This window comes from Schistosoma mansoni, chromosome 1 (assembly GCF_000237925.1).
Source record: "Schistosoma mansoni strain Puerto Rico chromosome 1, complete genome".
NCBI classification, from domain to species: domain Eukaryota; kingdom Metazoa; phylum Platyhelminthes; class Trematoda; order Strigeidida; family Schistosomatidae; genus Schistosoma; species Schistosoma mansoni.
The window spans coordinates 14946005-14998475 of NC_031495.1; the positions used below are offsets into that span (position 1 = coordinate 14946005).

General features: G+C 37.4%; 4 protein-coding genes across 5 annotated transcripts; 3 read left to right on the forward strand and 1 right to left on the reverse strand.

Moving 5' to 3' along the window:
- Positions 1–11580: 11580 nt before the first annotated feature.
- On the forward strand, positions 11581–27844 carry Smp_035020.1 (cd151-related; the record flags this gene model as incomplete). 2 transcript variants are annotated; one of them, XM_018793392.1, is made up of 7 exons in its annotated part: positions 11581–11910; positions 12640–12802; positions 17420–17620; positions 17663–17842; positions 22559–22690; positions 25078–25242; positions 26543–26855. In XM_018793392.1, the coding sequence occupies 7 exons, from the start codon at positions 11804–11806 to the stop codon at positions 26624–26626; spliced, it is 1032 nt and encodes a 343-aa protein (XP_018647908.1). In that variant the 3' UTR covers positions 26627–26855. The 2 variants fall into 2 exon arrangements, with proteins under 2 accessions (XP_018647908.1, XP_018647909.1); XM_018793391.1 differs by lacking the exon at positions 26543–26855 and adding an exon at positions 27064–27844 and having other exon boundaries at positions 11804–11910.
- A 1499-nt stretch (positions 27845–29343) lies between these two features.
- Positions 29344–33141, forward strand: Smp_035010 (putative chibby protein pkd2 interactor). Its single transcript, XM_018793393.1, has 3 exons — positions 29344–29595; positions 32202–32344; positions 32787–33141. The coding sequence occupies exons 1-3, from the start codon at positions 29412–29414 to the stop codon at positions 32886–32888; spliced, it is 429 nt and encodes a 142-aa protein (XP_018647910.1). The 5' UTR covers positions 29344–29411; the 3' UTR covers positions 32889–33141.
- A 600-nt stretch (positions 33142–33741) lies between these two features.
- Smp_035000 (hypothetical protein) lies at positions 33742–35605 on the forward strand (the record flags this gene model as incomplete). The annotated part of the gene is made up of 3 exons (XM_018793394.1): positions 33742–33822; positions 33858–33958; positions 35333–35605. Exons 1-3 carry the CDS (start codon positions 33774–33776, stop codon positions 35603–35605), a joined length of 423 nt encoding a protein of 140 aa, XP_018647911.1. The 5' UTR covers positions 33742–33773.
- Positions 35606–37763: 2158 nt separating this feature from the next.
- Positions 37764–46970, reverse strand: Smp_141140 (putative tfiid subunit). The gene is made up of 8 exons (XM_018793395.1): positions 46926–46970; positions 46813–46878; positions 45998–46123; positions 45718–45896; positions 39650–39929; positions 39283–39379; positions 38259–38485; positions 37764–38161 (listed from the first exon to the last, which is right to left on the reverse strand). Exons 4-8 carry the CDS (start codon positions 45822–45824, stop codon positions 37832–37834), a joined length of 1041 nt encoding a protein of 346 aa, XP_018647912.1. The 5' UTR covers positions 45825–45896; positions 45998–46123; positions 46813–46878; positions 46926–46970; the 3' UTR covers positions 37764–37831.
- Positions 46971–52471: the final 5501 nt, after the last annotated feature.

Genomic DNA, 52471 nt, shown 5'->3' on the forward strand with positions numbered 1-52471 from the left:
ATGCATCTTCCCATTGCAACGATTTTGAGCCATGTCATTCAAGGTCTCTAACCATCGGTTGCTGTCATCTCGCGAATCCCAACCAGGTAGTCTACACCTACCAACATGGCCCAGTCCACTTGTCAGTGACTTCATTGATTTGTGCCACGTTTTGGTCTGGCCACCCCTAGCTTTCTTCCAACCTACTCCTACACCATGAAACATTGCACGTCGGGGCAGTCGGTGGTCGGGCATACGTAACACATGTCCCAGCCATCTCAACTGATGAAGTTTCACTACTTCATCAATCGATTTGCCATCCCTACCTAGTACTCGTTTCCTAACAACTGCATTACTTACCCGGTGGTCCCAGGATATACGAGCAATGCTTCGAAGACACCTATGATCGAACACTAGTAGCCTACGAATATCCTCTACTCTTATTGGCCATGTTTCACTGCCATAGAGTAGGACGGAGCGAACTGCTGCACAGTAAACCCGTCCTTTGGTTGCTAGACGGATATCTCGCCTACGCCATAAATGACGCAAGTTGGCGAAAGCTAGACGAGCCTTCTGTATCCGTGCTGAGATTTCGTCACATACCAGACCACAAGGGCTGATGAGACTTCCAAGATAAGTGAAGTGGTCTACACGCTCAACTACTTCACTCCCTATCATTAGTTCAGGTGTCGATGCAACCCAATCCTGAAGTAACATTTTGCACTTCGAGGGAGAGAATCGCATTCCGAACATGCCTGCATAGTTGCTTATAGTGGTCAGAAGACTCTGCATGTTGTCAGCGTCTTCACCGAGTAAAACTATGTCGTCGGCGTATTCTAAGTCGACAAGTGAGTCTCCTGGTAAAAGTTCAACTCCTGGAGGTTTAGCTGATGAAAGTGCTATCTCTAAAAGTAAGTCAATGACAAAGTTAAACAAGAATGGGGAGAGTGGACAGCCCTGACGAACGCCACTTGTGGTAATCAGTTCTGATGACAGTTCGCCATAGGCTCTAACTCGACCAGTTGTGCTCGAGTAGAGAGCCTTTATGAGGTTAATGTACTTCTTTGGTACTCCTTTCAGTGACAAACATTGCCATAGAACCTCACGATCAACAGAGTCAAATGCCGCCTTAAGGTCAAGAAATACTACTATTGTGGGACGTCTGAATTTGTGTCTATGTTCTAGGACCTGACGTAGGGTGAATATCTGGTCTATGCAACCACGTCCAGGTCGAAAACCAGCTTGGTTTTCTCTAGTCTGCTCTTCACGAGCTTTGGTTAGGCGACCTAGTATTATTGAAGCTAATATTTTAGACACTATATTAGTCAAACTGATCCCTCTGTGATTGTCACAAGAGGACTTTTGTCCTTTCTTATAAACTGGCACAATCAGTGATTGGGACCAGTCAGATGGAATTACGTCCAGTTCCCAGATTCTACCTAAGACCTCAGTCAATCTCACTGCTAGTACTGGACCACCATCCTTAAAAATCTCAGGGGTCAACCTGTCAGGGCCTGCTGCTCTCCCTCGCTTCAGATTTCCTATAGCTTTTTCAACCTCACAGAGGGTTGGAGGACTTACATCAATTTGCCATTCAGGACGACTGGGGATCGTGGGTAATTGAAGTGTGGCTGAAGGCCAGTTGAACTGATCCCTAAAGTGTTCTGCCCATCGATCCAACCTCCTGGATTGAGAATGAATTATATGCCCATCTTTATCTGAGATGGTTTCACTGATATTCGGGTTCCTAATACCGGTTTCTTTAACGAGTCTGAATAGCTGCCTACTGTTACCTATTGCCGCTGCCTTTTCCATCTCTCTTGCTTTCGCTACCCACCACTGTTCACGATCATTACGTAGACTTCTTATAAGCCTGCGCTTAAGTTGACTCCGCTCTTCGTTATGCTCAGAGCCAGGTGGGCTGAGTTTACGAGCATCTATCAGTGCGGTAGATGCTGCCGAGATCCATTGTTTCTCCCTAACGTTATGGTTTACCTTATTAGCGGATATCACTGCTGATTCCACAGCTTTTCGGATGTCATTCCACGCTGCCTCGGGGTGGACACAACTTACATGGCTGCCTAACTGTTTTTCTAGTTGTTCCTGAAATATATTCTTAGCTTGCCTACCATTAAGTAGAACCCTTAGAGGCTTCCCTGCAGTGTCTTTCCTACGTCCAGTAAGACGCAGACAAATACGTGCTCGCACTAGAGCATGATCTGAATCTAAGCATGTGCCCCAGAATGAGCGACAGTCTTCTATCGAGCCCCTCCATCGGTGGCTGATAGCGATGTGATCTAATTGGGTCCAACGTTGGGACGAATTCGGGGGTCGCCAGGTCAAAAGATGTTTTTCCTTATGCTTAAAGTTAGTATTTGCAAGAAATAGGCGGTTATCTGAGCATAGCTGCAACAGACGGTCGCCATTATCTGTTCTTTTCGCCATGACACCATAAGATCCACCCAGGTGTCCTTCCCTTTCACTTAGTTTACCTACTTGAGCATTAAAGTCACCTGCTACTATTACTACATCAGAACGCCTAGCTTCTCGGAGAAGGTCAGAAAGTTTCCTGTAGAACTCATCTTTTATATCGTCTGAGCTGCAGTCAGTGGGAGAGTAGGCAGAGACGACGAAGAGGCAACGACGAATTTCCCTATCTTTCCGAGTCCTTACTGATCCGTTTAGTCGAACAGCGCATAGACGACTGTCTACTGGGATCCAGTCTAAAAGAGCTAGTTCTGCCCTAGGACTTAATGCTATACCTACTCCAGCGAGGCCACGGGAAGCAGCGTCAGGGCTTCCAGATACACGGAGCGTGTATCGAGATGAAACTTTATTTTGATTAGGTGCGGTCAAATGAATGACACTACTCGGATCTTGTATGCGCGTTTCGGAGACGCAGCACACATCGATGGTGTAAGATTCTAGAGTTCTAGCTAAGGAAGCCTGTTGTCCTATTTGGCACAATGTTCGGACATTAAAAGTTCCTATATGTAGTTTAGAGCGTGGTTTCAAGAGACCAGGAATAACGTTCTGTGTACTCGAATCGTTTGCCCTAGCGGTGCGACGCGATAAAAGGACGTGGGAAGGGTTAGTCGAGGAGATAACAGAGTTATTAGGTGTAGGAAGGATTTGAAAGCGACCAACTTGGTCTTGTGTGCAGTTAAGGGTATGAGGGCTAGTATCACTTCCCGGCTGCCCACACCGTGGAAGGGTATTTCTTGAGGGACCTGAAAAAGAAGTTGGATTAGTGTTGGTCTTAACGACCTGGGAGCGTGACCGCAGTGCCCAAGGGACATCTGCTTGAGGCCGGTCACGCACGGCCTTTTTGTGGGGGATTTTTGACGTGTTAGCTCCGTTCTTCAAAAGTCCTTACCGCCGGAGACGGAAATCCGTGGGATAAGGCGAGGTGTGCATTTTTAGGGTCGACCTTTTCTAACCCCACCCCTCCTTGTGGGAAGGCAGCATCGCTGTCATGCTGGTTGTCTGAAGGAAACACCTTACTGCTTTCACACCTCTGTACAGTCAGCAGTACGACTTCGCCTTCGGACCTTGGGATTGCTGCTTTTAGTCTCACCGCTCTTCAACCGACCTGTCTGGCATGGTAGGACCTTGAGGAACGATTGTTCCAGCCAGCATAGCTCGATTGGATCATCACGATAGGCAAGCCCGACCACCACGTCAAGGTAGCAGCAACGGTCGGGACCCCAGCCGTACCGGGACATTTTGGGACCATGGGTAATCGCGAATGTAAGCACGTTAAGATAACATCGAAAAGGTCAGAAGCACAAGTAATAGTTGGTGCACAGTCAATAGGTCAGCCCTTTTAATGTTCAGTTTGAAGATTACCATTGAGTATGCTAAGTAGATTGGTCAAATTAAAGAATGCTAACAACTTGAATCGCTTATCATTTCGAAAAAACTAGAATTGATGTGTAGCTAAACAGAAAGAAGCTGTTATTAAAAAATGACCTGTATTACAAAACAGAAGTGTTCATGGCTTTTAAAACATTACTGAACTAATCCATATTCTGAAAAGGTTTGTCTAAGGATCGAGGAATATTCGGTCCTTTGGCAAGCAATAAATGATCAAATGTTCAGCATTAAATTAAAAAATCAAAGTACTGCAACATAACACGAGGCTGGTATTAGGAATAAGAGTTAAGTTTGAAATCAGATTCTAGGTCAGGGTGGATATATACTTATATTCTGTATCCTCATTCTAATGAGGAATTTTAGTGTCCCCTTGACAAAACCAAGCTATAAAGCACGATATATAAGGACGAGTATGTCAAGAACTAAAGAATTAGTGATTACCTAACGACAAGAGGGAATTCAGGTTGTAATATCCAATGACATATGAAGGGACAATTACCAAACAAACGACAATTTAATGCGAATAAAAACTATACTTCGAATCACAAACAGGGCGCCCAAAATGAGAGGACAATACAAGATCAATGAGTTAAAACAAATTCGTCTCGCAGATGTGCATTGGTTCAGGCATTGATGCAACTCATGGGTCCCAAAATTATTTTTTATTAAATTTCCTTCCTCTGCAAATGACACTACCAATCGCTATTGTTTGGAAATTATTGAGGAGGTAAATAAACCCCAAAATAAATAGTTTTGTACGTCTTCAACATTGCTGCCAACCCCATTAGTTTTATTGAACATACTCTGACTGAAGGCGCTCGTTCAGGCCTTCATACCAGATCGCTACTGGGATATCGTGCAACGCAACCTGATTAGATTATATACCTCTCGCCGTATAGGTTATCTTCCCAATATGTTATCGGACTCCGTCATTCCTGACTTCTGATTTGACTGGGTTTAGGATCTGAGATTATAAATTTGTCACGGAAACCAGAGTTAATAACAATGGGGTTTGTCATATTCTTGTCCCTTCTAGATATTAAGCGCTCCATAATAAAGTGCCTCATTTGTGGGCGTGAGTTCAAGGAATACTTGATGAAGCTCTTTAGAGTCTAGTAACAAAGTCATTAGCCTTTCGAATTTGGTAAAAGTGTCACAGTTGGAGATAGGTATTGTCAGCCTGTTCCACAATAAACAATACCGCACTGTAGAAAACTTACAACGCATTTGTTTTTGGTGTTTTACGGTCAGTAGTGTATATGCGTTGTGTTCTTAGTCTATGGTCTGGGTCATGGATCATAGTCGGGCAGGAGGTTAGGAATGAGAGTCCATTTATTGCTTTGTAGAGAAACATCAGATTGTTCCTTAGCTTACGGTGCCATAAAGGTCTTAAAGAGAGGTGCTCACATCTACCTGTGTAATTGAGAGTGGAGTAACTTACAAGCAGTTGGCGTTTGAAGCGTCTTTGAACGTATACTCTTAGTTTGTCTATGATATTCATATTAGAGAAGACAAAAGAGCAGTATTCAAGGGAAGGTCGCACACATTTTGTGAAGGGTAATCTTAGCCTCTGTTGTGAAGAAACCTTCCATTATGAAACCAATTAGCCGTCTAGCTTAAGAAATAATAGAGGAGGCATGTTCTTCAGAGTTTAGGCTTCCTGTGTAATTAATTCCTAGATCGTGTACTGATTTAAGTGTATGGACTTTACCTTTATTTGAGTGAAGTTGAATTTCATAGAAGTGCTTTCCAAAATGCATGATCCCGCACTTGTTGAGGTTAAATGGTAATTGCCATTTTTCGCTCCAGATAGTTAGATTATTGGGATCATTTTGAACCAGAGGTACACTTTCACTTAGAGCTTCAGGCTTATAGCTGTATACTATTTTGAGATCATCAGCATATAAGTATGGTTTCCCAAATTTTATGATGTTACATATATCGTTTATATACATAGGAAACAAGAGTGGACCTAATGCACTACGTTGGATGACTCCACTAGTTATTGGTTTAGGTGATGAGAGAGTCATTGTACTTTATCATTTGTTTACGTTCCGTTAAGAATGAAACAAACCATGAATAGAGTGGGTTGTTGATTCTAAAGGACTGTAGTTTGACTGAAAGCCTTTTGTATGTGACCTTATCAAAAGCTTTCTTAAAGTCTAAAAATATGACAGATACAAGGAGTCCGTTGTCTGGTTTCGGAGTTATGTCATTCATGTAGTCAACTAGGTATGTATCACATGATCTTGACTTGAGAAATCCATGTTGGGAGACCGAGATGAGATTATTAGTAATTAGATGTTGGACTGCCGCCGCCCTAACCACTTTCTCCATCACTAGATACCACTGAAGTTACATTTACAGGTCGGTAATTTTCAACATTTGCTTCAGGTCTTGTTTTAATTTTGGGAATGATGTGTGTAGTTTCCAAAGCAGTAGGGAGAGTAATATCGTAAACAGTTTGGGAAGTAAAACACTCATATCATCACCTCCATGTTTTAGCATGCTAGCAGGAATATCATCTGGTCCATCAGTGTAGGAGTGTTTCAATGTACTAATTGCCTTAGAGATATTTTGTACATCAAAGTCTACATTAGTAATTTTACTGAAATGTACTGGGACTGTTTCTGAATCATTTGGTGGTTTTTCGTTAGGTAATGAGAAGGAAAATGATCACCAAATAGTTCCGTAACACGTTTATGATCTTCGTATACTTGTTTGTCTTTAATAAATATGTTCCCTCCCCATTTAGAACGTTTATGTTTATTTTGAAAGAGTATGATGAGTGCAGAGGAGTTATTATTAAGTTCGACAGCACGTTTTTCCTGTTCGACTATTTTTTGTGTACTTATTGCCTCCGTTCGGACGAGTATTTCTGTCATCGTAACTAAAGAGAAAAGTCATTAAAGTTGCGGGATCGAGTAAAATGTCTTTGAAGACGTCTTCGTGTACCGACCAGTATATATAGATCTTTGGAGATTTTAGGTCTCCAGGATTCTAAAGGTGCGGTTTTGTTTATGATACTTTTGATGTGATAAAATATATTGGTTAGTGTGTTGGTATTGTTTGTAGTAAGAAAAGTTCCCCAATCAGTGCTTCTAAGGTAATTTTGGAAGTTATTCTAGTCAACCTTGCGGTAGTTTCTGCGAAGTATTACATTTTTAAGTCTACCGGTCGTGTTTTTTATATTACGACTACATACTACAATGTCATGATCACTGCCTGGAAACGTTTTTTACAATATACACAGTATTGTGGGGCCACTGGTAAAAACTAAGTCCAACATATTTTGATGTCTGGTAGGGCTACTGACATACTGAATCAACTGTCCTAGCTCTAGACATTCAATAAATGATTCATAACGTTTTGGAGCCTTGACTGTAAATCGAGAAATTTCAGGCATGTTTAAGTCACCACAAATAAGTTTGCTTTTGAATGGGAGGGATGATGCTAGTGTGAATACCTCTAATAATGTTGCTATTTCACCTATTGATGCGTTAGGTCGGCAGTAGAGACAGCCCAACAGTAAGGCAATGGAATACGATGGTCTTAAAACAATCCACATCGAACCTTTCAGTTTGTTTAGTTCAGGCATACCACATAATAGTGAGGTTAATCTAGATAGGGCTTAAATAAGACATCCTCCGCCTAGACCTCCCAATTCTATCACTTCTATATAGGAAATAATTATCAACAGATATACTTAGTTCGGAAATATTACTGTTAGTCCCTACTTCAGATAGCATTATAAGTGATGATTGATATATGAATACAAAAAGGGCTAAATCATTCTTTTTAATGCAGATCGACTTAGCTTTGATAAGACATATATTGAACAAATGGCCTACTAAGTTAAAATGAATGGGAGTATCTCGATTAAAGTTGTCATAACCCTCACGGGTGTGATGTTGTGTTTAAAGTGCGTGATTGCATGTTCTTCACTAGCCCTGTATTTTGATGGCTGGAGTTAATGGAGGGATGTATCAAATGACCTGGCGAAATTGCTTGGGAAGTTTATCCAGGAGGGAAGGGTGGGCGTACTCTCTGATGGGAACTGTACGGGGAAGTGAGCTTGTGTTCCGCATGTGGTTTGAAATTACTTGGGCGATATGCTTCAACAGGGGTGACACTAGGGGCCTTATTCCAAAAAAATCTGTTGCAGGTTGACTGTAACGCTTACCGTTATTTGCTAAATAGTTTTGATGGTTTGGCTCGTAGCCTCTGTTATAGCTATTTACGTTAGTGTGAGCATGAGGGGGGACTGCTGCACGTAACTGGAAGTAGTTGCGACAGTTATTATACATGGAAGCCGCTTTTATGTGGTGGTTGGTACTGAAGGGTGTGGAAAGTTTTCTTTCCGAGAGTAATTACAATTGTGATCCTGGAGAATGTAGCCAGGGTATGGGTTGTGGAGCCTATAATTAACATTTCCTATAGATGGTTTTAGAGAGTGAGTGGAGTGATCAGTACTCTGGTAGTTTTTGTTAGTGTGCGTGTAAAAAGGTTTGTTACGCTCAAGCCTACTATCCGTTTTGCAGCTTAGAGGTGTCGATGGCAAGTTACATGACATCAGAGGGTAGAACCTATTCACAGTTGTTGGGATACCCACAGAAGAGTTGATCTCAATCTTACGTGTTTCCCTATTTGATATCTTGGATTTTGTCTTCCCAAGCATTTTTGTCACAGCTGCAGAGTTTCGATGCCTCTGTGAGATGAATTTAGGTTCACTCGAGTCATGTTGTAGAATATCTTTAGGGTGACTAATTGTCAAGTGAATATGTTTCGTCACACGGATCGCACTTCAGCACTTTACTGAGCGAACAGCCGAGATCAGGGATGTCGTTATGCATTTTGGTGACAGTTGGGATCCATATCTTATACTAAGGATTCTGATCTTCAGACTCATCTAGATCTACAGATTGGCCTGTCGTTTGTGGAATGACATCATGCTTATTGTTCATGAGCTTTATATTATTCACTGTGTTGCAAACTACCTTTAGCTGGTTATTTACTGTAGCACTTTCATACGATTCTATTGCTTCTCGTCTTCTCACACGACGTTGACAGGCCGTTAGGTCAGGAGTGACTTTTATGCTCGTGTGTGGAATTAGTGAGCCAATATTTTTGCTCAAATCAATAAATTGTTTAGCATCGTTACAACAGCTAAATTTAAACAGGAGATGGCAAGTCAATCTATCCGACTTTTTTCTAAGGTGGATGACTCGGCAGCATACCGCATGCTGTGAGGCAAATATCCCTTAACTTATTTGGGTATGTGCGATGAGGGAGATTGTATACAACTGCAATGTGGGAAGGCATCACTCTTTTCGTCACTTTTTCAGCCACAAACTCTATAATACATTCAGCTTTAGTGAGCTGTTCAAGATTTTTATCAGTATTATTACCCCATATGTGTGTAAGGGGTGTAATGGGTTAGATCGACCGTTAATTTCGGTCAGGGAGTTTTGTGACTGAAGGATGTCAGTACTATATCGATCAGTATTTTCGTAAGTGTGAGATAAACTGTTAGATTCCTTGGTTTTTGGTATTTTGGATTTAGGCCCTAGTAAAGCATACTGTCTTGACTGTTTTGACTTTTCGATGCACGTGGGTATTTCGCCTTTGATGTCATCTAGTCTTACCGTTGGCATACTGCACGAAGAGATAGAGGGGTTGTTACATGGAGAATCAGGTAGTGCTAGTGTTATTTGTGGATAAGAAGCATAAGGTTCAGAAGATAAAGGTTTATCACTGTCAGGTATTGAGTCATCAGTCATAAGGGTTACAGACTTTGACCTTTTAGTAGACTTGAAAGTTGGTGAAATTTCTCTTTTGCTGGAGCGATTTGCTATGATTTGAAGCAGGGTGAGTAGTGGGCTCATCTAACTAAAACATAATATCTGAGTATATAGTATTAACCGGGTTAAAATTAGGATCAGAGACTATGAGTATATAACGTATGTCAGATATAAGGTGTTCAATTATAAAGTAAGAGAGTACTGATCAGTGGAAAATCTGTATTTCAATTAGTATAATCCAGAGATAATGACGCGTCAATGCCAATTGTTGGGGCCTTATATAAGATATCTAGGAAGCGAAGTCCGCGATATGTATATATTAACTGGTAAGTGTTCGTCAAAATTATTTTCCTGAAGTAAAGTGTGATCGATATACGAGATAGGACGATAATCTAAGAGTAGTGCAGCCTACAAAAGAACAAATCGAAGAAGTTCTAAACCACGTGAAAAAATGTTAACACTTTCAAATTGCGACGCAAATTGATGTCGTCTGCAACCATGGAAGTCTGGCTATATATGTTTTCACCAAATCGATTTTGGAGAAAACAGTTTTACCCTCAAGGTAGTTGTCAACTCGTGAATGTGTGACGACGGCCGACGATCCGGAGCGGTTTTCGTATTCAGTCGTCCAAAGTCAACATTCAGATGTCAATCGATGTTGTCCTCTTCAGGAACCAAGTGCATAAAAGATGCTCATTGACTGTTTGACGGCCGAATGATTCTAAGGTCTATCATGTGGTCAGATTCATCTTTAGACAGCCTCAACTTTTCGGAAGCTAGTTGGCGCGCTTACGAGAATACAGGTGGTTCTGTAGCCGTGATGTGATGCGTAACATGAATGGTTAAACATGGCGATTTCGGTTGCACTTGGGATATTTTAGAGTATTTGTTGATAACATAGATCGATCGTGAGTCTTACTGTGACTGATGACAATCTACAACCGGAAAAAGAAGTTACACTTACTTCTGCGCCAGTGTCGATGAAGTAGAAAACTTAGTCATCACACGAGTGATATACATCTGACGTCAATGTTCGCCGGCTACGTTTGCTATTGTTTTTCGTGTCGGACGGTTCGAAGATTGGGAAACCACAAGGTTTTCTGCGACTTCTAGAAGACCTGCCATACTTTTTGTTTGGAGATTTACTTACTGCTACATTACTTATATGGACAAAGAGTTCCGTAGTTGGGCATCAACGAAGAGTACGACTTAACTATAGGTTATCTAGGTGAAAACCGTGCCTCGTGGAGTGCCTCACGGTACATCTCTGAGGACAGTGCAACACATCCCATATGGTAATGACCGTCTCAGTCTCATATCACTGGTTTTGTCATATGATGACGATATTAAGAAATGGAGGGTGATTGAAAACCAGGGGAATATTTTAAAATGATCTTCATAAATTATCTGAATGGTCTAGAGTCTGTCAGTTGCCAATAAACGCTTTCAAGTGCATCATGATGCATATTAGTCACCAGGGTACATATACATACAGATGGAATACCAACAATCTACCTGTTGTCCAGACACACAGTGAACAGAGAGTCACTGATGGCCAAGATTTGAAAACTGCTACAGACTTTTGTACAGTAGCTGCCGAAGGCTTTTTTTGCATGCAGTGTTCGTTCGTTTTAAACTCGAGTACTGTATACAAAGAATCAGCGCGTAGGTAAAAAGGAAAGGAAGCTACAAGTCAAGATTCAGGAGACCGCAAAATAAATAATTTTCGGAATCGCAAAGCTCCTGTGTGGAGAGGAGCTGGCCGAACTAAACCTACTTTCCTTGCCAAATAGATAGGCTAGCGGTGACTAGATCACAGATTTCAAATTACTGAATGATATATTTTTTTTAACTAACAGGACCTCAGTTCTCATGTCTTCCAAGACAGATAATTTATGAGGACACTAAAAAACTCTGCGAGCGCAGAACAAACCACTTCTCAACTAATTACCTACCTTCTCATCGAATCAATAATTAGTGAGAATCCTTATCTCAACAATTGACCGAAGCTTCATCTGTTGACTAAATTAAAAGAAAGTTAGATCGACTGGGAGACCACTGCTTTGAGGACTAACAAGAGCCACCCAACATTATTTTCTTTGCGAATTGGGACTGAAACTAGTTCGTCTTAACGATATTGCTGATTGATGCCATCGGAAACCAGAGAGGGAGCTTCAATGTCTCAAGGTTGTTTGTTGTTTGCCTGGCTCCTAACAGTATTGTTTCAGCGTATACCCCACAGCCCTCTTAATAGGTAATGCAGTTGGCTTAATACAAATAAACGGAATAACTTGCGAGTTGTGCTGTAGTAAACAATTTTGAAAGCTTGGTTTATTACATCTGGTTATATACCGCTTGTATTATCAAGATTATTTCCACTTAAGTGAAAAAGTACAGTGAATAGTATGTCTGTGGAAAGTGGTGCTTTAGAATAACATGTCATCGGCTGGATCTACAGGTATATTCCATAGAAACATAAATGTCAAAGCAAAAAGAGGTTGAAACTCTTCATCCAAATTTGTCATACTAATTCATAAACCTATTTTGACCTTAGTAAGTATCTATAGTTGTTCCACTACAATTTAGTTTTGCCCGAAGTTCCATAGATTGTAGTCATCCTGTACTTTCCCGGATTCATCATCCTATATATCTTACTAAATTGGTTTTACAGTCACCTATCAAATGTGTCTTTTTTTCAAAATACGGAGGGAAAACCTGCTGATTGTGTGTACAACACCGGTGGGCAAGGAATGCTATGATACATAACCTGTCTGACCTTTTATTCTTCTTGTACATACAAGATATTTAAATCGGCAAACATCTCCATACTCATATCAGGATCATGGTTGTTTAAGATGAGTTTTATCAAAAATAAAAGTTTTTATAAACATAGATATTGCAAAATTTGCTGCCGGTTGCGCATACTTTTTTTCTGTTTACAAAACTGGGTTCTCTGTTGAGAAAATTCTCCTTGTGTTTTCAGGTGTTTTCTTGTTGAACAGTATTGGTTTCCAAATATTGGCGTTTTTGATACATTTTCTGTGCATCAAATGGGACATAGGTATCATCGACGTTTTGGTGATAGAATATCTTACATTAACCAATGGGTTAAGTATTCTTTATGCTTGACGAACTTTATATTTTTAGTAAGTGTATTTTTTTAAATCTGTAAATTTAGCTTAAATATGTTAAAGATGTTTGGGGTAGAAATTGCAGTGGTCACTTTAAGCGTGAACGGACCATGTGACACAGTTAAAAATTGTACAAATGACACATATGTAGTTGTCTTTAGTCCAATTTTTGAAAACCACTTTCAACTCAAACTATTGGTTAAGTTCATACAAAAGTAGAATAATTACGATCTTAGAAACTATAGTTGTCTGATGAATGGAATATTTGTTACCAGAGTCCCTCTTTTCTGTGCTATGTAATGAAGTTTATAAGTTGTTTTGTACTTCATTACTATTGTAAATCTGTAGAAACTGATAATCCCAAACTCAGGCTAGTACCGTAGTATAAAATGTTCCATTACGATAAAATTTGATTGAAATAAAATGTTCGAATTTAAACAAGACTGTTCGTTTATCCTAGTCTTATTATTTAAATGTATACATTTATGATAGTTAGAAGTATTCTAATTAATATACTAACTAAGGATTCCGAAATAATGCAATTTAAGGCAGGTGAAACTAAATGAGCACAAATGAACATATTATATTTGGAATTCGTAATCAGTGGTGAATCGCGCAAAAAAATCATTGGTTCATAAAAATACCACATTCGTCACTAAGTAAATGAGAGTCCGGATTTTTGCAATCGATTGTACTTCTCCTTAGGTTCATTATGTGTCTGTCAGACTGTGTTGAATGTAGACTCCATATGATCTAGAATGTACTCATTAGTATTAGGATTAATAACCGAAATTGGAACAGACTCATATGGTTTCTGGGATTGTATTTGATCAACATGTCTGTTGTGTGTACTTAAATTATTGATATCTAGAATTCAAACTATAGATTTTCCAACATTCTTCACCCCAATCCCCGTAGCTGGTCAAAGTTGACTTCCACGATAATACGTAACTTCTACAGACTCTAAACACCTCATATTTGAACGAAAAATACTTCCTTTTAATAACTATGATGGAGTGTCTTTCGTCATAGAATGTTTAGCATTTCTATGTTGCAGTAGGAACGTGTCTATCCCCCTACCCCTTTCATCAAATGTTGTATCATTAATGGAATTAATAGCAGTTTTCAACGTTCTGATGAAACTTTTTGTCTGAACATCAGGACAAGGGTGTTTGAGGGCAGTTAACAGACATTTGAAGCGTATACCTTTCAACCAGGCAGTAACTGCGTCCTCAGTAAAATTAGTCATCAGTCACTAATACCATAGGGATTGCTTTTTGACCCAACACTTGTCTGAACGCTTAGATTATGAAGTCAGAATTTGGTGAAGTTGTGAAAAAACTTTAGGGCACTCAGAAGAAGAAACAATGGCAACAAGTACATAGCATTTGCAGAGAAATGGATCACAACAGTCTGCATGGATTCCCTACCAGGCCTCGAACGGTACTGGCCATGGAGTCCACTCCGAAGGATGATCTTTCGACTTGTGACATCTTCCACAATTGCCTGTTCTACGACATATATCTACATTTATCTCTGGCCACCAACATGTGAGCCTTGCCAAGGATTTCATTTTCTCAACACCCAAATATTCCACTATGAAGACCTTCAAGGACAGATTTATGTGATGGAGGATCAAAAATACCATCATTTGAACACAATATACCGTCAGGTATGGTGAATAATTCATCCCTCCTTGAAATTTAGACAGGAGGTCTACATTTCAGATTAGCATTTCAACCTCTTCGTCTGGCACTGAGTATACATTCAAGGTATCGACGAGTTTCTGTAATGAGATCTGGACGTCTCACCGGTAAAGGTTGTACTAACAAACAGTTTTCGGTATTGACAGGTTTATCTTGTAATGATTTTCAAGTTATGTGGTCAAAATGTTGAATTTGTTTGGTACTTCTGTAATCAATCTTATATTCATAGGCATTCAAAGCAATACTCCATCATTTGACCGTAACAGCTGAGAGACGTGCTAATGATTTTTTCAGGATGATAAATGAGTCTTAAAGCTTCGTGATCTGTAAGAATAGTAAACTTCTTTCCAAATAAATGTTTATGAAGTTTTTCAACAACCCAAAACACAGCTAATACTTCTCTCTGAGTTTATGAATGGCCTTGTTGAGTAGCAGCTAGTTTGTGTGAAACACAGATAACTGGTCTACCTTGATGCTCCGAAACTGCACCAATACCCACAGGTGATGGATCAGTAATAAGCACAGAATGTACGCTAGGTGAGTAAGTTCGAAGGACAGCATCACTTTCAAGGAACTTTGTTAGACTTTGTAACCATGACTCTTGCTCCTCAACCCATTTGAATGAATTGGATGTCAAAATATTAAATAAACAATTGGGACAACAAGAAAAATTAGGACTAGAACGGGAGTGGTATTGAAGATCACCCACTAGCGAACATAGTTCAGTAAGATTTTTCGGAGGTGGTGCATTTGTCAGTGGAGCTAGTCGTTTCATATCTGGTCTAAAACCATTACCATCAACCATGAATAATTGATCATCTTGGTAAACTTCGACACCTCTAAGATCACTATCACATCTTGAAATATGGCTGAAGAAAAACAAACTAAATGGGAGAAAGTTGTATATGAACATGTCAAAAGGAGTGTTAATTGTTGTTAAAATAGGTGAAGATTGATCTAAAGGGATTTGAAGATAAGCATCTTTTAAGTCAACTCTCGTTAACACTTTAGAACCATGAAATCGATTTAGAATGTCGTCAGCCTCCAACTTCATGCACGTTTGCTTCAACAAACGGGAGTTCAGTGTTAATCTATGATCACCACATATTCTAGGGGTCTTGCCATCAGACTTCAAGGGGGTAACAATAGGAGTATTTCGTGCTAAAGATTGTATCGGTCCAATTATATGTCTCTCACACAAACTGTTCAATGTCTTATGTGCTGCTTCTCGAAGACGATAGGGAATTATTCGTCCCTTAAGAAACACTGGATCAACCTGTACTTGCAGTTTTATAGGCTGAATCCTCATCCCTCCGCTTCACTTAGCACACGCAGCTACCAAATATTTAAGTAAAGCATTAGAATCTTCTTTAGAAACGAATAAAGACAACCCCACTTTGAGCCTTCTCAAACTTTTGAAGTCCATTATTGATAGTCCTGATTCACTAACCAAAAATTCACAACGGATGTATGAAGAATTATCATCTCCCATTAGCAATTCACAGCATCTTCGTATGGACATTTTGTGTCCAGTAATCCCCAATACTGAGACTTCAGTGGGTTTTACTGCAACATTATAATCTAAAGATTTCAAGTTCCTGAATAAAATGATATACTCTATGCTGCCTGTGTCAATAAATAAAGCCATGAAATGAACCAGGGAAGGTATATAATCGCCCCTGAATATGTAAATTACCTTTCGAAATCGAAGACAAAGATAAATGATCATTAGAATCACCTAACTTGATAAAATCTGAACTACAGGGTTTGTCATCGCTAGTGGAAAGACAAACAGTAACTTTACAAACCGACTGGATGAGTCCCATTTTACCACACTTAAAGTATTTGACATGACGAAAGACACATAAATTATGTAAGTCAAATTTGCCGCAAAAGAAACATTTACCAAACATGTGTTCACCTCCGTAACCTGCTTTGCAATTTTTTATATTTCTTTGAGAATGCGAACCATTGATAAACAAACGCGAGCTTGGTCGATCCTGAGATGTAGTTCATCACGAAGACTAAGCAAAGTATCAGAAATTTCCACTGACTGTAAATCAAGGTCATTCACTACCTCACAGTTGATATATGCTGTTTTAATTTCTTGGAATAAACTTCTGGACTTCTGAATTATTTCTCTTTCCGAATTCGGAATATTTGCCCCAGCTATCAGCTTATCACGAAGTTGAGTTTAAAATTGGTCTCCGAAATCGCACTTCGAGGATTGTTTCTGTAGTTTAAGGACAAAATATCTAGCTTTCTGATCATTTTGTCGCATCGTTTTATGGGACTTCAATCTCTCTCTGCACTCAAAAATTGATTTCTCTGGAAAAGCCAGATTATTTAGCAGGTTTTAAGCTTCTTTGCCGATGAACGTCAGGAAGTAAGCTGTGAATTTATCATCTTTAATATCATTTCAAGTCATACACAAGATTTTGAAGTGCTCCTTGTAGTCTTCAAAATCATCCACACCTGGATTAGTATCTAAATGTCCAAGAACTAGGTGAAAATATTGTATCCGGGATTCGTATTAATCGCACGATCAAGTCCAAAAACTCATTAATTCTTACAAATACCACGATATCTCAGAAGTATTATGTGTATAGAAACTAATTTCTAAGCTCTATTCCCAATTGGTACAAAGCAATAAAAGTATGCAAGATAAGAATTTGAGTTTAAAATTGAAAATTAATGCTAACTGATGGTATTTCAGCATTTGGGACATCTCTACAAAAAGTCTGATTTCACAATTACTGGGCTGTGTAGCAATGTTACTTTCTAGCCCTACTTTCTTATGGATTTTTGGATCAGTAATAAGTCTTAACACTTCGGATTATATGATTTCATATCATAACTAATTATTAAAATCGATGTTTATAAGTTCTTGGCACTTTTATGAACTAAATTCATGTTTTACTTTCAGGCTATTGGAACAGTGTTTCTTGTATTCGGTGTGATCGCATTTACTGAGTCGGGAGGTATACCATGGAAATCTAAAACTGTCGCATTGCATTGGCTTTTCAACTTAACCGTAATTTGTATGGTCGTTGGGGTCATAACCTTATTTGTTTCACTGGCTGGTTTTGTCGGGTCTTTACGTGAAAACACTTGTCTGCTGAGATTTGTAAGAAATTCTATTCATTAATGCTACTTTGTCTCGTTACAGTATTACTTTATTTTAACGTTGCTTTTTCTGACAGAGGTTGTTTGCTGTGTATTGTTCTTTGTGTACCGTGAATCAACTATCCACAGGCTTGAAGAGTTAATCAAAACTACTTTTGTTACTCAATATAGAGAACTTGGGTTTGAGGATACAACAAACTTTATGGACTTTATTCAAAAAGAGGTATCTTAAACTATGTTGTATTAATGTATTTATTGAGTTGAGTTGCATTTTTTTGTTCAGAATAGTATGATTAACATATTGCATTTTCATAAATTTGACATGTGCTATTATCTGCCTGATCTTAAGTCATGTAATCCTTAACGCGCTTTTCTTTTACTCCACGAGTTTCTCATTGATTTTTGTTTTCAAATGTAAAACTAGAATTTCTGTTTTTTGGCCTACGTTAAATCTCTCAGTGGTGGGTAACAAAATTAGAAGCGATAGAAAAAAGCTTCAGGGATAATCAACAGTAGACAATTATCAGGGTTTATCACGAATAACTGCAATTAAAAGTCAGCAGTTTGTGAAACTCATAAATTAAGACCACTTATCCATTCTCATGCTGAATGGAACAGTTTAATAGACCACCGGTTACTCTTCACTAGCCCACTATTCACAAACAAACTGAACAGAAGAAGAAATTCATACATCTTACTTAGAAGGGATTTGGAAAGAATATAGCTACCTTTCGCCCAAGTTTTATTGGTATGGACCCAAATATTTTGAAGAATCCTGGTTCAAAATTCGTAGTTAGATCCAATAAAATGTCATTTTGAATTTGGATGTTGGGTTCGATTCCATCTAACTAGTTCTGATTTCTGATCCTTTGAGACCAAAAAGGACGCAAACACTCGTGCGATAATCATGGTAAAATCAATGGGATTAACGTACATTATAAGCCCACAAGTTCTGTGACTACACAATACTTAACCGGCTTGAAAAAAGCAAACCAAAGAAAATCATGTTGATTTAATGTTTGACTGTGGATTTATAGACCATGCATTTATTCTTCACTAATTAGATTTGCCAATATCCGACCGTGACTATGTTTCTTATCCCCACCCTGTTAATCCAGAAGTCTTTGTGAGGCAATCTATCCTAGAAAGGCGTACATCACCTTTTAGAAAAACCTTCATTTGAACAGAGCTTGCAGTTAACTGCCATCTTAATTAGTCGTGGTTGGTGGACCTTATCAAGGTTGTCCACTTTGTTTTTTGTTTTGCTGATATGTTTCTGGAGATAAAACTATTCGTTTGATTTTCTAAGAGTCAACCAGTTTTCCGGGAACTCTTGTCAACTTGTAGTGCGCAAACAACATAGTTCTGTTTGATGAAAATGCTGAGGAATTTCAGTCTTTTGTCTACTAAGCAACTGTATTAAATTATGGAGTATTCCCACCGTATAAATAAAAGTAACCTATAATAACTGCTGTGCATCTATGCCTAGTTTTACAGTTCTAATCAAAGTGTCTAGGTTCACTAATATTAGAGAATCTCATCTTTCTTGATGGACAGTGTATGAAAAATTCCTCCACTTATACTAAATTCCCTTTTCGGTTATACCAATCTTACGCAACCTGTGGCACATGTGAGATAATTGTCTGTTTATTATTCTTTTTTTTCTTCAAAGTTTTAAATATAGTGTGTCACTCACTAGTTTTCATTTTTGCCTCTTTACTTTTTTCCCTTTTAATTCGAGTTCTCCATCAATATCAATATCTCTAAATTCAAATTCTTTGTTTCCCCCTTTGTTGATTCCTCTTTTGAATGCATTTAAACTAGGTTCTACATTGTTCGGTTTACCATAATCCTGAAAAACTGGGGATATTCGTTCTCGCTTTTATAGCATTAGAGCAGTAGAAATATGATCCAAAACTTTACCAAAGTTCAATGAAATGTCATCTGTTCATATGAACACTAAGTTATTCCGAATCAGTTCGCTTCCTAATTAATATTCCGTTCGTGTGTCTCCATAAAACATTTTGGAAAACGATTTTGGAGAATAAAATCACATACTAACGATAGGGTTTGTAGTTTGTAAACAATTGTCATACGTATAAACAAAATACACTGTTGCACGCGAACAACAGCCCTAACAATCATGTACGATAGGTTCGTAACTGACACCATCGGTCGTCATAACCCTCTACTACAGTTATTGCAACCAAATTTTCCGGAATGTCTGTGTGACATTTTTCCAGCCACGTAAGGTTTCAAGTTATGAAAGAAAATCAGTTGGTTCTACAGACAGTGTCCACCCGACCATTACTGCTACCTTAACGTAGTGGTCGGACATGCCTATCGTAATGAACTAATCGAGCTATACTGGCTGGAACAATCGTTCCTCAAGGTCTTACCATACCAGACAGGTCGGTTGAAGGGTAGTAAGACTAAAAGCAGAAAACCCAATGTCCGAGGACGAAGTCGTACTGCTGACTGTACAGAGGTGTGATGGCAGTAAGGTGTTTCCTTCAAACAACTAGCATAACTGCACACCTCGCCTTATCCCATAGATTTCCGTCTCTGGCGGCAAGGTTCCAATAAGTACTCAATTAGACCATATTGCCACCAGTGGTCGTAGGAGAGGTTCGGTAGAAGATTGCCACTCGTCCTGGAGTATATGATTAGACTCTGATCGTGCTCTTATACGAGCACGCATTTGCTTGAGCCTCACTGGACGCAGAGAAGCCACATTAAGACAGTGATAGTTTTTCTTGACTTAAGAGCAGCATTTCATCCTGTAGACCAAGGGGTTCTGTGGCAGTGTCTATCATTGAAAGGTGTACCTCAGAAGTACATAAACCTTGTACAGGCTCTTTACTCGAACACTACCAGTCGAGTGAGAGCTTATGGCGAACTGTCATCTGATTTTGCAACCTCAAGTTGTGTCCGGAAAGGCTGTCCACTATCTCCATTTTTGTCTAATCTCATCATAGACCTACTACTGGAAATAACATTCTCGTCGACTGAATTTTCGGGCATTGATCTCTTCAAGAGGTCCACTTATCGACTTAGAATACGCAGATGACCTAGTCCTGTTTGGTGAAGACGCCGGTAAAATGCAATCTTTTAGTAGTAGCACTGAGTAACAATGCCAGGATATTTGGAATGCATTCCTCCTCCTCTAAATGCAAGTTGTTGCCTCAGGACTGGTCTGTGTCAACACCTGAACTAGGGATAGGGAATGAAATAGTCGAACGCGTCGACAACTTCACTTATGTTGAAAATCTGATCAGCCCTGTTGGGCTGGTGTCTGACGAAATCTTTACATGAATTCAAAAAGCTCGTTTAGATTTTTACAAATTACGTCACTTATGGCGAAGACGAGATATCCGTCTATCAATTAAGGAACGAGTATACTGCTCAGCAGTTCGCTCTTATCTACTTTACGGCTGCAAAACGTGGCCATTAAGAGCAGAAGATACTCGTAAGTTACTAGTATGTGACCACAGATGCCTTAGGAATATTGTTCTCATCTTCTGGGATCACCGGGTAAGTAATAGTGAGGTTAGATGCAGGGTATTGGGGAATGATGGTAAATCAGTTGATGAGGTTGTGAATTTTCATCGATTGAGATGGTTGGACCACGTGTTTTTTTGCCTTCCTCTTTTCCCCTTTCCTTCCGGATTCCAAGTTAGGGCTTGCCTCGTGATACAGTTTGATGATTTCCTTAATGTATGTCCTATCCACTTCTAACGTTTTTTCCTAATTTCCTCTTCAGCTGGAAGCTGATTTGTCCTCTCACATAAAGCGCTGTTGCTGATAGTATCCGGTCAGTGAATGTTGACTATTTTACGTACTAAGGAGTTAGCTTACTATATTCTACCGATGGGATCATCTTCATTCTATTTTACAATAAATTTCTCCAAGCATTCACTGTCTTTGTTATCGTATTTTTCGGTTTTTAAGTATTTCCTCGCTCCGAAATATTGCCAATTCGGCAAATGAAACTTATTGGCAGAAGGTGTATCCACGATCCCGCCTCGCGAGATTTGAACCCAGGACCTATCAATCTCGCGCTGGGGCGCTTAATCTGTAGACCACTGGACCGGCATCCAATGGTGTTAATATCTAACTTCAAGCAATCCACGAAATTGAGCAACCGTCCGCCATTGTCTTCAGTGAGTTACTATCTCACAACAGACCCGGTTGAACTCTACTGGTCACTGCTTCTCACTAGAACTCCAGGAAATACCTCTTGGTGCGCGAGACTGATAGGTCCTGAGTTCAAATCTCGCGAGGCGGGATCGTGGATGCTCACTGCTGAGGAGTCGCACAATGGAACGAAACGGCCGTCCATTGCTTCCAGGTTTTCCATGATGGTCTAGCTTCAACTGACTCATGATTTCAACCATAAAATCACTAAAATCTCCACAAAACCCCCTTCTGATAAAAGGTGTATCGTTGACTTATGTAGGATTTCAAGCCAATTGTAATAAAGGTTAATAAAATTCATTAAAAACACCCATTCATCATCCAGTAAAAAAGCACAATATCATGAAGAATAATAGGCTCATAAAATGACTAATAAAAAGCACAAAGGCCTCTTTTGTCATCTTATATCACGTATATTGTCTGAAGTTGTGGAATTGGAGAGAATAAGGGTGAAGCAATATGAACGAGCACAGTTGATACAGGTTTACATTACAATATATCTCAGTAAAATTATGAACCCGGAATTTCATGAAATGGAATCCTAATCGGATGTTTATACTTCACGATTCAGATTTCCATCTTCATGGTCGCATTATCACACGTTTGTTTTTAGTAATGCCTACTTACTATTTTCTGAACAACATTGTTTGAAAACGTAATCGTCTGGTCAAACATTTTTTAACAATATATATATATATATATATATATTTTTATTTATTTACATATATCTTGTATGTAACAGCTTAATTGTTGCGGACCTAAGTCATATCTTGATTGGACAGCTAGTCGATTCTTTTCATGTGATAAGTCTAATATAAGCCCTGAAGCTTGTGGAGTTCCATATTCTTGTTGCCGTCAAATGAATGATATCAGTGTAAGCATTTTTTTTTAAAGCTTTCTGTAACTTTGAACAAACTTTTATCATTTGTACTTCAAATAGATAACTTATCAGTTTTCAATTTTAACATCCTATAATCATACTAACACATTGTTGTTATTAGTTATTCGCATTAGAAAGTAGTGTGTAAATGTAATATTCGAATGTGTATTGTTTTTCTAAGTTTTGCTTTGATTATCAACGGAATGAAAAGTTCAGTAGAGTTCAGTGTGCAGGCTTCCATTAGAAAAGAAATTTACTTTACAAATCTCTTCATATGTCGTTTCAATAACAAAAAAAAAGACGAATTTCTATCAAAATCATCCATCCAAGCTACAAATTTCATCCACCATTTCAAATGAGATGTGTTAGTACACACACTACAAACAAGATCCAAATCTCGTTATTTCATTGTATACAAAAGTAGTAGTGAAAATCGTTAAAAGTTCATTTTAATCTTCCTTGTCGGGTTAATCTATTCACATCGAAACAAACAACAAAGCAACTCACTTGCACTACATCATTATGATGATGAAGATCGTAAATCAAGAGCATACTTTTCATTATTTTTTTTTTAGATATCGTTCGTATAGCTAACTTCCATCATAATTTTCATTTTAAAATATGTTTAAAATGCAGTGTCAAACCTTCAATTTCATGTATACACTAATCAATGATAGTACTTCAGTAAATAAAATACCGTTTGTGTGTGTGTGTGTTAATAAAATGCACATCACTTAGTAAATTTAAAGTATTATTCAGAAAATATGTTAAACAAGTATCACAACATTGGATTGAAATGAAATTTGAGTCCTGTGATAAACAACTACACTATGCACTAGTAACCACAGTACCCAAAATTCTTTGTAGAATACCATATACTAACTTAGCTCAAATTGCCGTACATAAGTTATCATTTGTTTTTGTTACACAGAAGTAAATCTTTATGCATCACATACTTCAGGATTCGCCTTAAACTACTAATTTTTCTACCATGTCCTCGTATTTCTTATCTTGATTCAGTTCTTACAACCAGTGAGATATTATCAGTTTATTATATGTGTTTATATCAATATGATAAGATATTGATAATAAGTATAGTGTAACTTTTATACTAAAGCTATCGGATACTTTTTTATTATTTGTCTACTTGCTGTCATTTAGACATTTGACCTACTATGTAAAATTATGTGTGTCTGATTGAACACATGTCTATACATCAATCTTTATCGATTCTCTCAATGGTTATAAACACAAACAATCAATAATAACTTATCCATAATCGATTAACACTCTTAAGTATATATGGATTCTCTTGATACTTACACTCAACTTCCCTATGTGCTTGCGGATTTTATCAATTATTGACAATACACCATCGATTGTGTCATTGAATAAAAATAAAGAGAATTCAGCGAAGAATATTTCCTTTTCGACGAAATTATTTACTTGAGCTGTACATTCATATTTATAGCTGATAATTTCATCAAAAAGAAAATTCTCCTCGCTGAATGCTCTTTATTTTTATTCAAATACAGCATCCCTGCAACTGGTGTTCTGGCTTTTGAATAATCTTGTTATGCTTGAACTAAGTCGATTTCGCGGTAACGAACGAAAGGCCAATGACACAATGACACGACAAGCTAATCTAATCTGTTGTCCCAGGCCCCGCTAACTAGATGGAGAAGTCCAAGGCAAGTAGGGGAATATATATTCCGTAATCAGCCGAGTGCAAGCGAGTCATAAAGGGGAAAAACTCAAGCGTATATATACAACAACAAATTGTCCTTGGGCATCATTATAAAATAGCACACTCAAAGAAACAATGGACCAATAGCGTTTAAGATAGTTTACAAGTGGGAAATATGACGTGAAGGTAAAAAGAGCGCTTTTGGCGCGAAAACAGCTAAATTCAAATTTTCAAAATAAAATTACAAAATTAAGCCACTTATCAAGTAAGTTCTGGGGATTCGACATCCCCAACAATTCTTGAGTAAATTCATAATACTACTAGGTGATTTGACCTGTTTAAATACTCAGTTAACGGAATGTTATTTATTGGAGTCAGATATAGAGGAATTAACCTCTACAAATTACTATCATAAAATTTGTTTGATTTCTCTGATGAGTGGTCGTGGTTATGGATTACTGAATATTAATGATCCTTAACTAGCACGAGACAGATGCCTCTGTGTTGGAGTTCGCTTACTGTTTTATTGATCATCCAACTTTCACCAGTCCATGATAAATTCTAGACTCAAGTTAATGAATTAATTATTACTGGATTTAATTATCAATAAATAATAATAATAATGATAAAATGTTGGCCTAAAAATCAATCATTTATGAAATAATTGTAATGGTATGCTTATACCCGACCATAGGTTAATATTATTAATACATCATGTGGATTTGGTGTACAAAAATTAACAACCGCTGAAGCCAGTCGTTTGGTATGGACAACTGGTTGTGTTGATGCTCTTGTCAGTATAGTAGAAAACAATATAGTCTATTTCGCTTATGGATTTGTTAGCGTAGCTGTATTTCAGGTTAGTGCACAATATAATACCTGGATTTAAAATATTTAAAATATTCTGTGACCTGTTTTTAATGATTATACAAATGTCTTTGCAGATGATTGGTTGTTAGTTTCTTTTGTTTTTAGCTCAGATTCTTAAGAAATAGAGTTGTCTTATTGTGTAAAATGTTCGTAAACATCACTCAACCATCTTTGATGACGTTTTTAGTGTAATAACTTTACTCCCAAATCTGTTAAAGTGTATATTAGTTCTAATCTTTCAATGCTCTGGTCTTGTTGAAATTAGAAAAACTTGATGCATCTTAAATGTTATCTTACGGTTCCTTACTCGTAATATCGTTCAGCGATACCCTACTGGTTACATTGATATTCTCATAAAAAGCAAAAGAGTGAAAGTAATAATTCTATACCTAAAAAAAATCCAGTAAATTCGATGGGTTTATTATGTATAGAGTTATCATCCTATTCAAGGTATTATTACTCTATCATCATGTAATTAAATCTGAGGTTCATTATACTAGACATCACCTTGTTCAATTATCAACATTTTCTTATTGAAGCATCGTTTTCGACTACCTGAATACATTTTACACTTATCAAGTATTATTCTCTGACTTTGCTTGGTGTAAAATGATAAGAGACTATCAGCTTATGATATAAGACCTTGGGATAAACGTAATTCTGTTTGATTATCATCTTGTAATTCACATCATGGCTTCCTAATTAAGGTTCTAGCGACTATATAACTTAATGACATGCGATCTGATCAGTTGTTGCTTCCTATTGTGTGCTGTTTATAAGTAGTAAGATGTTTTTTGAAATAAACGAAGTTTATCTTAATTTTGTTCACATTATAACTATATCCTTTAATGTTTTCATTTATATACCACAATTCGATTTCTCCTATTGCATTAGTTTGGAAGTTTTCATGTTTCATATAACTCACATTTTGATGCTTTTATTGTATACTACCATTGAAGTAACTACTTCTATGAATTTGGTGTTCATCTTGTGCTAATGAGGTGTGACAAGTTAGATCGATGCAGTATGTGCCTGGTTCTACATTGTAGATAACTGACTGACAAACGTACGATATAATTCGACGTATTTCCAGAAAATTGCTACTACGGAGGCTTGGAGATAAGCAGTTTACAAAAGACCTACCTGGTCCTACGTTGTAGGTGATTGATACTGTGCTAGGGGTTCTTTTGTACTTTGATAATAATAACACATTCGGTAGCAGATACTTTAAACAAACAACTTGCTACAGTTTTGTATTTCAAAGTTTACAGCATTATTTGTTTTTTCAGGATATCCTAATACTTCCTCCTTTTATCACCATCCATCTGGAAATGTGTTGGGATCACCCTGCAATTTTCTCGCAAGCGACATGACGCAAGCTCAGGAGTCATCAAGGGGCATTTCAACCAATCAGCGATTAATTAGAAGTTGTGTGAAGTTATGTTACTAAAATAACGAGAATGAAAAAGTCACATGTGGAGATCCTGATTGGCTGATTAATATACTGCTACTATGTTTAGCAGTATTCTAGAACTTTCGGTAAAACTCAAGGACTCTTAAATTACTATAAAATCCCTATATTTTCTGTACATAAATGAACCCTGTAGTAAAGTGCTTCCCACACACTTTGTACCTTTTCTTTGGTCTTCAAGTCGGTGTATAGTTCTAGCTCGGGGGTACGGAACTAGCTTAGGGAAGCGAATGTAGCGTTCACAATCGGCCAGACGTAACAAAATGTATATATATATATAATTAACAATTGTATACGCTTTCTATTTCACTTCTCTAAATCCTCCTATTTCTTTTTTAGCTGATAGCTATCCTACTTGCCAAGACACTACATACACAAATCAATGATCAATTGCGTTTACTGCATCAAGAAAATAATTACTTTTGAAAATCTCTCTTCTGTCATCTAAAGATAATGTGCACTATTATGATTATTATTATCACGATTTTTAAATAAAAGAATTTATTTTGGGGCTATTTTTTGTGACTACTGCTAATTCTTCATCTGTTGCTGAAACAACAATTTACTCATCTCATGAGAAATGTATAGGGACAGTGATACGAAAAATTTTTCCTCATCAAATCGACGATATATATATATATATATATATATATATATTCATTCCTGGTCGATCTCACTGTGATTTTAACTTGCTCAGTCCTCTGCTTGTTTTATTTTTTCTGTTACATCCTACTGAATTACAATTTGTTAACTAAAAAATAAAGTGAAATATAAATCGTATTCTTTTGATCTAAAAACATTGTCAATGATGGTTGTTTGAGTACTATATTATCTTTCGTTTATTATATTGAATTTATTTTATATCATTATATTACTACGATTGGATGTAATTTTTACTCAGAATTTTGAAGGAATTAAATCAACGACCTCAAACACATATCATACAAGATACTTAAAATATACAAAATCTATAATTTAAGACTGCTATTTATTATTAGTAGCATATCTTTTCATTGTGTTCAGCTTTAAAAAAAGAGTTCATTTGTTTAAGTCACTAATCAATTAATTCTCATGTTAACGTAATTGTCCAATTCAGTCTCAAAATATAAATATTTTCAATAAAATTAATACTTATCAGAAGGGGGTTTTGTGGAGATTTTAGTGATTTTATATGGTTGAGATCATGAGTCCATTGAAGCTAGACCACCATGGAAAACCTGGAAGCACTGGACGGCCTTTTCGTCCCAATGTGGGACCCCCCAGCAGTGCGCATCCACGATCTCACCTCACGAGATTCGAACCCAGGACATACCAGTCTCAGCTCGGCTCAGTGGTCTATCGGTTAAGTGCTCTGTCGCGAAACTGGTATGTCCTGGGTTCGAATCCCGTGAGGCGGGATCGTGAATGCGCACTGTTGAGGAATCCCACAATAGGACGAAAAGGCCGTCCAGGTTTTCCATGGTAGTCTAACTTCAATTGACTCATGATCTCAACTATATAAAACTAATACTTGTTGAACAAATGGTATTCATCGTAATCTACCAGCCTGGTAGATAAAAATCTAATGTTCATGAGGAGGGTTGCTAGCTAAATGTTTCAGTAAGAACAATATAGATATAGACAAATGCAGCCGATATCTTATTTCATGATTACGTATGAATATTGTTGTTTTAACTACTCTAGAACGTTTCTTCTGAAAACGAGAATTTTAATTTGATATGTCAGTTAAAATAACCCTGTATATTAGTCCTTTTCTTTTAAAGAATTCTCTCCAAAGTTATCCACATAAAAGTATTTATTTTAGGTAGTTGTCGTCAATATTCTACTTCATTATTCAAAGTATGAGTAAACACCTTAATCAGTTCAGTTGCTGGATACATCGACCTTAATAGTAGGTAAGGTAACTTGATGAATAATCTGTTCATGACCTTGGGAACTGTCATTCAGGAATGCAATAGACAACTTTGTTTTTTGATGCAGTATAAATGATTTAAAAAATAACTAAAGTTAGTAAACTGTAACATTCTATGGTGTTTGAAATAATTAGTATTCGCATGTAAATCTCAACAGTGTTTTGTAAAATATTCACATAATGAAAACAAGAACTGTATTTAAAGAATTGCATTCACACTGTCCGGCACCTAAGCAGTCAAACAAGCAATGAAATATGAGTTTATGGATAAAATGTAACACGTCATTGTGATATGCTCAAACAAACTTTTTGAACATTTCGCGTTCTTTCGTTAAAGTGAATGTCAATAAAACAGTTACTCAATTAATTTCTGTCTGTACTTTCGTTAATTTGTCAATCTTTATTACTGAGTCTTTGTCTTGTCTTATACGAAGCCAGACATAAAAAATCTAGTCTCAGAATTAGTTATCAAGTTTTCCGAAGTATTGCCTGAGTATGTCTGCTTGATGTAGTCACTAGATCATCAATCCAAACTTCCTCCCCTTACTGTGGATGGACTCACTGCGTAATACTTTTAGCCTTCACCAGATAAATATAGTTCATAATTTAGCATGAATTGTGTTCACAGAGTATTTTGCTACTGTTTTTCAAAAGCGTCTTGTCTCGTTCCCATTATTTACGCAATCTAGATTGTAATATTAAAAAAATTTGACTTTTCAGGGTAATCGAATACTGTGATCAACTATCTATTTTGGCTAGTTATTTGTAATCAAAAATGCCTCTTTTCCAAAGAAAATTCAATGTACCAAAGTTTCCTGCTCGAAAAGCGTCTAGTATGACAAATTTATCACATCTAGACTCAACTACGCGAAGTCAAGAGTTCAGCATGGATTTGGGACCAATTAGAACACGTTTAAGTGGACGGGATCTTGTATTCCGTAATGGACAGTGGATCATTGGTAAGTTGTTCAAATGTACTCCTATGAGTACAATAAAGGATAGATGTTAAACATATATTTACAAATATTTCTGGACTTATGAAGCAATATTTCTTTATGTACCAATAATAATTAGTATTGTTTTGATAAAAAAAGACATTATTAGGAGTTTGGGGATATATTGACCAACAATCTTGTTTGTATATTTTTTTTAGTAAATTGAGTAAACATCGTATGTGTGAGGTGCCATTGTAGGATGGAAATATGCTTAAACCAAAATTATGTTTCAATTTGTTCTGCTCACAAATCTACTTGATTATATTTGTAAACAGCTGCAACATTTTAAGTTGATTTCAAATCTTTTGGAATGAAGCGCTCTCATTCTATCTGTACTAAATTCCACATTAGAATTATAATATATACACGCCTTCATATTTTTAGATGCTTATGTTTCGTGTAATATTAATGCTACGTGATAAAAAGAAGCAATTTTCTTATATGTATTTCCTGTAGACAACACTCCCAAAACTCTATTATTGATGTATGTTGACTTGTCCCTTGAATGTATGTCGTTGGATTACAAACGGTAACATATATTTTTATATGGGAACGTTAAATTATCATACATAGATTAAGAATTTAATGTTATTGCTGGATAATTTTTTCAAATGACTGTTCCCAATTAAATCTATTGTAATAAAGCAATCCAACAAAAATAAATAAAAAATAATATATTTGTACTATCCCAATGAGTAGAAAAATTAGATTTTCTGACGTTTCGTGACTCTGTGTAAGCGACTTCTTCAGAGAATAAATAACCAAAATCCTAGTTTGAATAGTACAACGGAACAACACGAATATTAGGTGATCAATCAAAAATTTATTTGGTTACTTTTTTCATCTTCAAAAGTATTGGATTTAATGTGAGTAATATTAAATTTGTCTCTAAAATTTATCATACACATAACATAGTCTCCGTTGGATTATATAACAATTTGAAATCTCCATATTATTATGTAAGTTTCTGTTATCCGACTTCCTTCAGTATTTTAATTCTTCTTTCTTTACCGTTTATCATATTTCACTTATCTGGATATTTCGTTCAATATTTATATGTTCATGATTTTCTGAAAAACATTTTTTAACTAAGATTCACTGTTATGTAATGTATTTTATTTATTTATTTGAACACATAAATATTGGTACAAAGGGGCACCAAATACATATGCGCCGCACAAATCTCATTTGATTTGTGTGAGGGCTGTGATACTGCCCAGGTGCCCAAACTGAAGCAGGTGGTTTTCTTAGGGGGCCACACCCCGAGAATTCGACATAAAGTCTGATCCACAAGGCAGTGGAGCATCGTGAGGAGATGCAGTCTCATGGTACCTGGTGACCAACAATAGGTTCATGCGCCATTTGTTTCCTCAGGATACTGGAGCCCATGTGTACCATCGGTTTGAAATCAGGGTTTTCCAACTCCCCTAGGTGGACTCTCCGTGTCGACCAACCTGGTTAAAGCACCGGACATTCGCTTTTCGTCCTCTCAATTTCGTAAACAACAGTAGTGCCACGAGAAGGCAGTGAGTAGGACTTCCCTGGCGGAGGCTATATACGCGTGGCCATGTGAGAGCATTTGGAGAGGGAGAGCGGACTCTCCCCACTCTCGGCCGTACCAGGGCATTTGGAGGAATTATGTAATGTGAAACCATTTTAACATTCAACTTATTATTGAAAAGTAAAGTGAAAAGAATCTTAGTTATTCTCTTCATATCAAAGTAAAAGTCATTACTTTTCAAAAGTAACTTGTATTTCTCACATAATTACAATTTGTCCTATGAATGATAAAGTGTAGTTGGGATGAATTCTTGTTGTATTATTTAGTATATTTATCATATACTAGTCATTTCAACTATCATCTACTAATGATGAATATAGACTACTTGTCGACAGACGACTTATTATTTATAAGGTTTATATACATGTTATGTTTTTGGATACTTAAGTTCCTCTCTAATTACGGGCTATCAGGATACCCTTATAAGACGAACCAGAGTCTATGCGTACTAGGTAGACCAGACGACTAGTACATAACACTTCAACAATAAACCCCTGCTCAATGGAAGAGAAAGAATTCGGGTAAGAAAAATGTATTGGACAAGACCTCAGAGGATAAATCGTTTTTCTCGGGGTCATGCAGCTATATTCCGAGTAATTTAGTAATTATTAGCTACAAAAAATTACCAAATAGCTGTTATGTAAGCGCAAAATCAAAAAGTATTTCTGCAATTAGTCGTCATACTGAACCGAAGTCAAGTGAATGAAAGATTACGCTGCAGAAACTCAGAGTTGAATGGACAGAAATCACACGAAATTGATATGAAAGTTAACTGAATAAAAAGTGAATTTATGTAACAATACATAGTCTGTTACTCAATTTCTAACTACTAATTCCTATGTAGAAATTTAACATTCCCAACAAAGCAGTTATTAAATTATATAACAAGAAAATTGATAATATAGCTTAATTTGTTTAGCATCACCTAATCTTTTGGAATAGTCTTTTGTGGATGACACCATTATTCTATTCAAGTTATTTCAATATCTTTAATTATTTGTCATTTTAGAAGGAGAAAATGGAGTGTTAAATGATGAATCTGGAAATGCAACTCAATTGGGTCGTGAAACATTTCGTATTAAAAAAGAAAATCATCAATTAATTGAAGAAAATAATTTGTTAAAGTTGAAAATTGACATACTCTTAGATATGGTATGATATTATCTAAGTTTAGATTGCTATTATCCTTATGTGCAAGTATACATAATCCAACTTATTTTATAGTTTATATCGAGAACTGACCTTTTTCAGACTACCATTTAAATCCAGAAAGCACTGAACAGCTGTTTCGTTTCAGTATAGGAACCATGAACAGAGTAAATCAATAACCCCACCAATAATGCAACCCAGAACCTTCAGTTCTCGTGATGAGCTCATAACCTCTAAACCATGGAATCAAAATCGACTTCATTTGTACTCCTTAGTCCTATAATAGGATAAAACAGCGCTTAAGTGCATTATGGTTTTCATTAGTTATTTAACGAAGGTCATTTCATAGTATTTCAACAATCTCTACAAATTCTTTATAGTAATGATACTGTGTCCAAAATACGTATGTATTACTATTCAAATTTTTCTATTTTTTATTTTCAAGCTCGCTGAAACTACAGCTGAAGTACATTTACAAGAGAATGAAATTGAAAATCTACGTAATACATTACACAAAAAACCAAATACAACAATTCAAGTTTCTTAATTATATAACCTTTAATATCCGTGTGAAATCATTATTTGTGATAATATTCCATTATTAAATCTAATTTGAATATGAATTAATCACTTTTAAAAATGGAACACTTTACCACTTCTTTATTGTATTGAAACAAAAAAAACTAAAAACATATTCTTAGTTTGCATTTCTTTTTTGTTTTTTCTCTCTCTATATTCTCTAATTTATAAAATATGTGTAGTTTGTGTAAATGTTAAGAATAAATTTCATTTATACTAAAGCATTATTCTATTGATTTGAAACTGAATTTGTTCTATATTGATTTCTTAATTTTCTTGTTATCTTGTATATATAGCGAAAGGCGGCCAGAGTGAAATATTTGACCATTCGTTTAAGTCACTGACTGTTGAAGCGAGCCATGTTAGTAGGTGAAGACTACCTGGTTGGGGTCCTCTCAATTACTGTAATTAATAGTCGGAGACTGTGTTGAATTGTCTCAGGATTGTGTCACAATGGCTAAGATGCATTCAGTTTTTGCTTTCTCCTTAGATTTTCAGTTCTTAATCATTCCATACCTTTTGCTCTGAGAATTCATTTATTCTTCTGGAATCATATCGTCTGTTCCAAATATTTTCTACTAACACATATAATGTTACTAACTTTAGTACTTTAGAATTTTTATTCTATTTGCTGATATGTTGTGACAACTTAAGTCCCTCCACTTATATGCTAGGTTCTACGTTGCACATAACTGACTGATGTAAGCCCTGAGTAAATTTGCATTGATATTCTAGTTATAGTTAGTATCTAACAAAGTGGTTATATTTTATCATTCTCACCTATGTCTTTTTAAAATTAAATGTCATTTATTTCTGTTTTAGCGATCTCGTGCATTTCTTTACACCAGATACTATGACAGAACACGAGGATAAGAAAAACCGAAAAATTCCAAATTATTTTGGTAAGGAAAATCTTGTTATGTTATTAGAAAAATAGTTCTTGGTGCGTTTATAGGTATATCAGGTCTGTCTTTAATGGCAGGATTCACATATAGAATATCATCTTTCAAGAAGATCAATCCACTACCATTCATGCAGGTAAGATTTTACTTTTTCTCAAAATTGAGGATAAACAATTTTCGATAGTTTACCTTGAAGTTATTTCGTTGTCTTATTTCTTTTATCACATACTACGATTGTCCACTCCTATAATTTATTCAAACATGAATCCTATCAATCTCTGATCATTCCTATTGGTCTATGTTTTGTGAACTTTTGAACTGGTTCAATAAAAATGAGTGGCGTTGAAGAACAAAATTATGAAATGACATTAAGATCGAGATTTTTAAAAAGTCAAAGGGTTAGCGTATCTTTCTAATTGCAGTTGACTTTAATCTGTTTCATAAAAGTTAAGAATAAACTACATCATCTGTCTCTTAACTAATGAACCGTACCATGACTATTATTTGCTATATTGTCAAGTTATTTTTATAATAAGTCATCACATTCACACCCATTTTATTCATCGAGAAATAACCATTTTAGCAGCTTTTAGCGGATCACCATTCGATACACTGCATTCAACTTGATACTCATGGAGTGCTGCAGTCTCATGATAAACTCATTCTATTTCTACCTACATAACTCGTATTTAAGTTTAGAGTATTAATCATCGTATCACACGTTGAAAATACCAAAAGATATGCATTTTCCTAGCTGTTATGTTTGGTAGAGTTTAGTGGCCCAAGATCTGACTCTATTTGGATCATATGAGTGATTGTTGTTGAAATACAAATGTCGCCAATCCTCGTATATAATCATAGACTTAACTCACGTTAGTGAATAACGGAATTAAAGCAAGTTAAACATGAGAATGAATTTCGAACACGTGTATTTCATACAATCCTTGATCCAAACAAACGATCGGTGAGACGAAGCAAAACAGATCCGAGAAGGCAAGTGAGCCAACTCGATTTAACCAATCGTGAATCCATATTATAGTCAGACAAAGATAATTGGCAAGGTCAAAATTTGACTCAAGACGAACGAATAAATTGGCTTGTCCGAAAGCTGGAATATGCTATGTGGGCTTGGATAGTACTATAAGAGCATCAAGTTGATTTGGTATACCGTTTCAGTATATTTGGATAAGCGAAACTGTCCTATGGAGCGATTCTTCTGCATTGAGATATAGCTGCGTTAATCTTGATAGCTTCAGTGCTGAATTTATTCATCCCATTTCGTACCGAAACTACACGGTACATACATGAATCCAACGGATAAACTGATCATGAACCACTAAACAGATCTGAAATCAGTTGGTGTACAAACTATGAAATCCATTATTGCTTATATTAATAACGATATATCGCTGCAAATATCCAAGCTATCGAGCCTACTTTCAAAAGTTTATCAATTTTTCAACCTAATTTTTATGTTTTATGACATTTTTCTCTATTATGCTGTTCACAGGCAATTAATCAGGACAAAAATATGCAGGAATCTGGTATACATTTTGCTGCTCGTGCTCTTGGAGTAGCAACAATTATAACTACCTCATCACTAGGAGCATTGTCTTTATTTATGTGGTACATTATAAACCCAGTGGATAGAAACGACTTTAATGAACGTATGCGGAATGTATTCCCTTCTAAATGGAAGATAAAACCGTCAGATTCTCATTCTGAAATTAGAACTTTCGAAGAGTTTTCAGCCCTAATAAATGATTCTGTAAACAAGAAATGACGAATAATCATTACTCCCGTTTGCAACTTATTATTCTAGTAGTCTGCATGAAATGAGTGTTTTGATCCTAGTATTTCTATGTTGTTAGGCTGTAATTTCGTAAGGTCTCTGGGTACAATTTCAATGAGTTCTACCGACCGATTTCTGGCATCCTTCAGAAAGATATATGCTTAGGCGTAATTATAACGGATAGCTTCAACGCTCATGTTCGGATTTGTGTTTTACTCCATTGATGGTGACTGTCTAATGCAACCATTTACTCTCAACAAGCAATGCTCCTTAAAATGGAACGCTGACCGTCCTGGTAAATCCTGACATTAATTAGACGATGGAAATAAGACGCTAACCCCTCTTGGTCATCGTTGGGGGAGGTTGATGGGAAATTACAACTATTTCTGTTATACATATCTCAATCTCGAATTTTAGTTCGAGCACGCGCTTATTCGCTTCTTACTAAATGCAGAAAAACTAGTAAGATAACCTCTTATAATTTTGGCTCTGAAGTGTCTATCTCAGTAAAATAACAAGCTTAAGCAATTAGCTGACCAAAAAATGGATGTTCATTTTGTGCTGATCTAGTATGATTTGGTTTTTGCTGGAAAGACAGTAGCGACTTCTATTAGCAACCTAAACGAAAAGGTTTGGGGAAGCCATTGGATCTCGGAAGTCCCTATCAAACTTATGCATGCTCGGAAGCTTATCACGAAAGCAAAGAGCAACTGATAGTCTATTCAGTAATTACAAAAGTGAGAGATGGGAGAGGTAGATGGTATTAGTGACTCAAAAAATAGTTTAACCTCAAGTAAGAAGAATAAAGTTGAACGTTGGCGGGGAAAGTTGCAACAAAATCTTTTTCTCATCTCCTAATGAACTCGCATAGGATCTCGTTTGTTAAATCTAGAGAAGTATGATTGTTTTTAAATGTTCCGAATCCAAGCAACTAGTCAGTAAAATAGGAATACTTTGCGTACCTAAATATTACCAAGAAAGGATGACGTTGATGTACCTTAACTGGAAACCAATCGCATCTTGGCTGGTCAGTTTTCCTTGAGCTTTGACGTCGAGTGTGGAGCATTTCTAGTTAAGCTGACAAACCGTTTGAAATTTGTCCTCATCTATTTAAATATTACCGAAGTTGAGTTGTTACACAATACAGTCCATCACCGATGACCGCTCCATAAAACGTACACTGTACAACGCCTTCACGTTACTTCGTTCTGAGAACATGATAATCGGTCAGCAATAAGAAACTGATTTGTTATTACGCTAATTACTCATTTGCTACCTGCTCTGTGATAAAAAAACACCATTATGTTTAGGCCTAGTCGCACGGATGATAGGTAGGGAACACTGAAAAGATCCTACTTCCACAATTTGAATTTAATTATTCTAAGTGACTTGTTCGATTGAAAGATAAACTTCAGCACTTGAGGACCATCCCGAATGTGGTAATTCGTACCAGATCAGTACTTATGTGATAGCAATAACTGTCCTTTCCATTCAGTGAATACCTTTTTTCATTCCCACTAAGCACTCCTCAAATACGATTGACGGCTTAACACTTTTACGTGATAACCGCATTTAGACCAATTACAGAAATATCTGTAGCTAAGACAAACTTATCAGTTGGTGATTATATTCGCATGAGAACCGTTTAGTTAAGAAATTCTAATGCTTTAGTATAAGGTGTTCTTATAGCCCCCTCCTTTACGATATTGGAAACCTAGAAGAAAAGTGGAAAAAATTAAATACTTCTATGGATGAATCTTCAGCATAATTGAATGACTAAAAATTTGTGGTACCACCGTGCTGTTTAGTTTTAATTGCATTGCGGTCTGAACCTTCAAGCTAGTAGGTGGAAGTTTGGATACTTTAACAATCCAGCTACTGTCTCAAATCTGAATTGACAGGATATTCGCGCCATATTCTACAACAACTCTTTTTCAATAAAAAAAAACTATACTTCACATTTCATCTCGGCCAACTAAATCGTCCTAACAATATCACTTTTAAGCTGTCTGGAATATATGCAGTGCTACACTAAGTTTGCATATATGACATCGTTTTACAAAGTACCTACTTAAGGTTTAGTTTTATTATCAGCCTCACACATTTAGTTTTGATTAGTGGTTATCTACGATAAGAAAATGTTTTCAGATAGTTAGGTAAATCATTCTTTAAAATATTAGTGAGCTGTACAAGTGATTTCTAGTGAGATAAATACAATCATAAATTAGGGTTTTTGTCTTTTTCACTTTGCATAGCAGAATATGCATTGTAATCTATATGGCTGGATGAACTGAAACCAAGACCGGCGCCTCGCTGAGTATGTGTTATGGTGCGAGACATCTCATATTCGTGTTCAAGTCGCCGGAAAAGTTCAGCTTGCGCTTCAGCTCGACGCAAAGCTTCAGTTTCATTGACATGAGTAGCACTTCCGTCCACGACTTCTTCAGAAGAATCATGAATCCCCATCAATTTCCGAAATTTAGCTGCAGCTGCAGAATCACCTTTCCCAGCAATTAAAGATGTGGCTGTCCAAAGAGTTTTACTTTCCTAAGTGAAAAAAAATTTGTATTTCGCGATGAACATTTAGAATTTACTCAACAAATCAAAAAATGAACCTTAATTTTCTAAATAGACTATTACTTACAGAACTAGTGTTTTCACCATCTTTTTTTGACCACAATAATTTGCGCTTTTGTTGTTGCTCCGCAAGTTTAACGGCGTTGACAGTGGTTGGGTTGTAGTATTTTGGGAGCTTTGCTGCGGCGGCAGCGGCTAATGCCTGAGCCTTGGCTTGCTCTTGCTGATGCTTTTGTATTTTGTCCAATATATCCTGTGCTGTTAATCGCTGGACAGGAACATTCGTCGTAGTACCTGAACGAGAAAGCATTCAGGTAATTAAATCTTGGGAGAATGGCATCTTATGTAGTACTAGTAATTAAGTTTATAAAATCTGAATGACTAAAATCTCTGACTTCAGTTACCTTTATTTTTTGACAAATGTGACTTGATATTGAAGATCTACGGTGTTTGTCGAATGGATATATTGAACAAAATGGACAAACGTTTAGCACGACATACAAAAAAGAACTGCCATTTTAAATTGACCTACTGCATATATATTTGTCGCAGTTTGATTATGTTCTTAAACCTGGAATTAGAGATTTGACATATTATTATTCTTAGTCTTAAAAGAATTATGCTACTCAATTGTCCACATTTGCCAATCTGATTTGTCCAGGGATGACATTTCTATTCACACTATCAAACTACGGCGCAGTAATATGTATGGTGAACACATTTCTACGATGGTTCATCGACTAAAAGTAATATGGTGAATTTGTCACTAAACGAGTTTCGAAAAGCAAAATATACAAGAAATGTACTGAAAAATGACATTCCGCTGTGAGGTTCTAATTATATCTGGAAATAAGATTTAGTGAGTATATTGTGTTTGCTTTAGACGTCTAGCGAACACGCCGTGATTCCTTACTTTTATGTTGATCTGGAATATCTCAATTCTCGAACATCTAGTTACCACAGAACTGTTTTCTCGTTTTACAGTATTTTATATCTATTAACGTTAGTTTTCTCGGTGGCTAATATACTGTATTCTAAAATCTAGTTTTATGATCTGAAATACTGATAGGTTAAGACAGTAAAATTCGTACTTTGACTAGAAACTGCCGGAGAGTTTGTCGTCACGGTGACTCCAGTCGTTGAGATAATGGGATTAGTGTTGTGGTTTTCTGGCTTCGGTTGCGAACTCTGAAAAAGAGATTATGAAAAGATGACAAATTGACATGATAAAAAACGAATGTAGAGAGGCTGGTGTTTTGTGTTATTTGTAAAATGAAGCAACTAGCAATTGCAACAGAGAAACAACTTTAATTCAAAATTCCTGAAACTCTAGCTTGTTTTAACAGCACAAAAACAATAACTATGCTAGGGATGACAATCCGTAAAAATAAAGTGTACTGGATATTAAGTTAAAGTACCCAAAAGGGATTTCCTGAAGATAATACATGACAGACTTACGAAGTAATCCTTGGAACTTGTTGTGAGGATTTGTGTTGAATTCCTGCCATTATGACTTCCACGCCGATTAGGTTTGCTTTCAGGGCTAGTATCACTAGATGAAGTGGTAGATGAAGTTGAACTGTGACGTCGATGCTTTCGGCGATAACGATGTTTATAGTCACTACAGTGGGAATCACGGTGATGATGCTTTCTGGATGAGTGTTTGTGCCTCGAATGGTGGGATGAACGTTTGTGTTTTGAAGAACTTATACGTTCACTTGGACTTCCGCGATCAGATCTGAATTAATTAAACACCAGAATAGAATTTGTGAAGGCATGAGGTTCACGAAAATCAAAAGACGATAATATAGGTCAACTATTAGAAGACCTGTTGTCTCATAAGTCGTCCCACTCAAGTCTGCACATATATACTTTTAATGAGTAGCACTTTAATTAATTACGCTTGAAAAAAAGACTTGAGGAGATAAGTAATGGATACAGATTTTAGTTTGGTGCTACCATATTTGTGCGACTTTAGTTTCGTCAGTAGACTCCACCAATCTTCGACATTAATGGCACCACGTGATGTCGACTGAGTTAATAAATTTGCAAAATGCAGACAAGTTTTCCATAATGGACGATCATGGGGTGCAGCGACAGATCGAGTAACGATTGAAGTATGAATTTTGTGCAGATAGAAAACTGACATGCAAAGTACTAGTACTCATGAGGTTTCTAACAATTAAAAATGAATGAAAATTGTGAGAATATGGCCGATTTCTTTAGCTGTCATTTACTTGTGGACTGTCAGTAAATGCAAAAAGTTGGTAGACTAAGCTTTGTGATTATAGAAATATTTATTCAATTGCACAGAACTATGGCTAATCAATAAAAAATACTGATGAAAAAACAACTTCCATCCCAAAAGACATATTTAAGTAAACTACACCAGTTAACTCACTGCCACAATCATGTTTCTTAGGGTCTCCTTGGACAGTTAGTCTTTTGGTTATGTTTTTGGATTCCAGTTCACTTATTTAGGAGTCGAACCAAGAATGTCAGTGTTAAGAATGACTACCAGACAACCAATGAGATGCAACAGGATGATCTTAACAATTAATGCACCTGTGTCTTTCAAATCAGTGATTGTGACTGTCCCGCACTCGAAAGAAAGGTAGTCTGGATGTCTTATCTTAAAAGTTCCCATCTTGTTATGAGTGCCTTTCTGCTACCAAACTAAAAAACGCATGACCTTTTTTGTCTGGTTGAATACACTATTAGGGAAAACTAAACAAGGAAATCTGACTAAAATAAACTACTTTTCTTCGCTTTTCATTTTGGATCTTTCTATTTGTGAGATCCAAACTAATCTGATTGAAATCAGTGATAGAGGTAAAAAAAATCTTATGGGGTTTGCTGTATATCAGCCTACAGAAATATACACGCATTTATAAAGTGAAAGTTAACGAATTGACTGTATGCATACTACGGCATACCGAACTACTTAGTACTAATATTTGTTTTCAATATTCATCTAAACAAATAATGGTACAACGAAGAACCAAAAAATATATGTGCACTACACAAACCACTCCCGACCGTTGCTGCTACCTTGACGTGGTGGTCGGGCTTGCCTATCGTGATGAAGCAATCGAGCTATGCTGGCTGGAACAATCATTCCTCGAGGTCCTACCATGCCAGACAGGTCGGTTGAAGAGCGGTAAGACTAAAAGCAGCAATCCCAAGGTCCGAAGGCGAAGTCGTACTGCCGACTGTACAGAGGTGTGACGGCAGTAAGGTGTTTCCTTCAGACAACCAGCATGACAGCGATGCTGCCTTCCCACAAGGAGGGGTGGGGTTAGAAAAGGTCGACCCTAAAAATGCACACCTCGCCTTATCCCACGGATTTCCGTCTCCGGCGGTAAGGTCCTTTGAAGAACGGAGCTAACACAAAAACTACCCACAAAAAGGTCGTGTGTGACCGACCTCAGGCAGTTGTCCCTTGGGCACTGCGGTCACGCTCTCAGGTCATTAAGACCACTTCTAACCCAACTTCTTTTTCAGGTACCCCTAGAAGAACCCTTCCACGGTGTGGGCAACCGGGAAGTGATAACTGCCCTCATACCTCTAACAGCACTCACGACCACTGTATTCATAATCAATCTCCTTCTTCAATTCCTACTATTCCTTCTACCTTGACTTTCAACACTAAACTTCCTCTTTCAGTTTCCTCCTCAAGTGTCACCATGGCCAACGATTCTAGTGCGCGAAACGCTGTCCCAGGTCTACTAAAACCTCGCTCCAAACTACACATTGGAGCCTTCAACGTACGTACTTTAAGTCAAATCGGTCAACAGGCCTCCTTAGCTAAAACCCTAGAATCTCGTACCATTGACGTATGTTGTGTCTCCGAAACACGCATACAGGATCCCAGTGTGGTCATTCACTTGACCTCACCTCGCCAAAATGGACAGCCAACGAAATACACCCTCCGTGTATCTGGCGACCCGTTGGCTAGTTCTCGTGGACTTGCAGGTGTAGGCATAGCACTAAGTACAAGGGCAGAACAGGCACTATTAGAATGGATCCCCGTTAACAGTCGCCTGTGTGCTGTTCGGCTAAATGGCTCCGTAAGAACTCGGAAGGATAGGGACACAAGTCGTTGTCTTTTCGTCATTTCTGCCTACGCTCCCACTGACTGCAGCCATGATGAAGTAAAAGATGACTTTTACAGAAAACTCTCTGAGCTTCTTCAGAAAGCTAAGCGCTCAGACATAGTAGTCGTAGCGGGTGACTTTAATGCCCAGGTAGGCAGCTTAAATCAAACAGAAAGACATTTAGGTGGGTGTTTTAGTATTCCGGCTCAACGAACCGATAATGGTGATCGTCTGTTGCAACTATGCTCAGACAATCGTTTATTTTTAGCAAGCACTAATTTTAAGCATAAGGAGAGACATCGTCTAACATGGAGACCACCTTCACCAAACCAACGATGGACTCAAATAGACCATATTGTCATCAGTCATCGTTGGAGAGGCTCAATAGAAGATTGTCGCTCGTATTGGAATACTTGTTTAGACTCTGATCACGCTTTAATACGAGCACGCATTTATCTGCGCCTCAATGGACGCAGGAAAAGTACACTAAGAAGACCCATTAGGATTGAACTGGAGGACGAGAAAGCCAAATGCGAATTCCAGGGACAACTGAGTTCACATCTAGGCAGTTCTGTAAACGAGACTGACCCAGATGCTGCTTGGAAAGATATACGAACAGCTGTGGAAACAGCAGTAACATCTATTAGTCATTTAAACCATAGGGCTCCAAAAAATCAGTGGATTTCTTCTAAGTCTATTTCACTGATGGATTCGCGTAAACTCATCCCATCAGGCTCTGAACACGACGAAGAGCGTAAACAAATTAGATCTAGGTTAACTAAAAGTCTAAGGAACGATCGTGAGCAGTGGTGGGCAACGAAAGCAAAAGAGATGGAAAAGGCAGCGGCTGTAGGCAACACCAGGCAACTATTCAGACTAATAAAAGAAACCGGAATTAAGAAGTCAAGTGTAAGTGAGACAATCTCGGAAAAAGACGGAACCCTTATCTGCTCTCAACCCAAACGTTTAGAACGATAGGCGGGACACTTTAAGGAGCAGTTTAGCTGGCCTTCAGCTACTGTACAACTACCCACTATTCCCAGAAAACCTGAATGGAACATTGAAGTAGGCCCCCCGACCCTACTTGAAGTTCAAAAGGCTATAAGTAATCTGAAACGAGGAAGAGCAGCTGGTCCTGATGGATTGGCTCCAGAGGTCTTTAAATATGGTGGTCCAATTTTAGCGATTAGGCTGACTAATATTCTAGCTAAAATCTGGGAAACGGACGTAATACCATCTGACTGGTCACAATCTCTGATTGTCCCAATATATAAGAAGGGGCCAAAATCATCCTGTGATAACCATAGAGGGATTAGTCTGACTAACATAGTATCTAAAATACTAGCCTCAATAATTATCGGGCGCCTAACTAAGACTCGTGAACTGCAAACACGAGAAAATCAGGCTGGCTTCAGACCTGGTCGTGGCTGTATCGACCACATATTCACCATTCGTCAAGTTTTAGAGCACAGACATGCTTATCGGCGTCCGACAATGATAGTTTTTCTTGACTTGAAAGCAGCATTTGACTCTGTAGACCGAGAGGTTCTGTGGCAGTGTCTGTCATTGGAAGGTGTACCCGAGAAGTACATAAACCTTGTGAAGGCTCTTTACTCGAACACTAACAGTCGAGTGAGAGCTTATGGTGAAATGTCATATGATTTTACAACCTCAAGTTGTGTCCGGAAAGGCAGCCCACTATCCCCATTTTTGTTTAACTTCATCATAGACCTGTTGCTGGAAATAACACTCTCGTCGACTGAATTTTCAGGAATTGATCTTCTACCAGGAGGTTCACTTATCGACTTAGAATACGCAGATGACATAGTCCTGTTTGGTGAAGACGCTGGCAAAATGCAGAGTCTTCTGTTAGAACTGAGTAATAATGCCAGGATGTTTGGGATGCGTTTCTCCCCATCCAAATGTAAATTGTTACTCCAGGACTGGCCTGAGTCAACACCTGAACTAAGGATAGGGAGTGAAGTAGTCGAACGCGTGGACAACTTCACTTATCTTGGAAGTCTGATCAGCCCTAATGGGTTGGTGTCTGACGAAATCTCAGCACGGATTCAAAAAGCTCGTTTGGCTTTTGCCAACTTACGTCACCTATGCGAAGACGAGATATCCGTCTATCAATTAGGGGACGAGTATACTGCTCAGCAGTTCGTTCTGTTCTACTTTACGGCTGCGAAACATGGCCATTAAGAGTAGAAGATACACGTAGGTTACTAGTATTTGACCACAGATGCCTTAGAAATATTGCTCGCATCTGCTGGGATCACCGGGTAAGTAATAGTGAGGTTAGACACAGGGTATTAGGGAATGATGGTAAATCAGTTGATGAGGTTGTGAATCTTCATCGACTGAGATGGTTGGGCCATGTGTTGCGTATGCCTGAACACCGATTACCACGACGTGCAATGCTGACTAGTGTAGGGGATGGTCGGAAGAGAGTTAGGGGCGGCCAAACCGAAACATGGCATCAGTGCTTGAAGTCACTAACTTCTGGTCTGATCCATGTTGGCAGATGCAGACTACTTGGTTGGGGTCCGCGTGACCATCGTAATAAATGGTTGGAGACTCTAGGTGACATGGCTCAGAATCGATCACAATGGCGTAGGTGTATACACTCTATCTTCCCTTAAACCTTGGGATTAAAATTGCTTCATAACTTTTTTCCTTCCTATACTATATCCTTATATACAACCTTTCTTTATATACTACCACCACTAAATTAATTACTTCTATGAATCCGGTGTTCATCTTGTTGTGCTAACGAGGTATGGCAACTTGGACCGATGCATAAATGTGCCTGGTCCTACGTTGTCGCTGACTGACTGACTGACTGACACAAACCACTGAATTTGTGTGGGCTGGCATACTGCATGGGTGCCGAAACCGAAGCAGGTGGCTTTTTTAGGAGACCACTCCCTGAGCCTTTGACCTAGAGGTCTTATCCATAAGGCATAGCAGCGACGTTAGATGTGGCTCCATGGGACCAGTGGACAAAATTACGTTCATAACCTATTTGTCCCCTCAAAATCCTGGAGACCATGTGCGCAATTGACTTGGAATTAGGGTTTCTCAACTTTTCTAGATTTATTTTTTATACCCATCAACCCGAGTTAGACTTCGCTTTACATTTATGCTCCACTGCGAGTAACAAGCGTAAGTAATTTTGTAAACACTCCCACCACTAGAAAGAATGAGTAGGGCATTCGTGGCAGTGGTTATATACACGTGGTCATATGAGAGCATTTCGAGGGAGAACGGACTTTACTTACGCTCAGTCTTACAAGAGTATTTGCGTGCCTACGGCTGTTCACAAACAAGCTAGATTATAAAAAGAGATTATGTGACCTGTGGACTCGAAATTAGTTAAGACTCTTAGTGTACAAACTTTATTGGCGATGTATTTTAACGACGTACCTGGGCGCACAACTTCGTTTCCAGTGTCGCCTTGAAGGACTATGTTCACGACTCCTCGATCGACGTTTACTATCAATAATGTAGCTAGGTGATGGAGATACAACCATAGAAGAGTTCTTTTTTGTTTCGATAGTGAGTGGAACCCCATCTTTAACTGTACCAGCATTCTTATTTTCCTCCTGAGAAAAGAAACAAGCTATCATACAGACCTAAATTCACAAAACACTAAAAGCACACTTCAAAATTTGTTTAAAAAACAATCACCATTGCAATGACTCACCAATTAATTAACTACAACTTTCGGTGGTCCTTATGACACCATTAGGCCTTGGCAGAACGGAATTCAGACACCAGAGTCATCTGAACTGAACATCGAAGGTCCGAACGGCATAGGGACTGTTATTCACTGTGAGCAATGAGTGAAGTTATAAAAGCAAAGAAGTTGTAATGTATTGCTAAATGTACGCGCAAATACTACAAGTATCGAACACGATTTCGAAACTTGTTGGCAATCGATTTGAATGGTGAAAAAAGAATCCAATTGAACGACAACGACAGATCCACAAACGTTTACATTCCCTATGGTTAGCGGATGGACCCTCATGATATAAATCTGTCGCCATGAGAGTCACAACCTACATGATAGTGAACGCCACTACTTGCATAACAGAAAGTGTCGTAACAATAACTGTAGGTCTGGTAAACTGGATTAGAAATTCAGTACACCGAAAACGTCGCGTGTTTGACACCGAACAAACCATGCCTCTCTTTCAAGAAGAAACAGATGCAGCTCGATGCGTTTCAAACCGGATGCGAGTTATGCTTTGGGCACCTTAGATAATAGCCTGTTCAACTAAACATATTACACTGTTCTGCAATGATAGGACAGGGAAAGTTAAAGGAGTCAAGCAACCTAAAGGTTTTATTATCTCTGCCCAATGAAACCCGGACTTCTAGTACAAACCAAACAAGAGCTATCCTTAATCACTTTCATCCTGAAAGTATTATCTATTATCTAGTATTATCAAATGTCCACTCGTATTTAATGTTACTATTAACTTAGCAACTTTATTATGCATTTCGAACGCGTATTACCTGGGATATCAAAGGGCTCTTTGGACTCCTTCGTGTCTCTTCAACACTCCCATCATCCGAAGACTGCTGTTAGGACAACGATTATAAAGCTTAATGGTAAAAATTGCACTAACCAATGAAGAATCATAGTCACAGAGCATAGCACTTGATTCCGCCATTTACTAACCAATACATTAAAACAATATACTTACACCCATACCACTAGACATAAAGAACTAATTTATCGACTACAGTGTTTTTTCTGGTTTCAAGACAGCCTCAACCATTTGAATGATAAGAGAACAAAATAAGTTATTAAATGTAATCATTTGATATTGTATGGACACGTAGTGAGTCCACTCGTTCAGGTATCATCAAAATACAGAGAACAAGAAAATAAAATAACCAGTTTAGTTTAGGATTAATAATTATGTTTCAGCAATGGTTTTCAATTGTTCGAATTAGGACATAAGTCATATGTACAACCCGATAGAATTATTAGCATTGACCTAGAAGTAATGTAGAAAAAATTAGGTCAGTACTTCTGCTCAAGTGGCTTCAAAATAACAAAAACTCCCAGTCACTAACATTGGTTCAACCGACGGAACTTTACAGTTAATAAATCCCTAATTTATTACAATCAGTGTTACATGAAAGGATTTCTCATGTAGAGGTAAATAAATCCCCAAAATAAATAGTTCTGTAAGTCTTCGACACTTGATGTTGACTGCATCACGTTTACTGGAATCGCCTAACTGAAGGTGGTTGGTGACGCATCCGCACCAGATCACAGGCGGGTATGCCGTGCTATATATCCCTTTCGATTGTTAGCCAGCTCAGACCGAGAGTTCCTCGACATGCCGATAAATATTTCCAAATATATCTTCGAACTTCTGATTTGACTGGGTTGGTATATTCCAAGTGTAAGGTGTTACTGGTAAACGCGTTCTCGAATTCCGATTACCTGTGGCATCTTCACGCTCACTACATTTCTGTGTGTAATATTATGGCATTGTCAGCCATGTCGTTAGGAGTTGACGTATAAGTTCACATTATGATTAAAACACATCAATAATATTATAGTTTATGTTGTCTTGTTGCAGGCATAATATTTTTTATTGTTTCATATTGAATGGCGAGAGGTTAGTGTGTTTAAATCAGTACCTCGAACCTCACTCGTTCCATGAGTCATATGGCGCAAACCTTATGCAACAATCCTGGATTCTTTAAAGTTTTCATATGGATATGGGTTAATATACGTTCAACAGTTGAGTAGCTGCTGGTTTGAACACAAAATTTTCTTTTTGCTTTGTCATTAGCTGTTGAACCCCTTGATAAAACTAAGGAGTTTTGTTCTCTGAGCTCAGGGACAGACAACTCATTGTTCCCATAGTTCATAAACCGCAAACAAATGAATGGAAGACTTGAAAATATTATTATTCGCCTCGGGAAATCCAAAACTTCTATGGTGTATATCAGTTCACTAATGAAATAGGACGTTTCAAAGGTACGGATAATTGGGCAACAGATGAACTATCTCGAATGGAAATGAATATAATTCAATAGTCGACCATAACTTTTGAAGATTCAGGACAGAAGCAGGGAGAGAACAAGGAATTACAAAATCCACTATCAACAAAACACTCTGATGTAGAGCTAAATCGGCTACCATCACTCAATGCGTGTAATTTGATCTATTGTGGCCCGACTAAAACAATGTAATGACCCTTCGTCCCTAAAATAATGGGAAAATTGATAGTTTATAATTTTTATACCTTGCCTCATAATAGAGCAAAACCTACTACTAATTTTACTAATGCTAGATATATATTGCACAGTTCACAAAAAAATCTAAATTGGTGGATTAGAGAGTGTTCATATTCCCAACAGTCAAAGGTCAACCGTCACACCCAGATGCACTTTTCGCCAACTTTCATGAATATTTAGAAAGTCCGTTGCTGTGTCCTAACGATTTTAATCATTCATTTACATGCGTAGACAGGTTCATGGGTTTACTGAGATAATAACGGAAATATCGGCCAATACTTCGATCCAGAACTGAGTGACCATTTTGGTACACCTATTACAATAACGACCGATAAAGTAGCCCGATTTGAATATTAGCTTTTCAAGATCCTATTGAAATCCTCAGGAGCTAAGAGAATACGTGACACAGCGTGTCGTCATCGAGGTAATAAGTTGGAGAAACGTTTCGATCGTCACTTCAAAGCGTCCCTTGATCATACTCTAACTTCAGTAAACAGGATTCCTTCAACTTGTTATGTTGAGAATAAGAACAGCTATCAGAATTGACTCACAGTTTTCGGTAGTCTAAATAGTTTTCGGGACGAATTCGAGACTGCCAGGTTAATCTAATATTTGTTTAGATAATAATGTACATTTACATTTATAGTGGAATCTAGAACTGTCATTTACCCAATCACCTTGTTTTGGTTACCACCCAGTTTTTTAACCAATACATGTTCACTCAGTAATCAAATCTAAATTCTAATAAATAAACAAGTTGATAAATGATGTAAGATGATCACCAAGAGCAACCAAAAAACTTTATTCTATCCTTTCTGGGTAGATCACGTACAGATTCGTTAGAAAGATAATACCTGGTTACCATTCCTGGAAGAATGCTTCAATTCCCAATCAAAAAGGCACAACTCCAGTCAATGCAAGAAACAATAAAAGAGGGCCTCAAACCAATATGGCTGCCGCCAAAACTAAGTATCAACCAAAACAACATAAATGCAGTTCAGGGAGAAACATGGGAACTAAGTGAAAGCGTAAGGAAAATAAAAAACCTAATAAACTAAAAATGTTACCATCTCAAATGGAATAAAAAAGACAAACAAAATGTACGACTGAAGGAACTAATAGGGATAAATTACATGTGTATACATAGGGGGATTTTTATTCACAAAACCCTCAAAATGGGCCTTACAAAGTTATTGTCAGAATGGGTTCTTTGTGGACTGTAGTGATTGCTAATGGTTGAGTTCATGAGTCAATGAAAGCTAGACCACCATGGAAAACCTGGAAGCACTGGACGGCTGTTTTGTCCCAGTATGGGACTCCTCAGCTATCCAGCACGCGGGGCTCGACTGGCTTCAAGATGCATTTCCTAGAACTCTAATGAGAATCCGTGACTAGTGGAGTTCAACTGTGTCTGTTGTGAGACAGTGACTCACTGAAGACAATGGTGGATGGAGGCGCAATTTCATGGACATTAACACCGCTAGATGTCGGCTTAGGGGGTCTAAAGGTTAAGTGTTAGCACGCAAGACCGAAGATCTTGAGTTCGAGTCCCGCATGTGGGACCGTGGATGCGTACTACCGAGAAGCCCTGTATTAGGATGAAATAGCCGTCCAGTGCTACCAGGTTTTCCACGGTGGCCTGGCTTTAATTGAGAATGTATAAAATTCCCTCATATGACAAATGAATGTGTTAATCTGAGTCTGAGCACACTAAGTCCAATATCACTTTGACATTAATTGTTCTAATTGTCTCTGTTATATATCTACAGTTGTCATGAACTGGACTGACTATAGAAGCAACTTATAAAAAGGTCACATCATTTATGCCATATTTCCAAATGTCATTCCACAAGTAATGTCTCAAATTTTAGAATAACATGCTCAATCTATTCTTTTTCTGTATGTATTTTCTATACTAACCGAGACGATAATTTGAGTTACATATGCCTTTATGCTATATATACTTTTGTGCCGTTCATATTTGAAAATTATTTGAACGGCACCTAACGTTTTCCATCAGACCTACCATATTTAATTCTGGAAGATGTATATGCGCTAATGAACTCAGCTGTCACAAGATTCGTCTAAGCAAATATTTTAAACAGCTGAAACCTAAATGAATAACTAGGTGACTGAATTTCAGCCTCCTCATTCTGCGCTAATGTAATTACTAAACAATCACGAAGTTGTTAGTCTTGCAAGTGCTCAGAATAGAAACTCTGCAGTCAATTTTTAAACTTTACTCCAAGTGAACTAATATTTCTGCATGATGACTTGTATTACAGTGAGGCAACTACGATTTGTCAATGTTATACACCAGAAAAATCACTTCATTCAATCCTACGCGAACCAAAGGACTAAGTGAAAGAGAAGAAATACCGAACATCTATAGAATAAAGTGTTCCCATTGCAAAAAGACACTACATCGGATGAAGCAAATGCACCCCTTCATGTTCGCCTGCATGAACAATAAAATACATGAAATATCCTCGCCTATATCAACTGTGGACGCACAATATACCGAAAAAATGTTGAAAGTTTGGACAGAGGAAATACTAGGAACACCAGAGAACTTTGGAAATCTTGAGACGCAAGTAAATCAGAAGTAAACAAGCGCATCGATATCAATCCAATCTACCCGGCATTCAGGAAAATCATCGGAAAATATGAGATCAAGTATCAAATCAAAACGAGATACAATCAAAATAAAGCGGTAAATAAAAAGAGCTCTAAGGTCAACAATGATCTGTCAAAATCAGGGTCAAGGGAAACAACCCGATGTCATAAATGGAGAAATTCAATTACTTTGCTTCTACCTAAAGTTGGTCCTGATCATATCTTTCAAAATAAAAACGAAAGCCTCATGATGAAACCACACAGCTCAGAGGACGAAATTCCATCACAACCATACATCTGAGCTACAAATCTCCGCTATTATTATCTAAACAACAATAACTAATTTGTAGGTATCATTACCAAGTTTTGATTTAATAATTTCGATTAAATTGAGCATTTGGTAGATTGTTATAAATAAATACTATATTTGTAATATATCAATGAGTAGAAAAATTAGATTTACGTTTTGTGACTCAGTGTAAGCCACTTCTTCAGAGAATAAATGACCAAATTAAAATTAATCCAATTTTAAATGGTGCAACGGGATTTTGATTATAACGCTTACTACACTATACCATCTGTAATGAGATAAACTCCCATTAGTGTACACAATCAGTTTCACCATTTTTACTGGGAAAATGAGAAATACAATGCCTACATGAAATAAAGCAGCAAATAATCGTAAGTTATAGATATAGTGTTTTCATTCTTCTAAATGTTACCACAACTTCCATTTTTGACTTAAGTCTTTTGACTCCTCCGTTCTAGTAGCATTGCTGGTGTCAAGCTCATTGCTTGATGCCCTTCTGAAACGCAACGGCGGTGAAGATTAGAGGGAATATTTAATCGAAACAATCATCTAGCTGCTTTTATGATAGTACTGAATAAATGTTGACCAACTTTGTTGGTTAGTTGGTTGTATTGTACCTGTTGTGGGGTTGTATAGTTTTATGTCAGATGAACGTATCCTGTTTAATTACGTGTTTGTTCTTGATTGGCTCTCAGTAATAATTGATTATATTGTCTTCCAGAACATATGTGCATTCGCCTATGTCACAATGTCTCACTAGTAACATAAAATGAGATTGACAACATGAACAGTGTGTAAAGCAAATAATGTGGCAGAAATGGAAACGAGAAAGACTCGAGACCTCAAATATGAGTAGAAAATAAGGAACGAAAGTACTCGTATGAAGGTATATTGGAGTTCAAAGCCCACAGGACGGTGAGTGTTAACAAGGTTAGAGAACTAAGACTAACGACCTGCGTTTATTCTCACTGAAGTTAAGTTTTCCGG

What these genes read in the sequence shown, in the direction of transcription:
- Smp_035010 (XM_018793393.1), top strand. Translation starts at nt 29,412, where the DNA reads ATGCCTCTTTTCCAAAGAAAATTCAATGTACCAAAGTTTCCTGCTCGA. An exon ending in TAATGGACAGTGGATCATTG is followed by an intron (nt 29,596 to 32,201) that starts GTAAGTTGTTCA and finishes TTGTCATTTTAG; the next exon opens with AAGGAGAAAATGGAGTGTTA. An exon ending in TTGACATACTCTTAGATATG is followed by an intron (nt 32,345 to 32,786) that starts GTATGATATTAT and finishes TTTATTTTCAAG; the next exon opens with CTCGCTGAAACTACAGCTGA.
- Smp_141140 (XM_018793395.1), bottom strand. Translation starts at nt 45,824, where the DNA reads ATGGTTGTATCTCCATCACCTAGCTACATTATTGATAGTAAACGTCGA. An exon ending in AAACGAAGTTGTGCGCCCAG is followed by an intron (nt 39,930 to 45,717) that starts GTACGTCGTTAA and finishes TAATTAATTCAG; the next exon opens with ATCTGATCGCGGAAGTCCAA. An exon ending in TCCGGCAGTTTCTAGTCAAA is followed by an intron (nt 38,486 to 39,282) that starts GTACGAATTTTA and finishes TTTCTCGTTCAG; the next exon opens with GTACTACGACGAATGTTCCT.